This window comes from Helianthus annuus, chromosome 17 (assembly GCF_002127325.2).
Source record: "Helianthus annuus cultivar XRQ/B chromosome 17, HanXRQr2.0-SUNRISE, whole genome shotgun sequence".
NCBI lineage: Eukaryota > Viridiplantae > Streptophyta > Magnoliopsida > Asterales > Asteraceae > Helianthus > Helianthus annuus.
This window is the reverse complement of record NC_035449.2, coordinates 4,522,124-4,585,231: the sequence shown is the minus strand read 5'-3', so window position 1 is coordinate 4,585,231 and position 63,108 is coordinate 4,522,124. Positions and strand designations below refer to the sequence as shown.

At 37.7% G+C, this 63,108-nt stretch overlaps 6 protein-coding genes and 1 non-coding gene across 12 annotated transcripts; 5 read left to right on the top strand and 2 right to left on the bottom strand.

Annotated features, from left to right (window-relative positions):
* The first annotated feature begins 10,027 nt into the window (after nt 1-10,027).
* LOC110920686 (aluminum-activated malate transporter 14) lies at nt 10,028-29,081 on the top strand. Of its 4 annotated transcripts, none has more exons than XM_035986628.1 (8): nt 10,028-10,240; nt 25,263-25,441; nt 25,519-25,581; nt 25,763-25,903; nt 25,986-26,258; nt 26,358-26,479; nt 26,584-26,727; nt 28,163-29,081. In XM_035986628.1, the coding sequence occupies exons 2-8, from the start codon at nt 25,429-25,431 to the stop codon at nt 28,769-28,771; spliced, it is 1,365 nt and encodes a 454-aa protein (XP_035842521.1). In that variant the 5' UTR covers nt 10,028-10,240; nt 25,263-25,428; the 3' UTR covers nt 28,772-29,081. The 4 variants fall into 4 exon arrangements, with proteins under 4 accessions (XP_035842521.1, XP_035842519.1, XP_022020570.1 ...); XM_035986626.1 differs by adding an exon at nt 23,474-23,629 and having other exon boundaries at nt 25,263-25,581; XM_022164878.2 differs by having other exon boundaries at nt 25,263-25,581.
* Nucleotides 29,082-30,165: 1,084 nt separating this feature from the next.
* On the bottom strand, nt 30,166-30,237 carry TRNAC-GCA. Its single transcript has one exon. It is a non-coding gene; the product is annotated as a tRNA-Cys (tRNA).
* Nucleotides 30,238-30,359: 122 nt separating this feature from the next.
* LOC110922494 lies at nt 30,360-31,854 on the top strand. Its single transcript, XM_022166786.2, has 2 exons — nt 30,360-30,565; nt 31,246-31,854. The coding sequence occupies exons 1-2, from the start codon at nt 30,367-30,369 to the stop codon at nt 31,764-31,766; spliced, it is 720 nt and encodes a 239-aa protein (XP_022022478.1). The 5' UTR covers nt 30,360-30,366; the 3' UTR covers nt 31,767-31,854.
* A 1,775-nt stretch (nt 31,855-33,629) lies between these two features.
* LOC110920573 (protein ABCI7, chloroplastic) lies at nt 33,630-38,087 on the top strand. Its single transcript, XM_022164735.2, has 3 exons — nt 33,630-34,608; nt 36,512-36,771; nt 37,585-38,087. The coding sequence occupies exons 1-3, from the start codon at nt 33,712-33,714 to the stop codon at nt 37,907-37,909; spliced, it is 1,482 nt and encodes a 493-aa protein (XP_022020427.1). The 5' UTR covers nt 33,630-33,711; the 3' UTR covers nt 37,910-38,087.
* A 1,812-nt stretch (nt 38,088-39,899) lies between these two features.
* LOC110923612 lies at nt 39,900-41,235 on the top strand. Its single transcript, XM_022167679.2, has 2 exons — nt 39,900-40,565; nt 40,636-41,235. Exons 1-2 carry the CDS (start codon nt 39,900-39,902, stop codon nt 41,233-41,235), a joined length of 1,266 nt encoding a protein of 421 aa, XP_022023371.1.
* A 6,193-nt stretch (nt 41,236-47,428) lies between these two features.
* LOC110923840 (expansin-like B1) lies at nt 47,429-49,134 on the top strand. Of its 2 annotated transcripts, none has more exons than XM_022167898.2 (4): nt 47,429-47,660; nt 47,766-48,054; nt 48,486-48,618; nt 48,716-49,134. In XM_022167898.2, exons 1-4 carry the CDS (start codon nt 47,507-47,509, stop codon nt 48,917-48,919), a joined length of 780 nt encoding a protein of 259 aa, XP_022023590.1. In that variant the 5' UTR covers nt 47,429-47,506; the 3' UTR covers nt 48,920-49,134. The 2 variants fall into 2 exon arrangements, with proteins under 2 accessions (XP_022023590.1, XP_022023589.1); XM_022167897.2 differs by having other exon boundaries at nt 47,763-48,054; nt 48,716-49,100.
* Nucleotides 49,135-51,271: 2,137 nt separating this feature from the next.
* LOC110921022 (SUPPRESSOR OF ABI3-5) lies at nt 51,272-60,873 on the bottom strand. 2 transcript variants are annotated; one of them, XM_022165284.2, is made up of 16 exons: nt 60,585-60,873; nt 59,483-59,556; nt 57,572-57,697; nt 57,363-57,403; nt 56,621-57,248; nt 56,038-56,109; nt 55,856-55,948; nt 55,687-55,766; nt 55,440-55,593; nt 55,153-55,329; nt 55,013-55,081; nt 54,156-54,332; nt 53,511-53,673; nt 52,586-53,422; nt 51,918-52,108; nt 51,364-51,762 (listed from the first exon to the last, which is right to left on the bottom strand). In XM_022165284.2, exons 3-16 carry the CDS (start codon nt 57,617-57,619, stop codon nt 51,583-51,585), a joined length of 2,910 nt encoding a protein of 969 aa, XP_022020976.1. In that variant the 5' UTR covers nt 57,620-57,697; nt 59,483-59,556; nt 60,585-60,873; the 3' UTR covers nt 51,364-51,582. The 2 variants fall into 2 exon arrangements, with proteins under 2 accessions (XP_022020975.1, XP_022020976.1); XM_022165283.2 differs by lacking the exon at nt 59,483-59,556 and having other exon boundaries at nt 51,272-51,762; nt 60,585-60,863.
* Nucleotides 60,874-63,108: the final 2,235 nt, after the last annotated feature.

Here is a 63,108-nt window from a genome sequence, read left to right as displayed (position 1 = left end):
TATTTACCGTGTGAGGGTTTTAGAATTGCTTAAGCTTTGTAAAAGCTTATATTCCGGAACTCTACCCATTTGTGAATGGGGTCAAGTGTACTCCATACCTTTGTCGTATGAGTCCGCGTCAATTCCATTGTTTGCCTTTTTGGGCTCAGGAATTGTGTCAAGTGTTTAACAAAAACTTGTTATCCGGCCGGATGAACATGCAAGTCTTTTTGCCTTTTGCTGGCCTATTACAATATTTGTGTGTGGTTACCACTTTGTATGGGTATCTCGAATGAAGATTTTGCCAATCTGTTTTTGGGATACCGCAAAGTGGAACACGCATTTGTAATAGTAATAACAAACAATAATGTATAAAATTGCTTATTTATTTATTTGCAAATGGCCTGCGGCCCGATAGGTTACATAGAGAAATGTAAGAACATGGCTTACATATAACAGCGTCGAAGCTGTTGTGCATTCCATGTGCGTGCGATAGGTTCGCCTTCTAGTGTTTGCAATCTGTATGCGCCTTTCCCTAAGACCTCTTTGATGAGGTAGGGTCCTTCCCACTTGGGGGCGAGTTTGCCTGGGCGCTCGGCATTAGATGCCTCATTGTCGCGTAGGACGTAGTCTCCTGGGTTGAAAGTACAAACGCGGACGCGCGCGTTGTAGTACTTTTCAAGTTTGGATTTATATTTGGCCTCGTTGATGGCAGCGTTTTCGCGCCTTTCTTCCAAGAGGTCCAAATCGATCCTGCGTTCCATGTTGTTGTCTAGTTTTTCAATAGCCAACATTCTAGGAGATGGGAGACCTACTTCTGCGGGGATCACCACTTCTGAACCGTAGACTAGGCTGAAGGGTGTTTCCCCATTGCTTGTTTTTGGGCTTGTACGGTGAGCCCATAAGATACTTGGGAGTTCATCGACCCAGCCACGCCTGGCCGTTCCCAACCGTGCCTTGATCCCTTCGACTAGGCTTTTATTGATACTCTCGACTTGGCCGTTCCCTTGCGGGTGTGCGACTGATGAGAATATGTGCTCAATATGTAGTTCTTCTAGCCATTTTTGAAATTCGTCGGCAGCGAAGTTGGTGACGTTATCGGTGACAATGCACATTGGTAATCCGAAACGACAGATGATGTGTTCCCAAATGAACTTTCTTGTTATCATAGCAGTGGTTGAGGCGAGCGGTTTTGCTTCTACCCATTTGGTGAAGTAATCAACCGCCACTATGATAAATTTAACCGCACCTGGAGCGTCAGGGAAAGGTCCCACAACGTCAATTGCCCATTTCTGAAAGGGCCATGCGGTTGTGACGGGGACTAAGTTGTTTTTTGGCCGCAAGGTTTTTGGAGCATGACGTTGACAGTCGATGCACTTGCGCAACTCTTTGACGGCGTCCAGGTGCATGCCGGGCCAGTAATACCCGGCATTCATGATTTTGGCCACTACCATGCGTGGTCCAGCGTGTATGCCGCATATGCCCTCGTGTATCTCTCGAATGAGGTATGTGGCATCCTGGGGGTTGACGCATCGTAGTAGTGGCCCGAGGTATGATTTGCGGTATAAGATACCGTCTCACATTTGATAATGGCACGCTTTGTATTGTAGTTTGCGTGCTTCTGATTTGCTTTCGGGAGTCACACCTGATTGTAGATATGCGATAATAGGTGTCATCCATGATGTTGAACCGTATTGAATGACGTTGACTTGGCGCAGGGGTACCGAAGGATTTTGCAGGATTTCGATGCGTATCTCCTTTGCCAGGTGTTGGAAGCTGGTGGATGCAAGTTTCGATAGTGCATCTGCGGACTTGTTTTCGCTTCGATTAATATGGCGAATATTGAACGAAGCGAATTTGGATTTTAGTTGCAGGACTTGCTCGAGGTAGAGGATCATGATATCCCCCTTTGCGGCATAGTCGCCGCGTACTTGGCCTGCAACTAATAAAGAGTCGACGTGGGCTTCCAGATGTTGCACGCCGATTTTGACTGCTAAACGTAGCCCCGCTAACAGAGCCTCATATTCTGCCTCGTTGTTTGTGCTTTTGAATTCGAGGCGGATTGCATATGTAAGTTCCTGGCCGTCAGGGCTGACGAGTCGCAGACCTGCACCCGCCCCTTCGTCGTTGGAGGCACCATCTGTGAAGAGTGCCCATGTCTCTGAGGAGGGTGGCGTTGGTGCAGGAGTTTGTGCTTCTTCGCATTCTTGGATGCGATTCACCGGTACTTCAGCGGCAAAATCAGCTAAGATCTGGCCTTTAATCGCGGGGCGCGGCTTATAATGTATCGTGTGCGCGCCCAGCTCGATTGCCCATTTCGCTAATCTCCCAGAGATGTCGGGTTTGGAGAGGATCGGGCCGATCCTGTAATTGGTTAGCACTGTGATGACGTGGTTTACGAAGTAGCGTCGTAACCGTCTTGAAGCGTGCACTAATGCTAGCACCAATTTCTCCATTATTGAGTATCTCGTCTCTGGGTCGTTGAGCATCTTGCTGATGTAGTAGATGGGTGTTTGAACCCCCTTTCGCTCCACTATTAATACCGCACCCACCGCATTGTCCGCGGCGGATAGGTATAGTATGAGTGGCTCATCCTTGCGTGGTGCGGTTAGAGTTGGGAGTTGTATCAAACACTCCTTCATTTCTCGGAAGGCCTGTTCAGCCTCTGCGGTCCACTGGAATTGTTCTTTCTTTGAACAGCTCCGCAGGGTCTTGATGAACGGATAAGACTTAGCTGCGTGGTTGGCAAAGAATCTGTTGAGTGCCGCTAGCCTGCCGGCTAGCCGTTGCATATCCTTCATCGATGAAGGCGATGGCATGCGCTCGATCGCCTGGACTTTCTCCGGGTTTACCTTGAATCCATCTTTAGTCACGATGAACCCAAGGAATTTGCCTTCTTCCATTCCAAACGAGCATTTCCCTGGATTGAGCTTTATGTTAACGCTTCGCAGAGTTTGGAATGTTCTTTCAATATCTGTGAGCATGGTATCTTCTTCCATGCTCATGACGACCAGGTCGTCCATGTAGATTTCGACACTTTTGCTTATTTGGCCGCGGAAAGTGTCGTTCATCAACTTTTGGTAGGTTGAGCCCGCGTTGCGCAACCCAAACAGCATTTTTGTATAGCAGTAATTTCCGGTGGGAGTCCGGAATGACGTTTTGTCTTCATCCTCGATTGCCATTTGTACTTGAAGGTATCCTTTGTAGCAATCGAGGAAACACTTCCACCTGAATGGTGCGAGATTATCGACCTTTTCGTCGATTTCTGGAAGCGCGTAACAATCCTTGGGGCAGGCTTTGTTAAGGTCTTTGTAATCGACGCACATGCGCCAGCCCCCGGACGGTTTTTCTACCATGACTGGGTTGGACAACCAAGTCTGGTATTTAACTTCCCGCAGGATGCCTGCGGAGAGCAGTTCTTCGATCTGCTCTTGCATCGCCTGATTTTTAGCTGACCCAAGGTGGCGTTGGCCTTGGATCACTGGCTTGTTACCTGGCATGGTATTCAAGTGATGTTGCGCAATATCACGTGGGACCCCGGTCATGTCTGCGGGTGTCCACGCGAAGATGTCCTGGTTACTGAAGAGAAGCTGCTTCAGTTGCGCTTTGGTGGTCGAGGACAAGGCGTGACCCAATGTGACCTTTTGTTCTGGGTATCTCGCGTTGAGAACCCATTTTTCTGGCTGGTCGTTGGGAGTGGGCCTTGCGACCTTGGTCGGACGTACTTCGTCCGACATCATGACGTCCCTGCGGGCATAGATTATCGCGACCCCCAATTCGGTTGGGAAACCAACCGCAGAGTGGGGGACCGACGTAATTATATTGAAATCTCCTTGAGATTCTCTCCCGAGGAGTACGTCATATCTGGATGTGTGAGGTAAAACCATGAAGTTTACCTCTTCTGTCCTTGTGCGGTTTCCGCTGGAAAGACGCACAGGGAAAGTAATCTGGCCTAGGGGAAAGACAGTTTCCCCTGCGAACCCGGTTAACGAGTAATCTACTGCTTGCAACCGATCTTTGTCCTCCTGGTCGAACTGGTTGAAGCATTGTTCGTAGATTATATCAGACGTACTGCCCGGGTCGATGAATAGACGCTCGGTGCAGTACTGTGCCAGTTGGCCTGAAATGACGACGGCGCGCCTATCGCGCGGTCCGCCTCGGACCTTTGGAAAGACGACTTGCTCGTCCTTCCAGTCACATTCCGGCCTTCTTGCCGCTTTTCGCGGCCTGCCCTTGCCTCCGTGGATCATGTGGGTAGAAGCCACGTGCATGGTTCTCTTCCCGGAGGAGGTACCCTCGCCATGAGGGGTAATGCGCTTGGTGGGTTTTTGCCCACCTGGCAAAAGATGTTGCAGTTTCCCCTCCTTTAAGGCGCGCTCAATCTCCAGTCGGAGACTGATGCAGCTGTTGGTGGTATGGCCCGAGTCCTTGTGGTACTCACAGTAGAGTGTGAGGTCCTGATTTTTCTTGAACTTCATTGGTTGGGCCGGTCGCAAGAACTGTGGGTCCGCAAGGAGGACCTCACTTGGCGACATGGTGATCTCGGTCCAGTTGCGGTCCCGAGATTCTTTCTTTGACACCCGACTGTCTCGGGCGGGGTTGTAGTTCTTTGGGTCGAACGTGTTGGTTTGCGGGAAGTATGGTTTGGAAATATCGCGATTTCCAACGTCCCGGTTGCGTTTATTGTTACGCTTGGACCCTTGTTGGGATGTTTCGGCTTGGGGTTTTGCCTTTGTCACATGCGGTTCGAGTGACCGCTGTGTCTGGGCGTATTTCTTGACCGCCGTCATGACATCTTCCCATTTTTTGGGCAAGCCCTCCTTGCCAGAGATGGTCATGATCATCTCTCTGTCATTGACGGCCCGGATGAAGTGGTTTCGTGCCATCTGGTCTGCCACGTCACCTATCTCCAGGCACTCTTTATTATATCGGACGACGAATGCTTCGAGCGATTCGTCGTTCCTTCGCCAGATGTTCATGACGTCACACGAATCTCGTTCGTGGCGTCGCTGCTGGCAAAAATGTGCGAGGAACTTGGTACGCAAGTCCTCGAATGAATCCAGTGATCCCACTGGCAAAGAATCGAACCATGCCCTGGCCAGGCCCGTAAGGGTCTGGGGGAAAAAATTACAACAAGTGGGTTCGTCCCACTGGCCGTTGATGCCCGCGCCCATGAAGACGTTCATGTGGTCGTCCGGGTCGGTCGAACCATTGTATTTCCCAACGTTGAATGGGAACTTTGTCGTGGTGACATGGGCGTTGGCAATCCGCGGGCCGAACTTGGAATTTTCGGCCGCTGCCTTTGACCTGTATGGTTCGTTTGCAGGGCGCTTTGCCGCCCTAAGGTATGTGTTGCGGGGATGACTGGGAGGAACATAGTTGCGTCCTCCTGGTCTGCTACTGGTGTCATGCGAATCACCGCGGTAGCTGTGGTCGTCAGGGTCGGTATGACCGTACCCTTCGGTGTATGGTTGTGGGCCCAATCGGCTCTGAATGTCTGGGCCGCGTCTGGAGGTTGATCGCCTCCTGTCCTCGCCATGGGGGCCAAGGCGGGTATGTACCGGTCCTCTGGTGTGGGACCCGTATGAGGAATCATTCTCGTTGAGGGTGTGGACCGAACAGTAAGACAATCCCCGTTCTTCACGTCGGCTTCTTGAAGCCGGGCGTGAATGTATCCTGCCGTCGTATTGTAAAATACGCTCAACAGGGGTGTGCGGTGCTGGGGGAAGCCCAGCTCGTATATTCGCTTCAGTACAAGCGCGGGTGTATGCTGCAGTCAGCGTGGCTGCCTGCTGCTCGTACCAGGCATGAACGGTCATGCCTGGTGGGATCACAGATGGGAACTTTGATAAGTCATGTCCGAACATAAAGGAGGGGCTCCTTTGTGTGGACGTGCCAATGTGTCCGGGTTGGGAGGTCGAGGCATTGACCCCTACCGGGTTTGGGATTGGAGGATTTTGGTTATCCGCAGTGTTGTTTTGGTGATCAGTCATGATCGTGAGAGAGGAAAAAGGATGGTTTAGAAAATGCTAAGAGTAGCGGTGGGCACCAATGATGAAACAATGGTTAACCGGGCAGGGTTAACACACTGGTCTCGTCAAGAAGGGTTAATCCCTTCCTCTCGAGGATCGCTGGCTGGATCACCGGTGGTTGATCTACTGCACAAGGAAACAAGCCGTGACTCGTAACAAGGAGGATGGGGTGGGGGTGCTCCTTGTTACCACTCTCCGGCGTGAGAATCAGTAGTTTGCTTGGGAAGCAAAGTAAGATAGTAGTAGTAGTGAGAGAGTTGTCAGAAGATACCTCAAACCTGGTTTGGGGTTGGTATTTATAGCCGAGGAGTGAAGGAGGATGATGATGGATGGACTGACGACGTGCTGCACCCTTTCAGGTGTGTCAGGCTCGTCGGTTATGGAGGTTACGCCACGTCAGTCCATTGCTTACGTAGCTCTGACAGGTAACTGCTATTGGTGCCACTTGCACTGTGGTGTCAGTACCACTTGCTTGAGTACATAGGATGCGGTGCAAGCCGCATCGCTACGTGCGGTAACATCTGAAGTTACCGCGTCTCCTACTTGTGATCAAGGAATACGCGAGATGCGGTGCTAGCCGCATCGTCGTCTTGCCTGCATCCCTTGTCGTGACGAAAATGTCCGTACGGTGCGGTGACAGCCGTACCGCTACGTTCATCTTCTTCTATGCCTAAGGTAAGGCTTTCCTGTATTGATAGAAGTGTTCACTGGATGCGGTGCGATGCCGCATCGCTGTGAATACTTCCGTTTTCATACACCAGATGTGATGCTATGTCGCATCACTCTACCGTTCTCATGTTCCATGTAAGTCCTTCTTTGTTACTAGATAGATTGGATTCAACCCTTGTGTCGACGCGTTCCCGCATGGGCACAAGTAGGTTGTTAGTTAGTGGGGGTTTTGATAAGGGTAATGGTCACTCGCGGTCCATGCTGACGCGAGATCTGGGACCATACCCCTTCAACGTTCATAATTAACAACCCGTCGCAACGCGCGGGTTTGCGTCAACTCGTTCAAAACAATTATAAAACAAGTTTGTTCGCAACCCTAATGACTACAACTTTCAATTCAAAACAATTATAAAACAACTTTCTGACATAGTTTGATTAATATAAAGTAAATTTTCCTACCCGTGAAATTCGCGGGTGATAACCTAGTTTCCTTACAAATGCATCAAATGTTAACCTAAAATGCTAAAATTCTACGATTACCGAGCCTAAACATATGGGGATATATTTCATCAACTAATTATATGGTAAGAGAATGAAAATATTTAAGAATTCGTGCTTTGACGTTTCGCAATGGCATTTCCACTTCCTCTTCCTCCGGGATAGTAAAACAAACTTCTGAAGTCACTTTTTTACATGATGCTATCTCTCTTCCCTTGGCATTCCTCTTCAATCTACCAGTTGATTGAACTGAAGAGTTGGATTGAGATTGAATTGGTTCTTTTCTTGCAGTTGATTGAACTGATTGAGATTGTGCTTGAATTGTCCCTTTTCCCGTATCCGCGATACTTGTAATCTGAAATTTAACAAATACGCCGCAACGTGTATGTGTGGTTCAACGTTTTCACCTCTATTTTTCAATGTTTGACAGGTTCGTCGCAACACGCATATCCTAGGTCGAGTCAGTGTTGGTGGTCGATGACGGTTGTGTGACATTAGTACTATTTGACACCGTTTTACGCCCCGTCGCAACGCGGGGTGTGCTTTGAGGGTTTTTCAAACAAAAATGGTTATGCATATGGTTGTCGTAACGTTGGCTTTGGGGGTTTTCCAGAAAATAAATTGATTTTTTTTACTTTTCACCCAAAAGTATTTCATAAATTACTTATAACCCAAAACTATTTGTTTTTTTACTTTTAACCCAAAACTTTCTATCTTTTACAATCTATCCTCATAACTTTTTTTACTTTCAACTTTGGTCCTTTATAGTTTTCATTTTCCGCAAATTTTTCGCTTTATGCTTGGTTCTAAATTTTGTGACTTAACACATCGCAACGTGCGTCTTTGGTTTAACGTTTTTACGTTTCGTTCTAAATTTTGCGAGTTAACATGACGCAACGTGCGTGTGTGGGTGAACGTTTTTACATCGTCTATTTTTTTCCCCGTTTGACAGGTTTAACATAACGTGCAGATCCTAAATCGACTTAGTTATAACTAAAGAATTCTCGCCGCATTGCAGCGGGTTGCAATCCTAGTTTAGGATTAATTTTCAACATGCTTTATCTAAATCATGTTTTTGGGGCCAATTCTTAAATCAAACCACCTATATATCAAAGGGTTTGAGTGGTAAACTTGCGATATGCATAAATTACATAATGAATAAATAATTGGTATATTTCGTCCCTTGATTGTGTTAGGTTGTGTTCATTCTGAAAGAGTTAGTCCATAAATGGGTTGATCCTAGAACTCGCAATCTGAGAGGGAGGTGGCATTGGATGTCAGTAGCGGGTTGTTGAGCAGTGACGGATCTAGAAAAAAAAATTCGTGGGCATTCCATTTTTTTTTTACCATACATTCATACAATTATACTTTTTTTTTGTTTTTCCTTGCCAGGTCGATATCTAATCTTTCTCAACAATAAATAGTTTGGCTTTTAAAATTTAAATTAAATGTGGGCTTTTATTATTTTGGGCTAAATGTGGGCTTTCAGTTAAAATGATTTTTTGAGGTTTTGGGCTTTTAATAAATAATATTTGCTCAGGGTATATGATATATAAAAAGAAGAAATTTTTGTTTTGTACCTCGCCAAAAATGTTGAGAGGTATTTCAAACACCCCCTGCCCCCCACATAGAACCGCCCCTGGTCCAGAGAAAGTGAGTGAGCCGAGAGACATTTGTAGGCCAAGGGGATTTAGTGTTCGAGTGGCAGAGGAATTTTAGGGAGATGGCGGTTGATGTTTTGTACCAACCACAAACAAGAGGGTTCGAGCTGCAAAGTCAATGCAAAAACAATAAAACCAATATAAAATAAACCCACTAACTTTATTATGCTAACAGATCATATCGAAATCTAGGAACAATAGTCTTTAACAAGAAGAAAACTATGGTTGAAAGAATGGTGGAGTTGATAAAAGAACATACCTTTATTTAGATTAAAATAGGTCGAAATATGTCTTTAAATTGGGATAAGTGGTGTAATTTCAAATTTCAATGTGTGTGATGCAATTGTTAAACTCGATTTTTGTTTAGGATTTCCAACTTCCTGATTTCTTTTAAACGGCAAGGAACGATATGCCAATCACCGTGACACCGGGAGCTGTAGCCAAAGTCGACTACTCGACCGCCGCCAACCCCTTGGCTCTCCCAGATGCGCGGAAACCCAACCTCCACCCGCCCGAAGGCACGAAAGTAGAATAATCGGTAAAACCTCGCCTCCCATCAAGACGAACCGGCGCCACCCGTATTCGCCCTTCACGTGGATGCCGCAGAAAATGACGGGGAGAGTGGGAGTTGAACCTGGGTCACAAGGAATACCAAATCTTTCGCCAACCACTCCACCATTACCTCATTGGCATTTCCAGCTCCCTGAGGCCACAGGGTGTGGCTTAATGCCACCCCGCCACCTCAACATTTATGGCGTCCCGAGGCGCCAACCACCATCCCGTCGTTGTTAAGAGGGGGAGGGGGGGGCTATGGGCCTTTCGTCATGGTGCTAACGCCGATTAAAAGGGAAAGAAGGTGGGCCCACTCTTTTCAATCAATCAAATCTCTTCTCTTTATTATTATTATTTTTTTTTTTGTATTTTGTTTAATAGAAGACTTTAAACAATTGTATGCAAGTTAAAGAGAGTGACTTTAAAGCCTCTATATGATGTGGCGTTGAGATAACACTAAGATAGCATGATAAAACTCTTAGGGGCTTTATACCATACCATGTAGCCTGATGAACCCATATTCCCATTTTGGTTATTTTATATAGTTTTATCGTTCAAAAAAAGAAGATATAATTTTTTTTTTTTTTTTTTGTGTGTGTGAGTAGCCACTAAGAGACCACACATTGGGTGTTGGGGTAGCCACTAAGAGACCACACACGTGACTCTAGCAGCCTTATCGCTGAAGACCCGCAAGAACACAGGCCACATCTCATAAAATAAAATAAAATGATCTCTCTCACAACTTCTCACAACTTCCCACCCCTCTGTTTCGTTTTGGGTTCTTCGGTGAAACCCGACTACCCTCAAATCCCATAAGAAACCAACATCGCTTTTTCGGCCACAATGCAGGTATTTTGCTGAATATGAATCTTGTTTAAGTTATGTTTTTTGTTGCATTATTGAATCATATGGTCAAGTTTGAATACTTTGTAGCAATATCCTGCTTCTTAATTGTATCACTATTGTATACTCTAAGTGTGTATTATAGTCATGATATGCATGTGGGAGTTAAATGTATAAATGCGTGGGACGTTGGGGACAAAAGTGAAATTGTACTAATTTTAACGTTATTTCACTCATTAAAATAACGTTAAAATCGGTGGACGGTTAATCATGCATCATGTAGTGGTGTTGATAGCCGAAAGATAAGGGGTAGATGCACTAATTGGCCTTTGTCCGGATTGCTGAGTGTTATGTGGCTTATGTCTAAGGCTTAATACAAAACTACTATCGAGCCGGGTATTATTATAAGTAGTTTCTCTATTTCTACGGGGTAGAGGTAACTCAGACCCTACCTTAGCTTTACTATTGTTCGAATTTACTGATGATGACGACTTCTTATGTGTTTAGACGCCTAGGGGATTGTCGTATTTTGCATTTGTTTCTATATATGTTATTATGTTATGTACTTTGATACCCGAGCACGAACTACATTCTAATGTATCACTAAAATGTCATGGTGGCAACAATGACTTGGCACCATTTGTGAAGGTGATCACTGATTAGAGCACCTTGTCTCCTTGTATGTGCTCCAAAGGCAGATAGGCCATTATGTAAGTTTCGGAGTAGTAAAACTCAGTGCCGTTTCTAAGTATTCATATACTTTGTTCGAGCTCGAAAAAATGTGTCATTTTGTAATACGTTATTATTATTTTTTAAAATCAAATGGGTTTGGGCTCACTAAAGCTAATGGGCTGTACTTCTAAACCATAAAAATGTTTTGTAAATGGGTCTATTTTGGAGTTAGTATGAGTATACTATTTAAAAATAAAATTAACATATATATATATATATGTGTGTGTGTGTGTGATTTAAAAAAAAACACGTGCCTGCCCCTTGAAATCACGGACCCTGTGCGGTGGTCCTCCCCGCAACCCTCATCACTGCGACTGGTAAAAGACTAAGGTAGTGTTCGTTTCATGGATTGTAATGGAATTGGAATGAGAATTCGCGCAGAAATTAAAATTTGATTTGTAATTTAGGGGTGTTTGTTTTGCAAAGTGGAATAAAATTTGGATCGAATTCAAATGTAAATTATCTTCCTTATGTTCAATTTAAATTCATTTTCTTGTTAAAACCAACAAAATAAGGAGTGAAATCAACATTACAATTCCTTTAAAATTTCATTTCGTTTTGTGAAATGAAGAATACCTAAAGATTTCGAATTATTTCTCTGAATCGTATAAGTCACTTTAAGTTTAAAGTATTCTGATGGTATTATCGAAATCTTAATTGGATAATTAAGATGAAATAAAAAATGAATATGTAATTTCTTTTGGCCCCTTTTATTTACACACACCCTATATCTTATTTTCACACTCCTATTGTATACGGGTCGTATAACATTATACGGCATGTATAGAATGTTTTTTAATTGGAAAATGCGCAGGGAATGTTTTTTGATTTAATAGCATACGACCCGTATAAAGTTATACGGCCCGTATACATTTGTATACGATCAGTAAAACGTATACGGCCCAATGGATTTATTTTGTAAGGTTTTACCAAAGCTTTTGGTGTTACCACATGTATACGGGCCGTATAACTGTATACGGTCCGTATATAAGGTTGTTTTTTCCATTATCCATTTTTTTCCAATAAAAACACAATCATTCTAGGGTTTCAAAACTCTTCATCACCTTTAACAATTTCGATAAACATTGATTGGAACACGCCGCTTAAATCGGAGCAGAAGTAGAGTAACGTTACCGACCGGTCCGTTGATGGAAACCTTAGCGATCGCAAAGATCTTCGTGTTGGTTATTTATAGATTCTGCTAGTTATCGGCGAGGATGGGTACAAAAACCACCAAGGGTGATAATGGATTGGTTACAGAAATCACTAGCAGAAGAACCCGACACGTTTTCTATGATGATCCGAAACATTCCGAATAACTAGCAGGAGAACCCGACACAACCTGCTAGTTATTCGGAATGTTTCGGATCATCATAGAAAACGTGTCGGGTTCTTCTGCTAGTGATTTCTGTAACCAATCCATTATCACCCTTGGTGGTTTTTGTACCCATCCTCGCCGATAACTAGCAGAATCTATAAATAACCAACACGAAGATCTTTGCGATCGCTAAGGTTTCCATCAACGGACCGGTCGGTAACGTTACTCTACTTCTGCTCCGATTTAAGCGGCGTGTTCCAATCAATGTTTATCGAAATTGTTAAAGGTGATGAAGAGTTTTGAAACCCTAGAATGATTGTGTTTTTATTGGAAAAAAATGGATAATGGAAAAAACAACCTTATATACTTTGTTATTCAGATCTCTATTCGGTCATCTTTCCAAACTACAACACACGATAACTTTAAACTTTATATTGTGGGATTTGACCAGGAAAGGATTGGAGGTGATTTCTACTTTTAATAAGCTGTCACAGTTGTCAAATACGTTGTGTGCATTCATATTGTTGAGACAACAATAGGTAATGAACGGATTATTGGACTTCTTGTTCCAAATGCAGCTGTAGGATCCGTACTTAAAGGTCTTTCTAAAATATGCAACCGAGACCACCTTGTTAATTTTAACGAAGTAATGAAGATTGAATGTGCAAACTGCAACCGTCTTTGACTTCGAAAACGGTGGCTATGGGAAATCACCATTTCCGCTTACCTTAATCATATCTTCTGATTTGAATTGGAGAACCGTTGTGTATTTGCTTACTGATCTGGACTTGGAGAATCGTTGTGTATCTGAATCAGGTTCTGAAACAAACACCACTAAAGATGAGTTGGTATTGAACCAAGAATATGAAGATCACGGTGCAGACACGTGGGAAGAAAGTTTCGGATCATCTTTAGTAGTGTTTGTTTGAGAACCTGATTCAGATTTAAACAATGCACGCCTCATTTAATCTTTTTTACTCTTTTCTTTGATTTTAACAAATCTTTTCAACAATCAGCAAGCAAATACACAACGGGTCTCCAATTCCAGATCAGTAATGTAAGGAGAAGCATTGAGATAATGGACATCCATCAAGCTCAAAAAGAAAACTTGTGTTCAAGGTTTCTTGTTATGTAAAGTACTTGGTTTCAAGTGCAATCTTGGATTAATCATTGACGTATTCTCTCTTGCTTGTCCCGAATGCATCTACTTCTCAAAGGTATAACACATAGTCAATGTAGTAAAATGTGAGCTTTTACAGCAACCATATCGATATTCATTGTTTCAAAGGGGTATGTTTACTTTAGATTCAGATTCAGGAAGCAGATGTGCTGATAACTTTCACTGTAATAAAACAGAAGCTATCAACGCGGAGATGTATACAGTTAAGGTGTTTTGGTAGGTTGAAAGAGGTGAATGATCTTGAAAGTGTGCAGTGGAGATTGCAGAGCAATACTTACAATTAACCAACATACATTGATCGTGGATTTAACTTGAAACCGGTTTTACCTCATGAAAAGGAAAGAAACAAACCAACAAAATCCGAATACTGAAAAACCAACATTCCTTCAACCATTCTAAACACTAGCTGGAAACAAACCAACAAAATCCGAATACTGAAAAACATCAGCAACCATTTTTCCTTTTCCTTCAATTTCGAGAACATTCTCCCTAACATGATAAAAGCGCTTATTTTGCTAGTGGGTTTTATGAGTCAAAGTTAACTTTCAGATTCAGATTTAGGGAGACATGTCGGGTTCGGTACCCATCCCCGCGTTGATAGCTTCCGTTTTATTACAGTCATACGACACATCAACCGAGACCGCATTGTTAATTTTAATGAAGCAATGAAGATTGAATGTGCAAACCGCAACTGTTTTTTACTATGATGATTCGAAACATTCCAAAATAACTAGCAGAAGAACCCGACACGTCTTCTGCGAGTTATTCGGAATGACAATCAGATGACACATAATAAAAGCGCTTCTTTAGACAATCATATGACACATGATAAAAGCGCTTGTTTAGACAATCATATGACACGTGATAAAAGCGCTTCTTTAGACAATCATATGACACATGATAAAAACGCTTCTTTACCTTTTTCTGTACCCATCCCTGCATTGATAATAGAACACAAAATTAAACAAATAACAAGAAATACAAAAACACTCAACTAGTTATATCGAGATTAACTAAGCGAGAAGATAAATCATCGACCGACTGAAACATACCCTTGTTCTATCGGAAGTTTGAAATTGAATGAATCGATTGAAGCAAAACCTGGCGAGTTGGCGTCTTGACGAGAGGCAATGGAGAAATCGAATGACGATGGCCAATGGGGGGTTTTTATTAGGGTCTTGCACTTCTGAATCAAATGGCAGGTTGAGACTTAAGTATTGATCGACGCTTCACATTTTAGTATTTGAAATTTTGACTCAATTACTCAAATGGACATTTGAGTATTGGATTATGGACTATTGGTATTAGATTTCAATTCTAATTACTTAAATGAGCTCTATTTGGATCTTGGACCAAACATTGTTAATGTTGTTCTCTAGTTATTTCATTAAGAATGATACACACACAGACACAAAAATATATGTATATATATGTAAGATTAAATATATTACGTATTAATATTTAATCTGTAGCCATCTTAATCATTTACATTATAGAGATCAAAATATATAATAACCTATTATTTAATTAGTTGGTAATTGTTGATGGACCATATTACCCTTAGTAACTAATTAGGTTTCCTCCTGGGTGCTTATATAAGGAGAGTTATGTGGAGGTTTAGGGGTTACTCAGTTACACAATTACACCACCCCATTAGCCATAACATCATCACGAAACCTCCTCTCCTAACCGATACCCTTTTCGGTTTCTAAGTCCCCATCATCAGTCAGCACTCAAGGAGGAACCAGATCACCTTGACAAAGATGTCGAACTCCATGTCGTCTTCTCTCACTGGATTCTCCTCTGCACTATCTGCTGTGACAGGTATGATTTATATTGTTTTCCTTCATGCACAAACAGAACTGAACCAACATGTGGTATCAGAGCATATGTTGATTAGTCAGTTCTGTTTTCGTATCCATAATTCTGGGATTGAAACTTGGAAAACGGAATTTTTTTGAAACCTTATGAACATAACAGCCGATTTCGAGTCATGGAGATCGACTCGAGATCTCTGTTCTCGGGAAAAAGATTAATTATTTGTTCACCGAATTAACTGGATTATGTTTTTTAACCGAAATCTATTTAGAAAAACTAATAAAATTCAGGTTTCGGGTTCCAGAATTTATGTTTTATGTTTTAGGGTTCATCATGTTCTTGAGAAAATTCGAAGTATTCTGTTATGTTTTGGAATGATTTAGGATTAATGGGTGTTTTTTCCATGTTTGATCTAATTTTATCTTTTAATTTTTATTCGAAACTGTTATTAGATAAACAGTTATTATTTTCGAAATATGTTGATAAAATTAGATCACTTTAAAACAGGAAATAATATCCCATAATCCCTTAATTTCGAATTTTCGGTTATGATATCACAATTAACAGCTGTGACAGGAAGTTTCGAGATCATCAGGTTGCGACTCGAGACCGTAGTTGCGACTCGCAACCATAACGTCATTACTCGAGACCGTAGTTGCGACTCGCAACCATAACGTCATTACTCGAAACCGTAGTTGCGACTCGCAACCATAACGTCATTACTCGAGACCATAGTTGCGACTCGCAACCATAACGTCATTACTCGAGACCGTGGTTGCGACTCGAGACCATAACGTCATAACTCGAGACCGTGGTTGCGACTCGATCCGCGCTAACGGGTGGTTTGCTATTAAATAAATGGTTTTGTAATTTACTTAGTTAACTAATCAGAATCAGATAATGTTTTACAAAACCAGAATAGCTTAACTTGAATGAGTTTTTTGATATATCATTTCTGGCCAAAGCTGACTTGATACATCTACTTATCATTCAAGTATTACGAAAGCTATGTTAAGTGTGCATCATAAGCATGAATGTTTTAATATCTGGCCAAAGCTGATTTAATTCTTTCATAGATGGCATACTTAACAAGTGCATAACTAAAGTGATTGTTTCAATTTCTGGCCAAAGCTGATTTGTTACAACTACTTTGCACATATGCTTAAATGATTACACTTCTGGCCAAAGCTGTTTTGTTTTTGTTTAAGTAGAAATTTTTAGTTAAGTCTATTATTTTGATGTTAGTAATAGAAAAATATCACAGCTTCATTATGTAAAATGGTCATTATTTTGTCTGCCTTAGTTTAATGTGCCCTTAGATCACATTAGGATTTCTTCCTTAGTATCATAACTTGCTCATTTTATTTCCACTATCAGCACCCAACTGCGGGATTCCACCTTTGACTGGTGATAACTTTGCTGCATGGAAGGATGCTCTCATGCTTACTCTCGGCTTGCTTGATTTTGATTATGCTCTAAGAGAGAAAAAACCAGCGGACCTTACCACTCAAAGTACTGCTGCTGAGCAGTTAACTCATAAAAAGTGGACTAGGTGTAACCACATGTCTCTCATGTTTATGAAGCAGTCCATAAGCAATGCAATCAGGGGAGCTATTCCTGATTCTGAAGATGCTAAAACCTACTTGGAACATGTGGAGGCGCAGTTCAAAGGGACGTCTAAGGCGCACGCTAGTACTCTTATTCTCAAGCTGGTGACAACTAAGTATGATGGGAGGAGCGGCATTCGCGAGCACATCATGATGATGAATGACATGGCCAATAAGCTAAAGGGGCTGGAAATGGAAATCAGTGATGGTTTCCTTGTTCATTTTATCATCACTTCGCTTCCTTCATCCTTTGAAGCATTTAAGATCAACTACAACACTCAGAAGGAAAAATGGACGATGAGTGAGCTGGTCGCCATGTGCGTACAGGAGGAAGAGCGCATGAGGATGGATCGCACTACTGATGTTGCCAACTTCACCACCTCCAACTCTAAGAAAAGGAAGATCAATTATCATAGGAAGGATGCTTCAAAAGTCCAAAGGCCTAATCCCAACTCTAATACAAGTACACCTTCCAGCTCTAAGAACTCCTTAGGCAGTATCCGCTGCAAGTTCTGTAAAAAGACAGGACACATGCAGAAGGAATGCCCTGACTTTAAGGAGTGGCTGGCTAAGAAAGGTAACGATTATTTTATGATACTTGAGTCCTATAATTTAAGTGTTCCTGCTAATTCTTGGTGGTTTGATTCTGGTTCTATGGTTCATGTTACCAATTCTACTCAGGGATTCCTTTCAATCCGGAAGCTGGAAAGAAACCAAAGAACGCTTAAGGTTGGGGATGATCGAGAATTAGAAGTGAAGGCCATTGGAACATTACAATTAGTTATGAAAACTGGTTTATGTATTAAACTTTATGATACCTTATATGTTCCTGAGGTAACTCGGAACCTTGTATCAGGACCAAAGTTAGACATGGACGGTTTTATTGTTTCCCATGGTCATCGCAAACTCTCTATCCATTATGATTCTGTTCTTTATGGTACTGGTGTTCTGGATGGAGGTCTCTATAGATTAGAACTAGATGATGGCTTTTCCAAATCTTTGTTGTCATATAACATTAATGAATCACTCACAAAGATGGAAGAGAAACGAGACTTAGAGACTTCATCCATGTTGTGGCATCAGCGTTTAGGCCACATTTCAAAAGAACGATTAAATCGTCTTGTGAAGGATGAAGTCTTACCTCCTCTCGATTTCTCTGATTTTGGAACATGTGTCAAATGTCTTAAAGGTAAAATGACATTAGCGAATAAGAAAGGTGCCACTAGGAGTTCTAATTTATTAGAACTCATTCACACTGACATTAGTGGCCCCTACCAAATCGCTGGCATAACATGACATACCTCATTTATCACTTTTATTGATGATTATTCTCGTTACATGTACTTGTATCTTATTAAGGAGAAATCTGAATCTCTAACAACTTTTAAAGATTATAAGGCTGAAGTTGAAAAGCAATTAGATCGTCAGATTAAAGTTGTGAGATCAGATAGAGGCGGTGAGTATTATGGAAGACATACTGATGTGGGTCAAGCTCCTGGTCCATTTTATGAGTTTTGTAAGGGCCAGGGGATTGTGAACCAATACACCATGCCTGGTACACCTCAGCAGAACGGTGTCGCTGAAAGAAGAAACCGTACCCTTATGAACATGGTGCGCAGTATGTTAGCCAACACTAACTTACCATTATTCCTCTGGACTGAAGCGTTAAAAGCAGCTGTTCATATACTCAATAGAGTTCCTTCTAAGTCTGTCCCTAAAACTCCTTATGAACTTTGGACAGGAAGGAAACTGAGTCTTAAATATATGAAAGTATGGGGCTGCATTGCTGAAGCAAAACTTTACAATCCTTTCCTAAGGAAACTTGACCCTAAGACAGTTACCTGTTTCTTTATCGGGTACCCTGAGAACTCTAAGGGTTATCGTTTCTATTGTCCTTCCCATGTCACCCGTATTGTTGAAACCAAGCGTGCCGCGTTCCTAGAGGATTTCAAGGTCAGTGGGAGCAGTACCAACCCTTACGAAGAATTGCAAGAAGTACAAGACGCGGGGGGGAGAGACTCGTCGCTTACCATTACTCCGATTACTCCTCTTGTACCCAATGCAATTATTGCACCTGAAGCTACTGCACCAACTCCAAATTCACCTCTACAATCAGAACCCATTATACCTCATGACGAAGGCACATCAAACGCTCAAAACCAAGACAACGCTGAACCCGATAGTCCACTCAGGAGGTCATCTAGGCAAAGAAGGCCTCCTAATTGGGATGATTATGTTACCTACCTGACTGAAATGGATCCCGGAAAGCTCAATGATCCTATCTCTTACAATGAAGCCATTAGCAGTGATCAGTCTTCTGAATGGAATAAAGCAATGATTGATGAGCTTGAATCCATGAAGAAAAATGACGTTTGGGATTTGGTAGAATTACCCAACGGAGTCAAACCCGTAGGATGCAAATGGGTGTTCAAAACAAAACTGGATCCGAATGGTAACGTTGAACGCTACAAAGCAAGATTGGTTGCAAAGGGCTACACTCAGAAAGAGGGAATTGATTATCAAGAGACGTTTTCACCTGTCTCTCGTAAAGATTCATTAAGGATCGTCATGGCCCTAGTAGCTCATTTCGATTTAGAGTTGCATCAGATGGACGTTAAAACCGCTTTCCTTAACGGAGACTTGGACGAAGATGTTTACATGAAGCAACCTGAAGGCTTTGAGCCTGAAGGTCAGGAGCATCTAGTCTGTAAGCTGAAGAAATCCATTTACGGGTTAAAACAAGCATCACGTCAGTGGTACCTCAAGTTTGATGAAGTCATGAAGAGGCAAGGTTTTATGAAGAATCAAGTGGATCAATGCACCTACCTCAAGATGAGTGGGAGTGACTTTACTATACTTGTCCTTTACGTAAATGATATTCTATTGGCAAGTAATAGTTTAGACATGTTGCATGAGTCGAAGCGTTTACTCTCGCATAACTTCGACATGAAGGATCTCGGAGATGCATCTTACGTCATTGGCATCGAAATTCACCGAGATAGAAACAAAGGGATCTTAGGATTGTCCCAAAGGGCCTACATAGATCGTGTCCTTACACGATACAACATGCAACAGTGCAAACCCTCCGTCGCTCCAGTAGTTAAGGGAGATGTTTTCGGTTCGTTTCAGTGTCTGACAACAGAGGTTGAGAAGGAGCAAATGAGCCAGATACCTTACGCGTCAGTAGTTGGGAGCTTGATGTATGCTCAAGTCTGTACTCGTCCAGATATCGCTTATATTGCTGGAATGCTAGGCCGTTATCAGACTAATCCTGGCTTAGATCACTGAAAAGCAGCTAAGAAGGTACTTCGATATCTGCAAGGGACGAAAGACTATAAGCTGACTTATAGAAGAAGTGATCATTTAGAAGTGGTGGGCTATTCTGATTCTGACTTTGCCAAATGCAAAGATGACAAGAAATCCACTTCGGGCTATATCTTTATGTTAGCAGGCGGCCCTATCTCTTGGAAGAGTCATAAACAACAGTTGACCACAACTTCCACAATGATGGCGGAATACATTGCTGTCTATAACGCAACCTGTCATGGAATGTTGATTAGAAACCTGGTCACTGGACTTAAAATCGTTAATTCCATTTCTAGACCATTGAAGCTTTACTGTGATAATTCAGCTGCCGTTAGTTTCTCGAACAGTAACAGTTCGACTGGAGCTGGTTTATATCTCGATACGAAATATCTATTTGTACGTGAACGTGTTGAGGAAAATAATCTTTGTATCGAGTATATTAGTACTAAGGATATGCTTGCGGATCCGATGACTAAAGGTCTCCCTCCTAAGGTTTATGAAGAACATGTTCGGAATATGGGATTATGTAAAGACCTTATTTGAGCATATTGTACTAGCTTATGTTTTATGATTAATGAAATTTCCTCAAGTTTGATTTTGTATGTCTGTTAGAATATGTTCAACCGGTATAATGGCATATAGACAAATAAAAGTTACAAATCAAACAAAGGGCTTACGCGTATTTTGATCATGATGATTAGGTTTTAAATTAAGGCTATAGTATGATTAATGGGGGTCCTGAGTCGCATAATGATTCAACGGCTGTATTTTTCTGCTATAGTACTTGTTTAAGGCTAAAATGAGTGTTAACTCCTGATCAGGCTTATCTAATACTCATAGTAAATGATTACTCGGCTAAGTGGGAGAATGTAAGATTAAATATATTACGTATTAATATTTAATCTGTAGCCATCTTAATCATTTACATTATAGAGATCAAAATATATAATAACCTATTATTTAATTAGTTGGTAATTGTTGATGGACCATATTACCCTTAGTAACTAATTAGGTTTCCTCCTGGGTGCTTATATAAGGAGAGTTATGTGGAGGTTTAGGGGTTACTCAGTTACACAATTACACCACCCCATTAGCCATAACATCATCACGAAACCTCCTCTCCTAACCGATACCCTTTTCGGTTTCTAAGTCCCCATCATCAGTCAGCACCCTAAGGAGGAACCAGATCACCTTGACAAAGATGTCGAACTCCATGTCGTCTTCTCTCACTGGATTCTCCTCTGCACTATCTGCTGTGACAGGTATGATTTATATTGTTTTCCTTCATGCACAAACAGAACTGAACCAACATATATATATATATACTAAAAAATAAATAGAGTCAACCGAGCCGAACCGAACTGAGTGGACCTTTGCTCGTCATCGGTTCGTTTACAAACCGAACCGATCCGAACCGAGCATTTTTTTAGTCGAGCTAAATCAAACGAGCAAATTACGAGCATTTTCTGAACGAGTATCGAACGAGCATCGAGCGTCGAGCAATTTGAAGAGCCCTACTATGAATCATATAAAAAAAACAATTATAAATTTCGATATTTTTGGGGGTCAAAACTCAAAATTGTTTTGGTATGTGCTGTCCACTTTTATATAATTATTATATTACCTGCGGATGTGGTCGATATGGCGAGTTCACAATTGAAAAGGGACAAAACATGTCACGTCGCTTTTGTTATTACTTTTTAATATCTTTTCATATACATCAAATTTTATATTAGATTAGTTTAACAAAGATACAAAAATTTTTTAAAACAAAATTCTAGCCCAAATTGACTTGTTAGTTGTCATCTAATATTATCTATCACTCCTCCAAAAGATTTAAGTATTTGTTTTAAATTTGTTGTTCAATCTAAACCAAAATAAATGGAAAGATAATTTGTTTGTAGTTTCATTTGGTCTAAAAGACTATTGGTTTTCCATAAGATCAAACAATGCTAAAATGTAAGTGATTCTAGTCTAGTTCTAACCAAATTGAACTACAAGTATAGTAGTATTCTTAGAGTTGAACTACTCGTGTTCGGTAAGATTAAACAATACTAAATTATAATCGACTATGGTTGAGTTGTAAACTACTAGTGTCCACAAAGGTGTGAAACAAGTAGGAACTAGGAAGTCGCAAATAAGAATGACACAGCTGTGTTTGGTTTGGTTCATAGTGTTAGTTCATCAAAAACAACCAACAAAAATACTTGTTCTTTTTGTCATTTTTTGAACAATATCATCATTTTATCGTTAGATGTTGAAGGGTATTTTGGTAAAGAGTATTATTTCATTTCTTGATATTTTGAACAACATAGATATTGTATTCTCATGGAATTATATATTATATTATATATTATATATTATATATTATTATTTTGTAACATGATTGTGCATAGTAGATTTGTACTTTATGCTTTAGGTGTGTTTTTAGTTTTCTTTGTTGTATTGTATGTTTTGTTGGTTGTACATTATATATTATATAATTATATATTATATAATACTATAATTTGTAATATTTTGTTGCATTAAAGCTTGTAAATCAAGCTTTGTAGATGTATTATGCATCTTAGGGTTGTACCCAATGTGGGTTTACAACTTTGAGGCATAAGAGAGTACAAAGGATTATTACGTAGGGTATCTCATGATAATGCGTGAGTCTGTAGCAAGCATAAGACCATGTGTAGTGGGAGTGTGGAACTTGAACTTCAAGCCATTCTCTTGGGTATTATCCAACATGTGGCTCCTATTAATAGATGTAATTTGTAACACTTGTATGCATTAAGCTATTGTAAATCATGCTTAATTGTTTTTTATGCTTAATGATATTGTACAATGGTGTACAAACGCTCCACGCTTAAATATTACAATTACCCATTACTCAATACTATAATTTGTAATATTTTTAGGCATAAAGGTGTGGTACTTTATGCTTTGGGAGTTTTAAACAAAATTGATTTTTTTTACTTTTAACCCAAAGCTATTTGATTCTTTACTTTTAACCCAAAACTATTTGATTTTTTACTTTTAACCCCAAAACTTTTTATCTTTACTTTTAACCCAAAACTATTTGATTTTTTTACTTTTAACCCCAAACTTTTCATCTTTTACAATTTAACCTCACAACTTTTTTACTTTCAACTTTGGTCTTCTATACTTTTTATTTTTTTTTTTGCAAAATTGTCGTTTTCTGTTCCGTTATAAATTTTGCGAGTTAACATGGCGCAACGTACGTGTGTGGTCAAACGTTTTTATGTTGTCTATTTTTTTCTGTTTGACAGGTTCATCGTAACGCGCGGGTCCTAGATCGACTTAATTATTCTTTTATATATATTACGTATCGGTTTATTTTCTTCGTATTAACACGCCGCAACTTCAGTATTGGTGGTCATTGGCAGTCGTGTGGCATTGGTGTTTGCCCCCGCCACAACGCAGAGGTGCTTAATCCTAGTTTTCTATAATGGGTAACATGGCACAATGTGATTCAAGGGCTTTATTTATTAGCCATTAGTGCATTAAAGTAATTATCTTACATAAGCATGCCTCTTATGACAAATAATCATTGTGCGCATTGATTATTTTACTTAATATTTATATTTGCAAATCTTAGACCATGTGTAGTGGTAGAAGCTTATAATGCCCCATCATGGGGCATTATACGACACGTGGCGTCCTAGTCAGCAAGGGGGCATTATAGCAAAAGTGGTGTAGTGGGTATAATGCCCCATAATGCCCCTTCCAATTATTAAAAAGGATTAAAAAAAAAAAAAAAAAACTATATTCATAGTCATCCACTAATATTTTTTCCTATTGGTTAGTCAAAGGTCAACCCTCCTCCCTTTGTACACTTTGAGCGTTTTAAAGAAAACGCCGAACGAACATTTTTTCCAAAATTTTGAAAAGTAACGCCCCATGTAATGGTGGGGTAGGCGTTATAGGGCGTTTTTTTTGAATTTTTTTTAAAGAAAACGCCCCACTACACATGGTCTTAGTATATTTAAAGAAAAACTTTTTTTTTTTATCGAGGTTTATTAGTATCTCTTGAAATACTGGTACAATTATTAGTTCAGTGGTTAATTGGTCTGCCATTTTTAGTGGAGACGTAAGTTTGATTCCCGCTTGGGCCATTTTCGATGGACATCTGGGTGAAGGGATGGATCGAGGCTTTAATCCCAAATTTTTAGTGGAGATGTAAGTTCGATTTCCGCTTGGGCCATTTCGATGGACATCTGGATGAAGGGATGGATCGAGGGTTTAATCCCAAATTCGAACATGACGGGGCACGATGGTTTACGGATTCCATCTGTTTCCCGCGCATCAGGGGGCATGTTCTCATGGTGGTCGAAGAGTCGACCTTGGGAATAGCCCTGAGCAGGGTGGATTTACACATAAGATTCCTTTCCGTCCAAAAAGAAAATTAGGCTAACTTATAAATCATCAAGACCACTTAAAGAAATATTTTGTTTGAAAAACTTAGTAATTACAAAATATATATATTTTTAAATATACTATGACTTTAGATATTTTAACTAAAATAATTATTAGTAATAATATGAAATATAATTTAATTAATTTGCATAAAATTATTTAGAAATATTTATGTATTAAACAAATTTTTAGCAAGCCTTTAACCCATCCTTAATTTTACCAGACTTTTTAATTTTAAAATTTTACCCTATTTAAGATGAAAATATAATATAAATCACATTAGTTAAATACTTAAATACATTGCAAATATATATATTTACCACATAGTCATTCATATATGCAATCATTAATACATAAACAAATCACATAAATTTGGTAAAGTTGGCATGTTTCTTGCAAAGGTTTCATCTATTATTACTACTGATCACATTTCTTTAATCAACAATAATTGACCTTCTATAGTTTCACATATCTCCTAGTAGTCACTTTCAATTGACATTGAGATCATGTGAATGCACAAAAATAATATCTGTCTTCCACATAACTCACCTATATATTTAACAAAGCAACATGGTGACATATGCTTCTTATAGTATACATATTCTTTGAATCTTTGTCAACATCATATAGTTTTTGTTGTAGAAATCTTGAGTGTAACCAACTAGATCCATCAATCAATCGATACAACTGCGTGTGCGAATTCCAGACACGATGATGACCGATTTCAACAAGAAAACACAGATTTCTATGGAGAAGATGATGAGATATCCGGGTTACATATGTCGGAAAACATGGAAACTTGGTCGAGATGATCCGAGAAGGTTGATCCATGCATTTAAAGTAGGGTTTTCTTTGACATTAGTGTCTTTGTTATACTTAATGGAGCCTTTGTTTAAAGGGGTCGGACAAAATGCTATTTGGGCTGTTATGACTGTCGTCGTTGTTCTTGAATTCACCGCTGGTAAGTTCTCAACATATTACTGGTTCTCAAATAATTGTCATATATATACATTTATCTGTTTCTTAACATATTATTGGTTCTGAAATGAATATTCATCTGTCTTTGTATATATATTATTGGTTCTGAAATGAATATTCATCTGTCTTTGTATATATATACTTATTATACAATAATTTTGTAGGGGCGACGATATGCAAGGGATTAAATAGAGGATTCGGGACATTATTGGCAGCATGTCTAGCGTTTTTATTCGAGATTATAGCTAGAGAATACGGGAAGATTTTTCGAGCTGTTTTCATTGGAGCGTCGATTTTTATAATTGGTATACATAAAATTAAAAGAATTAATTTGTTTGCAATATGAAAATATAAACATATATCAAAAGTTTTATTTCATTTTTGCAGGGGCATCAACTACATTTTTGAGATTTTTCCCAAAAATAAAAAAGAACTATGATTACGGTGTGTTGATATTCCTCTTGACGTTCAACTTGATCACTGTATCGAGTTATCGTGTCGACGATATCCTGAAACTAGCCAAAGGGCGCATTTACGCTATCGCGATCGGTTCTGGTATTTGCATTCTTATGAGTCTTTTCATCCTCCCGAATTGGTCTGGTGAAGATCTTCATAATTCAACTGTTACCAAAATTGAAGGTCTAGCAAAAGCAATAGAAGGTAAATAAATATATGATAACTTTGATATATTTGCATTCAAGAGGCTAATTATTATTAATTACATATTTATATTTGATTATTTTTTTAATTAAAATGCAGCTTGTGTCGAAAAATACTTAACCGATGAAGAATCAGAAATGGAAATCGATAACACATCCGATGATCCTATTTACAAGAATTATAAAGCTGTCTTAGACTCAAAATCGACCGATGAAACCCTAGTAAGATATTTTTATGGTTTTATTAGAACAATATTTAAAGTTGGTTAGTATTTTATGATTTAACATAAAGTTGTAACATATGTAACGATTTGTCGTATGAGCAGGAGCGTCATGCTAGTTGGGAGCCGAGGCACTCGTGGCATTGTCACAAGTTTCCGTATCAACAATATGTGAAGCTAGGAGGCGTTCTTCGTCATTTTGGATACGGGGTTGTCGCTCTTCATGGATGCCTACAAACCGAAATTCGGGTAAGGTTTTTTTTTTTTTTTTTTTTTTTTTTTTTTTTTTTTTTTTTTTTTACAATATGTGACGGATATTACTATATTTGTGACTATTTATGAGTTGAGATTGCGATATTTTATTTACAACTTGGATGATTAATTGTTCATGAGAGAAGATTCTTTTTGGAATTTATATGAATATACACCCGATTTTAATAGTCAATTCCAGATCATGCCATAACTTATCAGATCTTTAATTTTAAGTTTTCAACATCTATAATATAATATATGTACTTCTTTATATTTTTTAATTAGTTAAATAGTTACATCCAATCTCTCAACTAATATTATTACACTTGTCTCTTTTTATTTTAAATCTTCACTTTGTTTGATATATTTTATAACATAAGGCCACTTAAGATGGTTTTTGAATACAGAAAAACTTGCTTGGTAAGAGGTGAGTCTAGATGTTGGTGGAAAGATTGCTTAAATAGATAGAAATGAGAATTCTTAATTTCTAAAACACTTTTCTCTGACAAAACTTCTAGTTGTTAGAACATGTGTAGTGGTTAGCTCAATAATACCTTCACTATGAGGCGTTTTCTGTCATGTGGCAGTTCAGTCAGCATGAAGGCATTATTGGGCGTTATTGCAAAAATGCTGTAGTGGAAATAATGCACAATTATTTATTTTTTTTAAATTTAAAACTAAAAATACTTCATTAATTTAAAAAAAAATTACACTACTAGATTAAAAAAAATAATAAAAAACGGAAATAAAAAAAATAAAGTTAAAAAAGAGATGAAGATCTAGAGTCCGTATTTTTCCCGAACTTTGGCGATGCATTTGCGCAAGGATCAACGCGTCGCCTTGGAGGTGGTCGATCGGTTTGGACAAAAACTCAATGTCCTTTTTCATTTGCCTCGCCTCTTGCATCTCGTTAAACTTTTTGGTTTCGGCGACACGTTCTTTCATAGTCTCCAAACGTTGGTGGCTGAGATCTCGAATGTCTTGGAGATGACGGTTCATCTCCTCGAAATCTTCCTTTAACTCGAGATCGGAATTTTGTTGTTTACTTAAAAAAAGGCTTTGGGAAAGATGTTGATTGACCAAATATTCTAGAGATGTCTTAGCTTAGTTTGTTGTAAAAGGTAATTTTAATTAAAGCATATAATAGTTAAAAATATTACTTGTTAGGCCAAATAAACCAAACTTCCAAAAAAAAAAAAATCATTGTGAAGATTTTTTGTGCATATATCACAAAGTCTCACTCTAGTGTTTTAATTGCTTTATTAAGATTATATGGAAATTTATAAAATGTGTTTGATTTTATTTTTAGTGTGTTCGTGCTTGAATAAAATTCTTTTAGGTTGATATTTATAAACTTGTCACAAACTTAGTAGAAAAAGTGTTTGTTGTTATGGAGTTTTCTTGATAACATATTTTGCTACAATTTTTTCAGACTCCAAGATCAGTTAGACTATTGTTTAAAGATCCTTGCATTCATCTTGCTTCAGAAGTAACAACAGCTCTAATGGAACTCGCTAATAGCATAAGAAACCGACGACATAGCTCGCCAGAAATCCTCACCGAACGTCTACAACAAGCACTCCAAGACCTCAACACCGCTCTAAAGTCCCAACCACGCCTCTTTCTCGGACCAAATAGCCCAAACAACACATCCAAAATGCTAGCCTATGTTGCCGCAACAGCACGCCAAAAACTAGAACGCCACCCATCGAGCCTGAAACCAGACTCTAACCCTAATACACCGACCTTGTTTGACCGAAAGTCAAAGGGCGGGACTGAGGCTGAGAAGCGGGTTTTGAGGCCCACATTAAGCAAGTTGACAATCACAAGTTTGGAGTTCTCGGAAGCACTTCCATTTGCGGCTTTTGTAGCTTTGTTAGTAGAGTTGGTGGCTAGACTTGATCGTGTGATCGAAGAAGTTGATGAGCTCGGGAGAGTGGCTTGTTTTAAAGAGTTTAAACACTGTGATGAAGTGACTGTGGATGTTGAAAAACGAACGCCAACCGAGATTAATCTTCCTAATCCTGTTGGGGGAGAGTGAAATGGAGCATAAGAAGCCACAAAATCATTTTGTGTTGGTTTAAGTCTTTAAACGTGACAAATATGATAGATATATGTTTGTACTTTTTTTATTGGGAGTTATGGGAATAGAGGACCTGCTGTGGGTGCTAAAGGATGACCACGGACAATGATGTGGCAGGCGACGGATGAAGGTGCCACGGATGTCACATTGGTCTGTGACTGTTTTTCACGAGTTCTTTTGTTTATCCTTGTTTTATTTTTTAATAAAACTCATATTATGTTTAATATTAAGTTTTGTTAAATATCATTACCATGAAATTGATAGTAAATATTATTATACAACAACCAAATGCAATATGGTTTGATAGTGAAAATAACCACTATATAAACATGGTAAAAATAACTTTTAAAACAAAACCCATAGTTGGTTCTTATTGTGTTGGAAGGTAAAGAGTAAATATGTGAAGCAGCATGGTATAGATAGAGGATCCTGTACATTAACCTATAAGTGTGAGAAGCGTGAACATGGTAAAAATAACTTTTAAAACAAAACCCATAGTTGGTTCTTATTGTGTTGGAAGGTAAGTAAATATGTGAAGCATCATGGTATAGATAGAGGATCCTGTACATTAACCCATAAGTGTGAGAAGCGTGAGAAGTGTATTATAACACTATATATAACACTATATAACACCATATAAACATCATATAACAATACGTAACACCATATAACACTATGTAACACTATATGACACTATATAACAAATGTAACACTATAGTTTGTCTGATAGCATGTCTATGATAGATGTATAGTGTTATATATTGTTATATAGTGTCATATAGTGTTACATAGTGTTATATGGTGTCACATAGTGTTATACGGTGTTTATACAGTGTTATATAGTGTTATATATAATGTTATAATACTTCTCACACCTCTAGATTAATGTACAGGATCCGTACCCTCATGGTATATACCTTATATTCAAGTGGTATCAAGATGTGTTCATAGTACCATCGTTCTTCGAGAGGTTTAGGGTTCGAGTCTGATGAAATCATGATCATGGACAATAATGTATATTTAGGAATATGATAAAAGTTTGATAAACTATTCTTCTGAGAGTTGGTAAATATACATTATAAATTACACACGCAGATCTAATCTTTGGAATATATAATTATGCTAACATGGAGCCAAAACAAAAGGATAACAAGCACACAAACTAGAAAAACTTGAAATTTCAAAAACTGTTAATTTATAATCTTAATGAGATCATCATAGATTTATATATATATAAAAAAAAACTTTTAAAAGAAACTATGCTATTAATTTCTCAAAATTGATGATGTTAAAATAATAGATTAAAGCAAGAAATTGTAAAAGGGGCGCAAAGAAAGCAATTAGAAGAAAAAAGGGCCCTACCGGGTTCGAACCGGTGACCTCTTGATCTGCAGTCAAATGCTCTACCACTGAGCTAAGGACCCTTTAATGACAACTTGATAATCAAATATTTAAAAAATAAATAAAATCAGTGTATATAATATGCCCAATGTGTGGTAGTCAATGATAATTGAAAAGGTCCAATTTGTTGAGGATAAGATATAAAGCAGTGGATGAAAGATAGTGATACAAAGGCTCAAGTTTGTGAAATCTTGAAGTGGTTTTTGGGCATGGCTTCTTGCATATCAAATTGTGTTTGCCTCTTTGGTTGGAATATAGGCAAAAACAAAACCTCTGATAAACCTCAAACTAATTACCATAATCTTGATCTCCCCTTTCCTTCTTCTCTACTCAACAAAACTTTCCTCAATGGTACTTTCTCTCTCCCCCTCTCTCTCTCTCTCATCATACTTTTTTTATTTTAGAAGTTATGAACGTCTTCCAAGATACGTTGTGGGGTTGTACTAATACACTCGTATTATATAACCCCACAACGTACCAAGAGGTTAAAAACAATGTTGTAAAAGTAAGTCTCGGAGGCTGAGTACTCACTAAAAAGTACGGTGTTGAGGAGATTTTCTTCAACCCCGCTTAATTACTCAGAATTGAATAAAGGCGGTCAACCTCAATGAAAATCAGATTTAGTTAGTCAACTTGGACGAGTTTGACTTAAAAAAACATAATTTCTATGTCTATAATATTAATGAATGAATTTCATTTTTCAAGAAAAAAAAAATATCAATTTTTGAAATACTTTAGTAATAGAAATGCATCTTTTTTATTTAAATCGATATTCACGTATTTTGTTATAAGTATTAATAAAGTTATGATATATATATGGTTTCCAGAAAATTAATTTGTTTATAACTTAACATATCCAAGTACTCTCCGCACCTAGGCCGACTACTCGCAACTCCCCAATCGACCGACCTGAGAGCGCCTAGCGACTTCTGCAACCATGGTTAAAAGTTGTTTAGAATGATCATATAGTACAAAAAGAACACCATACATAAGTTTGGGAATATGGTTGAGTTTTGCATGATCCTGAACAGGGAAGGAACTAAAATGCTGCTACAAGGCCACCTCAGACGGCTTTAGCGCGACTTCGTTTCATGAGTGTAGCGATTTCAAAGGCCCGTGTGTAATAATCGGCTACACCAACAACTCATTCAAGTTTGGAGCATTCAATCCCGAAGGATATCGCAGCACGGATGATTACTACGACTCATTTGACGCTTTCTTGTTTTATTGGGCCGAGGAAGAGAAAGACGAGCCCATTGTGTTGCCTAAAGTAGGAGGGAGTGGTGCAGCCCTTTTTGATTATGCTCGTGGCGGGCCACAATTTGGGGCTGATGGGCTCCTGATCGGGCCACCACTCGCACCCGTCATGGGTGGGTTTGCAGGGCCCGAGACGAACTCGGGTGTCGGAGTTTTGACTCAAGCAAGGTCAAGATTGGGATTGTCTTATGCTAAAAGGCCAGATGGAAAAGAGTCTTTGTTTGGAGATGAATCCAAAGCTTCTCTTGAAGAAGTGCTAGTTTTTTGTAGTCCTCAAATTGCAAGCTTATACTAAAAGTCTAAAAACTGTGCTTTACCAACTTGTACTTTATTTTTTGTAAATTCATTAGCCCAATATTTTGAAGTGCATAGGAATTCTAGAACATTGTTTTGGTTTCACTAAGGCATATAAACAAACACCTTGAATGCATTCTTAAAATGGACTTTTTTTTTCTTCTTGAACACACTGGAAAAATGTAATCAAGATTGTTGCATTTCGATTGTAAGTTTGATCATATGTTTAACTTAATCTAGACTCTAGAGTAAATTACAAAGTAGTATTTGGGTAAAAGATTATATTACGATTTTTGTCACTCAGTTGTGACATGTTTGATCTTTATATTTTGAACGTCCAACAAAGCCTGATCACCCCCTTACACCCATTGATAAAAGGCCATCTATGCCCGTAATCACATTCATAACCTCGTCATTCAAAACCGAGTCCCAATAGCATATCAAACTGATGCAGGGTATGGAGAAGAGGGAGATTGGGGATTTTAGGGTATTTATATGTTTATAGTTTTTAACTAAAAAAAAGTAGTTATTCACTTACATTTAATGGATATTAAAATGTTATTTGGTAAAGATATCAAACATGTTAAGAGGATACTAAAGTAAACAGTAAAAACTAACCCCTTAATTTTTAAATATGATAAATGGATATTAAAATGTTATTTGGTAAAAATATCAAACGTGTTAGAGGATAGATTGATGTATGTAAAAAGTTACAGCACGACGATCCTGACTTGTGAACTCCAAGAATGGTTTTAGAGTTCAAAAACAAACAAGATAGATTAAATTAAATATACCCCCCAATCTTGACTCTTTAGAGCTATGATATTTATTGATTTATTATCCTTCTTGGTTTGTTTTATAAAGTTTTTCACAAAATTCTATTTAGTTCTCTATTTCTTGATCACAAAAGTAAATATTTTATTAAATATATCAATGTTTAAATCAACTCCTTACAAAAATAGTTTTTTTTTTTTTTCATTTTTACATTGTTTTTTTTTTCCGTTACAAGTTACTTATTCATTTTTTACGATAATATTTATGTTTCGTTTTAACTTTTGTGAGTTAGCACGCTTAAACAAACGTGTGTGGTTTGACGTTTCGTAATGCGCCGCGTCGTAATGTGCAGGTCCTAAGCCGACTTGGCTATTTTTTTCAATGTTATACGTTTCGGTCTCATTTGAACGAGTTAACATGCCACAACACTTATACATAGTTTAACATTTTTACGTTCACTTTTTATTCCGTTTAACTGTGCAGCCGCAAATCACATGTTCTAATATAATCTAGGGGTTGTAAATGAAAACTTTACATAAACACTTTAGTCCTCTCAAACTTGTCACCTGCCATTGGTTTCAGTTTCTTGACTCTTTAGAGCTATGATATTTATTGATTTATTATCCTTCTTGGTTTGTTTTATAAAGTTTTTCACAAAATTCTATTTAGTTCTCTATTTCTTGATCACAAAAGTAAATATTTTATTAAATATATCAATGTTTAAATCAACTCCTTACAAAAATAGTTTTTTTTTTTTTCATTTTTACATTGTTTTTTTTTTCCGTTACAAGTTACTTATTCATTTTTTACGATAATATTTATGTTTCGTTTAATTTTTGTGAGTTAGCACGCTGAAACAAATGTGTGTGGTTTGACGTTTCGTAATGTGCTGCGTCGTAAAGTGCAGGTCTTAAGTCGACTTGGCTATTTTTTTCAATGTTATACGTTTCGGTCTCATCTGTACGAGTTAACATGCCACAACACTTATACATAGTTTAACATTTTTACGTCCACTTTTTATTCGGTTTAACTGTCCAGCCGCAAATCACATGTTCTAATATAATCTAGGGGTTGTAAATGAAAACTTTACAGAAACTTTAGTCCTCTCAAACTGTCACCTGCCAAACCCAACCCCACCCCCCCCCCCCCCCAATCTCAACCGCAGGCCACCAATGGCTGCTGTTTCAGCCTTCACCCCAATCATCCGCACAACTCCATCTCCATCTTTCACAACACCCACATCACCACTCTTCACAAAAACACCAAAACTCAAACCTTTACCATTAACCCACCATTCTTCACCCCCAATCGCCGCACTCTCCGACCCATTCGTCCTCCAAATCGCAGAATCTTTAGAAGACTCCATACCCTCTTCACCAACCCTCGAAAAGCTTCGATCTTTTTCCTCCGAATCCCTTCTTTCCACCCCTTGGCCTTCAAGAAAAGACGAACCTTTTAGGTTCACTGACACCTCATTCATCAAGCAGTCAGAGATCATCCCCGTTTCATCTCCCCCACAACAATCTTTGAACAATTTGACTCTTTTTGACGACACCCACGTGCTGAATTTGACTATAATTGATGGGTATGTAATGGGTTCCTTATCACAATTGTCAGGTTTGCCAGATGGGGTGTTTGTTGGGAGCTTGTGTGACATCAATTCAGATGAAATTACCAAAAGGGTACTTGAGTTTTTGCCTGTTTCTGAACCAGGGGACTTGTTTTGGTCACTTAATGGAGTTGGGTCACCTGATTTGGTTGTGGTTTATGTGCCTGAAGGGTGTAAGATTGAGGGGTGTTTGCATTTGAGGTACTTTTCTAGTGAAGGGGGTGTTAAGGGTTCGAAAAAGTTGCCGGTTTCGAATCCGAGGGTTTTAGTGGTGGTGGAGAAAGGTGGGGAGGTGGGGATAGTTGAGGAGTATATGGGTGGGGATGGGGATGGGGAGTTGAGTTATTGGACAAATGCAGTTATGGAAGTTGTGATTGGGGAAGAAGCTAAAGTTAGTCATTCTTATATTCAGACTCAGTCTTTGAGCTCTGCTCATATCAAGTGGACCTCCATTAGACAGGTAGTTAGTTTAGTTTTGTTATAATGTGTGTGTGTTTCTGGTATTGCAATTATAGGGGTGCAAATGAGCCGAGCCGAGCCGAGCCCGAGCTCGGCCAGGCTCGAGCTCGATTTACTTATGAGAGCTCGGGCTCGAGCTCGGCTCGATTCAAGCTTTGTTTTCAAAGCTCGAGCTCAGCTCGTTTGTATTTTATCAAGCTCGAGCTCGGCTCGGGCTCGGCTCGTTTATTATCTATTAATTAGTATATTAAATAAAAATAATATAAATAATATACTTTTTAGGCTTGCGAGCTCGATAAGTAAAGTTCGGGCTCGTTTACTAAATAAGCTTATTTTTAGGTTCGAGGTCGGCTTGTAAAGAAGTTTAAATAAGCTCGGCTCGACTCGGCTCGTTTACACTAAGGCTCGATAAGGCTCGACGAGCCTAACGAGCTTCACATGTGAGGCTCGAGCTCGGGCTCGATAAACAAACGAGCTTTGTTTTGAGGCTCAAGCTCGGCTCGGGCTCGATAAGGCTTGGCTCGTTTCGAGCTTTTTCTCGAGCCGATCTCGAGGAGATCGCGAGCCGCTTGGCTCGTTTGCACCCCTATCGTTAAGGAAATGAACGTGTTTGTGTTTGTTTGTGTTCGTTTGTTAATCTTAGGCAACGGTCGCAAATGAACGTTCATTAGCACAAATGAACACAAATGGAAACAAACGAACACAAACAAGCGTTCATGAACAAAATATATAATACATTATACACTGATACTTATTAAATATTTAATTTATCGGAATTTTGGAGTATTTTAATAAAATGTAAAAACTAAAAACACTGATGGACTATCGAGCACGTCACTGAACATTCATGAACACGGCCTCTGTTCATGTTCATTCATTTAACAAAACGAACGAAATTTCTTGTTCGCGTTCTCGTTCATTTATTAAACGAACCAACACAAACGAACTTCTTGCCGAACGGCTCACGAACTATTTGTTGAAAGTTTGGTTCGTTTGCAGCCCTACACGAAACTATGGTGATATTACTTATTAGTAGGCGGCTCGACTGTAAAAAAAAGAAGTTGAAGCTTCGGTTCCATATATAAGGGGCCCCTAATTGTTTTTAAGGTTTGACTACGTTCAATTCGCATTTAGAAAAATCTGAAATTGGATCATAGAGCCTGGTTCATTTTTGTCTATATTTTTATCTATATACACACAACTTAAGCTTTCTTTTCATTTAAGCATTGATCGCTAGCTTATTAGTATGCACTAGGGGTGCAAACGAGCCGAGCGGCTCGCGAGCTACTCGAGATCGGCTCGAGAAAAAGCTCGAAACGAGCCGAGCCTTATCGAGCCCGAGCCGAGCTTGAGCCTCAAAAAAAAGCTCGTTTGTTTATCGAGATCCCGAGCTCGAGCCTCACGTGTGAAACTCGTTAGGCTGGTCGAGCCTTAGTGTAAACGAGCCGAGTCGAGCCGAGCTTATTTAAACTTGTTTACAAGCCGACCTCGAACCTAAAAATAAGCTTATTTAGTAAACGAGCCCAAGCCCGAGCTTTACTTATCGAGCTCGCAAGCCTAAAAAGTCTATTATTTATATTATTTTTATTTAATATACTAATTAATAGATAATAAACGACCCGAGCCCGAGCCGAGCTCGAGCTTGATAAAATACAAACGAGCCGAGCTTGAGCTTTGAAAACAAAGCTCGAATCGAGCCGAGCTCGAGCCTGAGCCCTCATAAGTTAATCAAGCTCGAGCTCGGCTCGGCTCGTTTGCACCCCTAGTATGCACTAAAGTGTTGTTAGTGTTAATCGATTAGTGTTAATCGAATGCCAATATCAAATTATCAATTAATGTTGGTGTTTAATACTTGTTGTAGTTGTATGGCCGAACATCAAAATATTTTTGGATTTTTGTTACAGGAAAAGTCGAGTTCTTATGAGCTAGTAGAGGTAAGCACGGGTGGAAAATTAAGCCGACACAATGTTCATGTGCAACAAGTTGGGTCAGACACGATAACAGGATTATCAACATTTCACTTATCGGGAAACGATCAAACACAAGATCTACATAGCAAAATCGTGTTGGATCATCCACGAGGGTTTTCTAGACAACTTCACAAGTGCATTGTGGCTCATTCACTTGGTCAAGCCGTTTTTGATGGCAACATAAAAGTCAACAGGTAATTTTTTAATACATAACTCTATATTAGTTGATTAATTTGAAAAAATAAACATAGTAGTAGTTAGTATCTTTGTGTTCTAACCTATGCAGTTAATGTGGTAAAATATCGGATATCAGTCAAGGACCGATGTTGTAGATATAGGTTACCTCGGTGAGATATCAGTAATTTTAATATCATGCGGAATTTATATATATATAGGGTAAGGTTCATGCGAGAACCACCTTTATTGCGAGAATCGCGAGAACCAATGTGAACACAACCTAAAATAGCTAAAAAAACCTAGAAAAACCTAACCCCCCCCCCCCCAAGCTAAAATGCTAAAAACTAAACCCCCAAAAAACCTAAAAAAATCTAAACTTTTTTTTTTTAATATTTTTTATGTTAAAATCGCTAATTTTAGTAGCCAAAATTTTTTTTTTTTTTTTAATATTTAAAAGAAAAATTTGGCTACTAAAAGTAGCGATTTTTTTATAAAAAATATTAAAAAAAAACTTTTTTTTTGTGTTTTTTAGCTATTTTTAGGCATTTTTGGTTGTGTTCACATTGGTTCTCGCGGTTCTCGCAATAAAGGGTGGTTCCTAACGGATCTTTGTCCTATATATATATATATAGCAGTTTAACACTAACACTTCAGTGATATATCGGTCAAATATTGGTGATATATCGGTCAAAGTCGCCAATAATATCAGTACTGATATTTTGACACTGATATTTTGCATGGGGACCAATAACCGATATATCACCGATATTAGCTGCATAGGTTCAATCTTGTTAGGGATAAAATTTATTTTAATTGTTAAATGTTGGCAGATTTGCGCAACAGACGGATGCAGGGCAACTAACAAGGAGCCTAATTCTTGAACCGCGTGCAACGGTTAATGTGAAGCCGAATTTACAGATAGTTGCAGATGATGTGAAGTGTTCTCATGGAGCTGCAATATGTGATTTGGAAGAGGACCAATTGTTTTATCTTCAAGCAAGAGGTATTGATCTCAAAACGGCCAGAAAAGCGCTGATTGTTTCGTTTGGGGCCGAGGTTATCGAACGGTTTCCGTCCGGTGATCTTAGAAAGAAGGTGGAACTTCATGTAAAGAAGTTGCTTGATCCTGAAGGCCATGTAGAAAATTCAATGTAAGAATGCTGTCAATCCCAATATTCCGTAGGTGTTGATTCTCCGTCAAACGATGTATTGATTGTGCAAGCAGTGGCGGCGAAACTTGAAAATTTTCACCGTTGGGTCGGAAGTAACCGAACCTAAAATTTCTATATAAGTAATATTTTTTTTATAAAACTGTGGGGGTCGAAAACGTATATACCTAAAAAATTCTATATGAAACGTACATACATAACACTACCATATTATACATTTTGATTATTAACGAAACGATTTTTTAAATTAACCTATATGTGCACCTCTATCTTGATGGCTGAATACAAACAACCGATATATTTATGTGTGTGTCAAAAATAACAACCATAATTCAGATGTGCTTAGAATCGTGTAACCTGAACACAACCCACGTAAACCTTGATTGAGTCACACATGTAAATAGGTTGACAGGCCGACATGCTTAATAAAACATGTTAAACATGTTAACCCAATCACGGTATGTTTAATTAAACATCTTAAAAATGTAATTTGTATGGGTGCATGGGTTAAATGGTCCAATCCAAACATAACATGTTTATTAAACGGGTTAGAAATAACAAGTCAAAACTCGGATTATTTTTTTTTTGGACTGCCACTCTTAAATCATATATAAATTTAAAAATAAAAATAAAAATAAAATATAAAAGAATAAAAATAAACAAAAAAAAAACTGACAAAAAGAATCTACGGATCAACAAGTACAATTTTTTTGACTAGTCATAAAATCTGCAGCTAAATTTGTCACATTTTGACAAAGGTTTTCACAAAGTAAAAAAGGTGATTGTGCATGGAATAATCTATATATTCCATTCACTAAAGATTAATGCACTTTTCATCTCTATAGTCATGATCCATTGGCTGCGAAACACAACCCCTTTTAGGAAAGCTACAAGCTTGTTCAAGAAAGTTGATACAATCATTTCAACCTAAAAGGCCAAATCTAGCTTCCTGAGTGGTTGATACTTCAATTTGTAGAGAACCTACCTCCTCAAAGTCTTAACTTTGAATCCAAACTTGAGTTTGTAGTGTTATGCAAATGATTCTGATTGGAGAGTGGATGATTCTCTTAAATCATGAAACTTTAATTATAGAAACCGAAACAACACCACAACAATCGATAAAGACAAGGCGTCACAAGGGTGTCTGGATTGCATAAGTGTAAACATGAACACATGACAAAGAAAAACTCCGAGTTGTGAACAAAGAAGCCAAGCTAAAAATTTTCAACGATACGATATAATAAGGGAAAATTACTAGAATAGACAAGTTGACCTTCAAGTTAACAGAATAGACATGCATATTTCAGACTATCTCCATTGGTGACTTTTGTTTATGTTGGTTGCCACTTGGCAAAATAATATTGATTGTATTAAAATTTAAAAAAAGAAAAAAGAAATTGAAACCCACAACCAGGTTGTTGGAGCAATCTTGGTGATGACCCAAAACCATAGTCAACTTCATCCACTTGTCCAAACTTTATTGATGCACATTTTTTTTTATTAATTACTATTTCCCCATCAATTTAATTACTCAAGTAACTTTTTATAATTAAATTTATAAGAAAAACAAAATACACAATATTTTTTAAAAGAGTTTTCTGAACATCCCGATATAAGTTTTATTAAAAACAGATTTTTTTAAAACACATTTTTAATATAAAATAAATATATATTTAATAAAAGTTGGTTTAGGTTGGGTTGTTAGGGTATACAGTGTGGCATGCAGGGAAGCTCGGCAAACACCGCCGCCGACGTTGTCGGTACGCGGCAAAGGAAAGAAATCGGTGAACGTTTGCCGATTCGAGAAGCATGCGTGTTGCCTTTTTTCACCCCTTTTCCAACGGTAATATTACCGTTAAATGTAAAAAAAAAAATTGTTTTTGAAATATTACCCTATAAATACTAGTCACATATTTTGAAAAAATACACCATACTCTCTCAATCTACTCTACATATTGTTAAAAATTTTGAAAAATATGGAAGGCTCAAAGAAGGGTGAAGGCAAGAAGAAAATGGTAGGGTCCGGTTCAAAGTCGAGGCCTCAAGATAAACGTGGTTCGGGTGGTACTAGTGTCCCGTTTAATCCGCAACTTGGGTTTGCGAATCAAGCCCAACCTCCATTTTATTTTAACCAACCCATGCATCAACCTTTCGGTTATGATACCCAACCCACCCAAAATTGGATGCAATACGGTCCGAGGATGACTCAAGCCGGTTATTATGATTACTCCCAAGAAGCGCAAAATGCTTTTGACCCGTTTACTTTTCAAAACCCAATGTCACAATCACCGAGAGACGAACAAGATGACGCCGATGAGGAGTTCGTGCCGGAAACCCAAGAACAAGAGTTAGATGAGGATGATGATGATGAAGATGTTGCGGATGAACCGGAAAGAAAAGGAAAAGCCAAACGGGAAAGTTGGTCGCCTAGACAAGAAGAGGCGTTGGCAAAGGCTTTTGTTCATTGCACTTTGAATAAAAAGAAAGGCAATCAACAAAAGAATGATGGCTTTTGGAAGAAAGTTCTAAACCACTTTAACGAAACGGTCGGAGGAAGTAATCGAACCCACCACCAAGTTCGCTCAAAATGGATGACGATGCAAACAAAAATTAACACATTCAACGGTTTATATCATCAAGCGGTAATTTTTTTATACGGTTTATTTTTTAACGAAATATTTGGATTTAGTTGATGATAATATATTATTATAGGATCGTTTACGTCCTAGCGGGAGTGACGACGCATATGTAATGAAACAAGCGTTAAAGGATTACAAAAGCAAAGAAAAAATTGAGTTCGCTCATGTTGCGGCTTGGGAGGTTGTTAGAACAAATCAAAAGTGGTCGCCGGTACCTTTGTTGAATGAAGAAAGCTCCGGTTCGGGTCTAAAAAGAAAGTCTTCGGATTCGGGAAATTATACTCGAGGATCACCGAATGTCGAAATATCGAGCGGATTCGATATTCCCGACATAAACGAGGATCCTTCACCACCACCACCAAGACGACAAACGAGAAAGGAGAAAAAGGACAAAGGGCCGTCTTCAAAAAACGAAGATCCAAGAGATATAACACACAAATTCGAAGAGTACAAGGCCATGAAAAAAGAGATAATGGAAATTAAACGTATACGAGAAGAAAAATATTTGACCTTGGCGGATGAGCAACGAGAGGCGTTGCGACAAACAATGTTCGACAAGGACTTGGAGACGTATAATCGGCCTACCGACAATGTTCACCCGGCGATGTTGGAAATCACACTCGCTAGAAAACGTGAGATCGCAAAAAAATATGGATGGCCTTGTGATTTTTAGTTATTTTTTTAAGTTAGATTTTATTAAAAATGTAATGTTTTATTTTTATTTAAGATGTAATGCTTTATTATATATTATAAATTAGCAACAAAAATATGCAAATAAAGTTGTACCTTGTGCTTTGGGAATTTTTCAAAAAAAAAAACTTGATTTTTTACTTTTAACCCAAAGGTTTTTATCTTTTACAATTTTAACCCTACATAATTTGTTTTTTAACTTTAATCCAAAACTTTTCATTATTTGCAATTGAGTAAATTACATTTTTGGCCCCTGTGGTTATATCACTTTTACTATATTAGCCCAAAATAAGAATTTTTAACATATCTTCCCCCATGGTCTCTATAACCAACCATTTTGGCCCCTAAGTCTAACCATTTTGGCCCTCATGGTCTCTATAACTAACCATTTTGCCCCCCATGATCTCTAGACTTAGGGGCCAAAATGGTTAGTTATAGAGACCATGGGGGCAGATATGTTAAAAATACTTATTTTGGGCTAATATAGTAAAAGTGATACAACAACAGGGGCCAAAAACGTAATTTACTCTTTGCAATTTAACTTCACAACTTTTGTCACTTATACTTTCCATCTTTCGCAAATTTTCGTTTTACGTATAGTTTTAAATTTTTCGAGTTAATACGATGCAACGTACGAGTGTGGTTCAACTTTTTAATGTTTTGTTTCAAATTTTGCAAGTTAACACGTCGCAACGTGCATGTGCGGTTCAACGTTTTTACCTCTATTTTTTAGTGTTTGACTGGTTCGTCGCAACCCGCAGATCCTAGGTCGAGTCAATGTTAGTGGTCGATGACGGTTGCGTGGCATTAGTACTATTTGACACCGTTTTACGCCACGCCGCAACGCTGGGTGTGCTTTGGGGGGTTTTCAAAGAAAAATGGTTATGGAGTTGTTGTAACCTTGGCTTTGGATATTTTCCAAAAAAAAATGATTTTTTTTACTTTTCACCCAAAAGTATTTTCATTAATTACTTTTAACCCAAAAGTATTTTTTTTTACTTTTACCTAAAACTTTTTATCTTTTGCAATCTATTATCACAACTCTTTTTACTTTCAACTTTGGTCCTTTATAGTTTTTATTTTTGACATATTTTTCGCTTTATGCTTGGCTCTAAATTTTGTGACTTAACACATCGCAACGTGCGTCTTTGGTTTAACGTTTTTACGTTTCGTTCTAAATTTTGCGAGTTAACACGATGCAATGTGCGTGTGTGGGTGAACGTTTTTACATCGTCTATTTTTTCCCGTTTGACATATTTAACATAACGTGCGGGTCCTAGATCGACTTAGTAATAACTAAAGAATCCCCGCCGTATTGCGGCGGGTCGCAATGCTAGTTTTTAATTAAAATGTAATGCTTTATTTTTATTTTTAAAAAGTTTATGTTTTTTCCATTTTATCTTAAATATAAAAAAACATAAAATAAAAAAAAAGTTTGCCACTCAGCAAGTGTTTAAACCACTGCCAACAATTTTCAGCAAAGTTTAAACACTTTTGCCTGATTGACATGGCGCGCTCTGATTGGTCGGTTTTTTGGTTTGCCACTTCAAAGTGTTTAACCACTCCTTACACCCTTAATGGGATGAAAAGTTGAGTTTTATAGATTGAAGAAAGAGAAACTAGTTTTTTATTAAAGGTTGGGTCGAGTTAGGTTGTGAATGGGGATAGTCTCAGCCCTTCGCAAAATAGATAAAAGCGTGGGCTAAATAGCCGATAGATAGGATTTAGTCTCCTCTTTTTAGCCTACGCTTTTTCATCTTCTAGCTAGTTAGCCTACGTTTTTTTCATCCTCGGGTATTTAGCCTATGCTTTACACATGTCTTTTTTGTTGATTTTTTATGGACCTCATTTTATCTGATTGGCTCTTTTTCTCTTTGTCTATTTTGCCAAGACTTATCATGCAACAAGTCTATTCCGTTAACTTTGAAAATCAACTTCTCTATTCTAGCATTTTTTTTTCATATGACAAATACGTAGTCATACAAAAAGAAATCCAATAATTCTAGAATTAGGAAACTATTTTTAATATAAGAAAACTAATAAAATTAAACAAGGGTAAGGATCATGAGAAATCTCTCATTTGTGAGAAAACTAAAAAATTTCATATCAGACATGCACAATATAAATTGCATATAGACAGTAGTATATGATATGTAGTATGATATAAGTATAGGGTTTTTTAATTTCTCATGAAAAGCTAGTATTTTCATATGATCATGTCCATAAAAAAAAAAGAAACCTAAACTAAAATCCTATTATTTAGCCTTCTTTTTCCAAGGGGTAATTTTAAGCCATGTTTGCTTGATCAATACTTATACCAAATTCAAAATGGAAGCTCTATCAATGTGTTTTTAGCTTGTTCCCTAAGTATCATGTGTTTTAGATATTCATAACTTAATATCATAATTTATCACTAGAGCCAAATTTAATTTCTTGACTCTTGAAATATTCATAACTTAATATATACAATTCCGAATTGAATGATTCTTGATTCACACGAAACCTTGCATTGCAACATCTTCTATATCATTATTGTTATTGACCACTTTATATCTTATGATCTTTAACCATATATATTTTAGGCTGCATAAGATTCACATGCAAATATAATTTTAGGAGTCTTTGGTCGCTAATTAAATAAAGATACCTCATTAGTCTTATCCTTTTTGCTTTCAAGAAAACAAAATCAAACAAGGCAAGCTGCTGCTGGCTGCAAATATTAAAGATAAGATATTAAAATTCATTTTTCATGGCCCATGAATAACAACTTGGGGGAAAATTACTTAATATCCTTAATCCTTCAAAGTTTGAAGATTATTGTAAACATTTAGATTTTGTTTACACATAATTTTGACATTAAACAAACACAGACATGGTAGGCCCAACAGGTAATGATGGTTTCCAAGATACACTTAATCATGTTGTTAAGTAGACTTTAATTGTCCTCATCACCCTATCTAAATTATTCTATTTTATTAACTAATTCCTAGGGCTGCAAATGAACTAAACGTTCGGCGAACAGTTCGTGAACCGTTCGGCGGAAAGTTTGTTTGTGTTCGTTCGTTTATTAAACAAACGAACACGAACAAGAAATTTCGTTCGTTTAATTAAATGAACAAACATGAACAGAGGTCGTGTTCGTTCGTTTATGTTCTTGAACGTTCGGTAATGTGTTCGTTTGTGTTCGATAGTTCATTAGTGTTTTTAATTTTTGTATTTATATAAATACTTCAAAATTGCGACAAATTAAATATCTAATATAAGTGTCAGTGTATTATATATTATGTTTATGAACGATTGTTTGTGTTCGGCTATTTCTATTTGTGTTCATGAACATTATTTTGTGCTCATTTGTGTTCGTCAATGTTTGTTTTTGTCCGTTGTCTAAAAAATAACAAACGAACACGAACAAGTTCATTCCTTAACAAACGAACACGAACTTAAAATCTCGTTCGATAAGTGTTCGCGAACACATATATTTCTTCACAAACGAACACGAACAAGATCTTGTTCGTGTTCGTTTGGTTCGTTTGCAGCCCTACTAATTCCACTCTACAAAAGGAATTTTTCAACAAAAACCAGTTGCAAGACTTTGAATAAATCGAAACGTAAAACATAATCGAAGAACTAAATTCTCACATGAACAGTTGGTCTTGTTTTTCAAATCAAGAAAACGTATTCGATGGTTAGATTATTTTTCTTGCAGTTGAAAATTAAGCTGTGGTTACTTTGAATAAAAAGATATATAATCATCTTGAGCTATATGGGGCCTGTAGTGATTATTAGTACAAGTGGCTGAGTGGGAACATGACCATGGTGATATATTCTTGTATTGAATGTATCAAAGTTTAGTGCTAAACCACCTAACTAGCATCACTGTTTATCTTTTTACTTCTATTCCAAGCAACCTTTTTTTGTTTTCAAATTTACTATTTTGTGGCTTCAAATCCATTACCAACTCTCTTTCTTTGTCTACACACAGAAAAACATCCTTGTTCTAACTAGTCAAAGTCAAAATCGTGTGACGGTTTAAAGATTATGAGTTCTTGATAGTTGATGTGAAAAACATGAATGCTACATATGCCTAACATTAAAATCAAGTTTTATATGCACACCATAGATTTATGGCTTGGAATAGCCATGGATATCTTTTTGAATCGTGTACGTGTCACTTTGAGATTGAATTAAATGTGTCAATTTAAGCGCACACGCCGTAGGTTTTACACTTTGGCGGTGCGCCTTCCTATGTGCCAGAAATCAGAATAATAACCTTGAAATAAGTTTCTACTCATTGGCGGAGCTACATTATAGGTGTCGATGTCAGCCGGCACCAATATATTTTGCGTTTTACGACCCAATCTATTTTTACGATCGACCCCATTTTGGTTTAATGAAAAAGAAATTTAACCCCTTTGCCCATAAGTTTTTTGAAAAAATTATGTGTAATATTTACTAAATGAAAATATTATATAAATGTTTTACCAAATTAAAAAATTACAGTTTATTATATAGAGGTCGGGTAACGTACAAAATTCCTTAACGTACATTGTGTACGCGATTTAGTTAGGGGTGTTCATCGAATCGAATATCGAATTTTCGAATTATTCGAATCGAATTGTTCGAATAATTTTTATTTTTCCTTGAATTCGTATTCGATTCGAATTCGATTAAAACCTATCGAATTCGTATTCCAATAAAAAACCCAATTCGTATTCGATTAAAATTTTGAATTCGAATCGAATTCGAATAAATTCGATTTAATTCAGATTCTTTAAAACATGTAAGGACTATAAAAATGAAACAGAAATTTTAAAGCACCCATAAAACACGATATCACATTAAAAAGTTTCAAATAAAGTACCACAAGTCTAAAATTCAAAACGAGAAGCCGGGAATAATCGCTACACATTATAAGTTAATATTTTTATGTTTAGAAATCTATTGATAGATTTGTTAATTAGGTTTTACTTATGGGTCATGTAATGGGTAATTTTAATACTTGGAAAAAAATTAGAAAAGAAATTATAGTGTAGCTTAATAAAAGTTATATATTTATAATATAAAAAAATAATAAATAAAAATGTATAATTTTTATTCGAATTTCAAATCGAATCGAATTTGAAATTATAAATTCGTATTCGATTCGTATTCGATTTACTTGACTCGAATTGAATCGAATTCGAATTCTTATAATCGAAACGAATTCTTGATAATCGAATCGAATTTAAATGAATTTCGAATTTTTCGAATTCGAAACAAATCCTGAACACCCCTAGATTTAGTATCAACATGCGAAATTGGGTTTATAACGTGCGACTTTCATTTCTATATATACATGCGACTTTCATTCTATACATATATGTATATGTACATGCGAAATTGACTTTTATACATATATGAACATGCGATTTTAATTATATAAACATGCGACTTCTCAAATACATATTCATGCGATTTCACATTTTCCGTAATATAACGTGCGATTTTGCCTCGCGTACACAATGTACGTTAAGACATATTGTACGATGTACTTTTTCTTATTATGTAAGCCCAATTCTTATATTGAAAAAGAGGCTTTTTTTAAAGTTGTGATTGAGTATGTTGTGGATCGTTCACAAAATATGAAAACTCATAGTGAACAACTATAAGATGTATTTTTTGTATATTTCAAATAACTTCGTATTTTATTATGTGTTTTTTTCAATGACAATGTACTTTTATTACATGACTCGACACAACCTGAAAACTTTGACATCGGATTGTTATAAATCCGAGCACCGAAAAAATCTAGCACCATATATAAGAAGAAAAAAAAAACAAGAGTGCATTATATTCCCCAATACTGAATAATGTAGTCATGTAAATGACAAACATATAATTGAAAACAACACCACTCTATATGACTGAAAATGAAAATACATTGAGGTCCCTTCATATCATCTTCTTTGTCATCAGTTGGACCTCATTTAAAAAGTAAAATAGTAGAATATTCAAGAAAAGTCTTCAAAGGGTTGCCAATTTGCCATGTAGCTTCCCTATGTAAGCAGGTTGATGAGGAACAAACAAATATAATCAAATTAATTTCTTCATTCAACACAAAATGTCAAAACAATAGAAAATTCTACCAACTACACATTCTTTTTGTTCACTATAAATACTTATAACCTTATGTTAATATGGCATCCATACAATAACATTATAACAAACTTCAATCAATATTATTTCTCTCTTGCAATCATCTTCCATTTAATCAAATGGCATTTTCGCTACATGTTATGTTCATAGTTTCTACATTAATCTTTTCTATGCTAATGCTAATTCAAGTACAAGGTGACACTACGTCTAGCGGCGCTTTCATCCATTCGCGTGCAGGATACTACCCGAATTCTGAGGAAAAAGGATCAGAAAGTGAGAACAAATACATATATACGCATGCATACGTATATTATATATTGTTATAATAATTTCTACTAATTATATAAATTTTCATGATTTTTTTTTATCATGTAGCAGCTGGGAGATGCGGATATGGTTCATTTGGAGCAATGATTAACTATGGGGATGTAGCAGCGGCATCTGATCTTTATCGCGATGGTGTAGGGTGCGGTGCATGCTATCAAGTTAAGTGCACAAATGTTAAAGATTGCTCAGATGAAGGAGTGACAGTTGTTATAACTGACCAAGGATCCAGTGATCGCACCGATTTTATTATGAGCCAGAAAGCCTTCCGAAAAATGGCTCAGAATTCATATGCAGCATCTACTCTACTATCACAAGGAATTGTGGATATTGAATATAGGAGGTAAGACTCATTTAAAAAATGTGTGTTTGTGTGTATATATATATATATATATATATATGTACATGGTAATTGAGAAGCGTGAGAACTATTCTGGACTACTCATTTTCTCTAAGCAAAAAATAAATTATTTAATCTTTGTTAACGGCATCTCTCCGGTTTTTTTAGTTGTACATACGTGTACATTGTCAATTTTTAATTGTATATATGTGTACATTGTCAAACAAATATACGATACTTATTTTTCAATTTTAAACACATGTGTACATATGTGTATAACTCAAAAAAAAAGCTTAGAAAAAATGAGTGGTCCAAAATAATTATCACAGTTCTCAATTACCCAAGTGATTCTCACACGATCCTGATATATATTTATTAAAATATATTAAAAAAGTTTAGAAATTAATAATTAATTTCCACCATCCTTTCCACAGGGTTTCATGCAGCTACCCAAAGAGTAACATCACAATAAAGATTGATGAGAGCAGTGATTATCCATATTATCTAGCTTTTGTCATATGGTATCAACAAGGCCAAAAAGATATCACTGCAGTGCAACTATGTGAGGTAAGTTTATTATGCGTGTGCGAACATATATCGGTCAAGATGATGCCTTGTTCTTATTGTAGTTTAATGTTGTATGCTATTTATTTATTATATGCAGACCAATAATTTCAATTGCAAGTTACTAGACAGAAGCTACGGATCGGTATTTACAACAACATCACCGCCTAGTGGACCGTTGTCTCTAAGAATGTTATTTAGCAGCGAAAATGGAGATGAAAAATGGGTTGTTCCGGTTAACGCAATACCTGAAAACTGGAAGAAGGGGGCTGTGTATGACACAGGGGTGCAAGTAGAAGAATAACCGGTTAACCGCGCATTTATTGGGAATTTTTTCTTCATTAAAAGACATGAATAAAAGAAGACAAGCATGGTCTCTAACTATTATTATATATTGGTTATTTTAATTATAGCATATTTTTATGTAAGTTGTATTAAAATTCGTTATTGTTTCCTTTGTATTATTTAAAGAAGTTGCATTTATTTATAAACATTTGTTTGGTTGAAATAAAAAAGAAACTTTTGAAAGGAAATGATTGCTGGAAATAAGTGGAGAATTAGATAACGGTTTTTAACGGATAGAGAATATCATTTGTGGTTGTGTTTCAAGCATAAAGCAATGATATGATGTCATCCTGATGCATTATCAAAATGCGCTTTCCTTGAGCTATGGAGTGGGTTATCTTGGCATTATTAATTTTGTTTTTCTTTTTACTAATTCTTGATGCATTTTGGGTGATAAGTGCATGCCTTCCAATTGTTAGGGTCTTTATTGTACATGTCTTGAAACTTAGTCCAAGGTTTATCCTTGGACAATTTGTCCAAGTTTTTGTCTTGAAACTTAGTCCAAGGTTTATCCTTGGACAATTTTGTCCAAGTTTATGTCTAGACTTTTGTCAGGGGTTTGTGTTTAAGCAAAAGTCAGGGTTTTAGTGTAGATTGTTTTGTCCGGGCTTCTAGCATGTCATGGAAGTCCGTGGTTTGTCTTGTATGGGCTTTGGGCCCTTGTCTCCGGACAATGTGTTGTCCGGAGTTTGTCTTGTATATATACCTTTATGTGGAATAGACAAGACGGCGATAGTGTGTGAAATTTTGTGCACCTTTCTAACCCTAATTATTGTGTGTGTGTTTTGTCTGGCGGCTACTGTGTGTGACGTCATTCATCTTCCTCATCAAGAATACTCTGTGTATTCTTGATTTCTCTCACAAATCTTTGCATTCTAGTGTTTCATCTAAAGTGGTTGATCATCAGGTGGATTCCGCACACCTGTTGGTTGCATTAGCTGAGTGAGATCTTGGATTAGGAGGCCTTACAAGTGGTATCAGAGCATGACTACTTCTGTTCAACCGCTAACTATTAGAAGTAGTTATGTTACATGATAAAATTAACCGCTAATTACTATATAGCCTGGTAACGGTAGACTACAAGCCCTTTGACGGGCCTTAATGTTATTAGAAGTAGTTATGTTACATGATAAAATTAACTAAGTTGCCGCTTTGGTCCATGTGGTTGTTGTTTATTCAATTAACCAAATAATAAACTGATCAAAACAACAAAGCTAACCAAACCATAGGAACCAAAATAGCAGTTTACTCAATTAACTAAATGAACTCAACTTAGGTGTTGTTTGTTTTTTAAGAGGTAAAATGCCTGCAGTCTGCGGACCACATCTGCAGACATCTATAGAAGAAGAGGTGGACCAAACATCTGCAAGAAGAAGGCTATTTGTTTTTTAACGTATGTAGACTTTAAAAATAAACTGGTGGTGGTGTACGGACGGTGGTTGTGGACGATGATGGTGGTGGACGGTTGTGGGTATTGATGGACGATGGTGGTGGTGGTGATGGACGATGGTGGTGGTGGTGATGGACGGTGGTGGGTGGTGGGTGGTGGTGGTAGTGGATAGTGGTGTTTAACCCTTGCAGACCTTAGAAGATCTTAGAAGTGGTTGGGCCAAGTCTGCACCAAGAAGAGCTCACGCAGACTTTTTTTAATGAAATGTCTTCGGAAAAACAAACAGTTTGTGCTTGGCAATGTCTGTGTGTGGTCTGCGCGGCGCAGGCGGAAGAGCCTGCTTAGAGCTTTTCAGAACAAACAAACAATACCTTACACAAACTCAAGCTCACTTAAAAGATAACATGTAATGTTTTAAAAATTGGTTCAAACCAGTGGGTATTACTGGTTGAATCGGCTACAGGAGATATCACCGGTACAATAGAGCCCGGTCTACTTACGGTACCGGTTAAGTTTTCAAACCACCGGAAAATCCATCACCGGTGCATACCTATGAACCGGTTTATACCCATTTTGAGTTTTGAACTCGAAATTTTAAGTTTTAAATTCCCATTGTACTAAAACTTCTTATTATACAAAACAAAAATAGTTATGTTCTTGTTAACGAGAATAACAACAATAATGAATAGTCTTTTAAGCGATCGTAAACTTGATATATTCAACATTCCAATAGACTTTCTTGGGAAATTGTTTTTGATTTTGGAAATATATAGTTTAAGATTATTTTTTGAGTTAAAATGTAATTTCATGAAATCACAATTTAACCAGTTTAACCACTCAATACAACCAATTTTTTCTAAGCACAATCTGGTACGGTAGATACGCCGGTTTTTAAAACCTTGATAAGAGGTAATATCATCATCATATAAATGAAGTTTGTTTATGCTTGTCAACTTGATACAGAGAATCAGATGAGGGCTACATTCAGCTCCTCCAAAGAAGCAAAGGCTGAGTTGGTATACACGTTTGTTGTGATTATAAAATGAATTCATCTTGTAAATCATTTTGGAAAAAAAAAAAAAAACACACTTGGTCCAAACATTCACAAATTTAACCACCACCTAAATCCACAAACCAAAAGACCAGCACTCATCAGCTATGTAACATAACAAACGTAACCATTTACCAAATCTAAACCAACCTACAATTATTATTATTATTATCATTATCATTCATGACATTTCTCTGAATCTAGCAAGAGCTTTCTTCTGAATCAACGTTCGGTAGCTATCTCCCGCTTGCACCTCAAGGCTCGGGTCCAACTTCTTCGGTTGACTCCCGAGTCCGGCTCTCTTTTCCGTCGCCTGCGCTTGCACCGGCTCCACCATCCCACTCCCATCCTTTCCCAACCCCTGTTCATTAAACCACAACAACAAAACAAAACGAAACCCCCGTCCTATGTCAGATTCAACTGTTAACATTTGATTTACGTATATTCTGCCACCTGCTCCACCTTTTTCAAGATTCAACTAACTTAACAAAAAAAAATAAAGTATAAAAAAATTACCAAGCCTTCTTGCCAACCCATGTTGCGAAGCATTCTGTTACCGACATTAGTCTCGTCGATAGCCTTCTCAGATGTAATTACGTCGTAGCTCTGAACACTGCTGATACCGTCTACACCACCACCACGTCCTCCAACGCCAGGTGGAAACGGCATCGAATCCATGCCACCCCTTTTCGAAGCCGGATCTCGATCTTACCAGTTCGAACATTTAAAAAAAAACAAACGATTTCCGCACAAAGTCAATACATGCATGATAATAATAATGAAATTGTGAACGGTCAACGGCCCATGAAGACTCTTGGTTGTTTTACTTTTACATCTCCGTTTTTTCGATTTTAGAGTAAAATGTCATTTCCGTCCCTGAGGTTTGGCCAATTTTGTGACTTTCGTCCAAAGGTTTGTTTTTCCGCAACCGGATCCAAAAGGTTTAAATACTTGCCCATCTTTATCCGACTCGTTAACTCCATCTATTTTTTAGACATTTTCTATTAAAATAAAAACACTATAAGAAATAACGAGTTGAATGAAAATGGCAAGATTTCAAACCTTTTGGATTCGGATGCGGAAAAACAAACCTTTGAACGAAAGTCGCAAAACTGGTCAAATCTCAGGGGCGAAAATGGCATTTTACTTTTTATAGAAAGGGAAAACAGATGAGAGGTGCTTACTTGGATCTGCTCCGAGATCAGACAAATCATCCCCGAAAGACGAACCGTACAAACTCCTTCTTTCAGCAGCTCGATCCCGATAAGTAGTATGAGCTTGTTCTTTGACTGCTGACTGTACCGGCAACTCGGAAAATCGTCTTTTACCACTCACTGTAGGTGCTGGTGATGCGTAAGAACCTAAAGCAGATGCATCTGTCCTAAACGGGACTGCAGAATTTTGCGCTTCTGTTGCCGTTGATGATGATGATGTCACATATGTGGACCCCCTTATTACACCTCTTAACGTCCCTCCAGATATGCTACCTGCGGGTTTGGGGATCTCCTGGGCATCTAAGCTAGCAGATGTGTTGACGGAGACCGGTGGGGGTGAGTTGTCAATTACAATTTTGCCCTTTGTTGATGAAGATTTTTCTTCGATTACGCCAGATGGCGGATTGCCGTCAAGAGCTACCCGTGGTGCTTGACTTTCGTGACTCCTTTGCTTCCACATGGACAATACGTTACTCATTTTTTTCTTGTTTGCTAAAATGCTGCTTTTTGAAGCGAGTCGTATTTCTTTCATTTTTTCTTTCTCTTTCTTCTCTGCAGCTATGGCGGCAGCAGCAGCGGCCTGGACGGCATCTGGTAATGAAGTGGCCTTATCGTTTGATGTTATTGTGGCAGCTGGTGCGGATATAACTACTTTTCTGGTATTAGAACCGTTAGATGACTTGGCAGGTTCGGTTTCTTTGCTTTCTTTTCCAGATGCTTTATCGTTTTGATCATTACAAGGGACGTATTGTTGAGTTTGGTGATCGTAAGAATACCAAATTCCATTATTGCCATCATAGTACAGACCTATATAACAAAATACAAATGTTAACAATGTGTCAATATTGTAATAATAAAAAGCAATAATAGTAAACATTAAAAAGGAGTTACAGACCAGTATTTCCATCGTAATAGAACCCGGAAGCCGCATCATAGTAATAGCCAGACGCTTCATCCCAAACGAACCCAGATTGCGGGGCTGAAGCGTCCTTTGGATCTCCGTTAGATTGTTTGTCATCTGGATTATACTCTTTTGGGGCCCATCCAGCAGCATCATACTACATGAAAAAAACATGAACATTACCAAAAGATGTATAAAAAATAGAGTAAAATGTCATTTCTTCCTTGAGGTTTGGCTCTTTTTGCGACTTCCGTCGAAAGGTTTGTTTTTTCGCATCAGGATCCAAAAGATTTGAAGTCTTGCAATTTTCATCCGGCTCGTTAACTCCATCCATTTTTTAACGTTAAGTCAGGGGTATTTTCGTCTAAAAAGACGGAAATGCCCCCGTTTAACGGAGCGCTTTTATAATGGAACGTTTAATCTAATAATATGTTTGTAGTTTCTTAACTTATGCTTCTATTACAACAGTAAGCCAGGTGGAGTTAACAAGTCGGAAGAAAATGGCAAGATTTCAAAACTTTTGGATCCATATGCCGAAAAACAAACCCTTTGGACGGTAGTCGCAAAACTGGCAAAACCTCAGGGATGAAAATGGCATTTTACTCTAAAATATATTAGTCTTATACTTTAGAATAATACCTGTTGAGAAAATGCTGCAGCCTCTATTGCTGCAGCAGCAAGGCTGCTAGAATGAGAAGACGATGCACCAGATGCCGGCCCAAGGATGCTTTTCGCATACGCTACTCGCAAAACTTGGCCATTTTTTTCAAGTGTAGTCCCATTTGTTGCCTCGAGAGCTTTCGTGGCATCATCAACCTAAAAGAGATGTTCTTATGAATAATTTTCTTAAACAGGGGGGTAGGGGTGTTTACTGTTTAGCTATCGGTAGGGCTGCAAACGAACTGAACTTTCAGCTAAGAGTTCATGAAACGTTCGGCGGGAAGTTTGTTTGTGTCCGTTCGTTTAATAAACGAACGAACATGAACAGAGACCGCGTTCGTTCATTTATGTTCGTGAACGTTCGGTAACTTGTTCAGTTGTTCGTTTGTGTTCGGTACCTAAAATTAGGTTATGTTCGTTTGTTTTTTGAGACACTATTATATGTTTATCAAGATTATGTTAAGTACTCAAGTATATTTGTATAATTAGGTTAGTATATTTTGAGTGGATCTACATAATGTCTTTGATGAAAGATGCTGATTTTATTCAAAATTTAATATATGTTCGTTTCATGAACGCTTGTTTGTGTTTGTGTGTATTCATTTATGTTCATGGACGTTTGTTTGTGTTCGTTTCTGTTTATGAACACTTGTTTGTTTGTGTTCGTTTGTTTACATTTGTGTTCATGAGCGTCCGTTTGTGTTCGAAACCTAAAATTAACAACCGAACACGAGCACGTCCATTTTTCCTTGATGAATGAACACGAACAAAAAATCTCGTTCGGTAAGTGTTCGTTCGGTTCATTTGCAGCCCTAGCTATCGGTATATAAACTTACAGAATGAAAATGTATGAAGGCGAATCCCCTTGAAACATGAGTAAACTTGTCTCGAACAAGTCGAAGATCCTGTAAACGGATTATTAGCAAAGAACAGAACTTATTATAAATTAAACTATTATAGAAACAACCATTTGTACCTTAATTGGAGCATGTTTAGAAAACTCATAGCGAATCATTTCCTCGTCAGCATTTTCATCTAATCCTCGTACTACCAAAACATGAGTGGGGCCTGTCTCTCCTTTCTTACCAAATGAAGCATGATTTGATGATGCCATGTCAGCAAGAGGAGCATCGTCTGTCCTAGGTTCGTTACACTAATTCAGAACAGCCGAAAAAAGATTGAATTAGTATTTAGTACTAACCATCTCAAATTAATAATGAAGCATACTTTAAGGTATAACCGTATACAAGAGTAAATGATCACCTGAAAACATGATGTCCTCCTCGCAAAGTTAACGCAGCCACATATTGTGCACATCCAATCCGAAAGAAGCATTGTGCTTCGGTGGTTCATATGACCCGCCCTCGATGACCCGTCTGACCCAAAGAAAGGTCCACCGGCTCCTCCAGCTGGCTTACTGTTGTAATAGAAGCATAAGTTAAGAAACTACAAACATATTATTAGATTAAACGTTCCATTATGAAAACTCAAATATCGAATAAGAGAATACCTATACTCAAAGAATAGCTTCCTACCATCAACAAGAAGACCCTCATCTCCAACTTTATCCATCATCGAACGTGCAGACCCCTGATTTGCAGCAATACATACATAAATTTTGTACACAATGCTTGCGTTAGAATATACAAAAGAAAAAGAGAAGGAAACGTAAGCAATACCGTGGTCGGGAAATCTATAAATGCGAATCCACGGGAAACACCGGAATTTCGCTCCTTGATAACACGGACATGACGAAGTGGTCCCCATTCAGCCTATAGTTAAAATAATGATATAAGAAACTAAATAATATTAAAAAATTATAATATTTTGTAAAGAGATTAACGGGATAAGTTATAAGTACAAGAATTTGATGCAGATCTTCTTCGGTGGTATTTTGGGACAAACCCTTCACAACAACAGTAGCAGATGGAGTCTACAAAAACATAATCAACAGTCATCAAACTAAAACCTAACATTTATACAGAATTAAATTTAGGAATAAAAGGCAATTTTCGTCCCTAAGGTTTGGCCAGTTTTGTGACTTTAGTTCAAAGGTTTATTTTTCCGCATCTGGATCCAAAAGATGTGAAATCTGGCCATTTTCAACCAGCTCGTTAACTCCATCCATATTTCTCCGTTAAGTCAGATGTATTTTCGTCTTTTTTGTTAACTTAAAGGGCAATTCAGTTGTTTTCATTTTATGTACAAGCATTTAGCATAATGTACAAGTATTCAAAAAACCCTTACTAAATGAAAAAGATGAAAATACCCGACTTAACGGGGGAAAATGGATGGAGTTAACGAGCCGGATGAAAATGACGAGATTTCAAACCTTTTGGATCCATATGTGGAAAAACAAACATTTGGAGAAAGTCAGAAAAGTTGCCAAACCTCAGGGACGAAGATAGCATTTTACTCTATTAAATTTAAAATTTAACACGCACCGCTGAATAATATTCATGATGATGTTTTTTGTCACGGTCTCTTCTTCTATCTGACCTGTCATACCAATCATCATCGTAACTGTCTTCTCTATAACTTCTCCCACGACTACGACTTCTTGGAGTTCTAGATCTAGATCTAGACCTAGACCTAGACCTAGACCTAACCCGGTCATCATGTCCATGTGACCGAGACCGGGACCGCTCATGCCTCTTGTATGGACTCAGGTCCCGTTTTCTATCCCGTGAGTCACGTCTTCGCCAACCGCCATCTCGCCTACTACCACCTCTGTCGTAATCAGAATCATAACTGTGCCTTCCGTGATCATAATCTCTCTCACGACTTTCTTCCCTGCTTTGTGAAACACGTGGACGATAGTCATAGTCATCGAATGCATAATCATCACGATCCCTACCACCGTATCTCGGAGGCCTCGCGTATCCACCATCATCATAGTAATCGCCCTCACGAAAAGCATACTCGTCCTCGTACATTCGCCGTCTTGTTTGAGGCCAACCTCCAGCAGCTTGCGGTGGCAATACATCCCGGTGGAAGGCGTTTCTTGAATAGATATCATCTCTTGGTAAACGTTCGTCTAAATACCTCCTATCATCGTATAGATCACCCGGCCTGCAAATTGAATAAAGCCCAGATGCAAAAAACGAGAAGAAAACAGAGATATAACAAATCATGAAGAATTTAAAATACACGTGTTAGAAATAAAGTGAAACAAGTGTAACTCACCGAAAATTTGGATCATGGACTGCAGGATAACGATCGAGGGCCTGTGGATTCAAGAAATGAAGGTGTGTCAGCAAGTTTATAAGGATGGAAGTAGAAGGCAAATCGATTCCATATCCTCACTGTCCCATGGCTTTATCTCATAGTCACAAAAAGCCCTAATATCTTTGTATTCGTATATGATCCCATATTAAAAAAGAAACCACAATTACGCTGTTATTTTCCCATCCATGCGGAGGACCATAGCGACCCGGATCCATTTTGGATTGACCTGTCAATGTTTAGGTGTTTACCCCTGCAAAGCTCTTGCTGATCGCTTACTGTATAAACTTTTTTTCCTGTAATGGACGCACAAACAGATAGTCATGCTACAGTAAACTGAGAAACAACAGTCAAGATTTGGCCTCCCATTTTACTCGATTCGTCATAGATCTAACATTCTAACTTCTTCGCAGAATTCCAGAAATAACCATCTTTAATTTCTTATGCTACTAAAATTTAGGTTCGTGATAAAGAAACCAGTAAAAAATTCATGACAAACTTAATTGCAATTTAAAAAGAATATATACACCTATGAGTCTATGACCTATACAGCAAGATTTTACAAACATAACTTTCAACTATGCATAGCCTTCTGTACAAGGATCCTAACAGCACGAAACTATAACAAGTGTCCTGAATTCATTTACAGTATTCACAAATAACGGCCCACATTCAAAATCGGTCACCAAAAGCTACTCATAATACATATATGACCTCCATAAATCTGAATAACTGGGTACCTTTAATTTTACTGGTAGTCTAGAAACATCTTGAATGTGTAATAGCAAAGTGAAAGCAAAACAAGTTTGCAGTTAGTGATCAGTAGATTCCCAAAACATGAAATTTTACTTAAATATTAATACCTAAACAAGAGCAGTAACCGACAATTCACAAACCCACAGATCAAACTAGTCTAATGTATTTTAGGATAAAAAACCTACAACAATAAAGCAAAAATAGCTCAAATGATAAGAATTTTAGTTCAATATTTTATACAGCTCAGTCTAGTCTAATCCGACCTGGCTGAATAAATACCAAAAAGAAAAAGAGTACACGACACACTTCTCAAAAACCACTCACCAAAACTAAGTAACAAATCTCAATGATCCATATATTCACATGGTTTAAAAAGGCTTTCCGAGGCCCGCCTCGAGGCTTACGCCTCGGCTGAGGCTATGAAAAACCGCCTTAAAGGCTTAGCCTCATAGGGGTCAACTGAAACCTAGGCCTCAGTCATCCGAGGCTTTCCGAGGCTATCCGAGGCGCTGAGGCGGTGAGGCGAGGCGATGAGGCTTAAGCCTCACCAGACCTTGTGAAAATGAAAAATTTTAGGTTTTTTGGACTTTATTTTAGACCCGTTTGGTGTTTATTAGGCTTAATTGGTGGGCCAACTCAATAGCTCACTTAAAAACATCTATCAGGTTAAAAAAACCTAATCTAAAAGAAGATATCGGTTGGGCACAGATAGGATGAACAAGTTGGTGTACGTTATGTACAATAGGAGATTGAAGCAAAAGTTTATAAAGAAGACGAATCTAAAAGATGATGAAATCCCGATAGTTGCCGATGATGTTTTGTCGGATGATGAGTGGATAGCCAACCCGAGTGGGGATGAAGATGGCATTGGTGGAGTTGGCGGGTCAAAATGTCAAATGAGGAAAAAGGTGAGAGTTCATCATCTAGGAGGAAAAGGAAAAGAGTTATTAATTTGGTTGATGACAATCTAAATACGCCAGATGAAAACTTTGATGATGATGTGGAGGAAAACGAGTTCTATGATATTTAGATGTCATAACATTACTAATTTAAGTTGTTCTATGTTTGTTTTATGTTAAACCTTGTTTGTTTTCCTATTTTCTATTTATGATGTTTGTTTTATGGTAATTTGTGATATTATGAGATATAGATACATTTTTTAAATTTTTTTAATAATGTTTTGAGGCTTACGCCTCGACCTGCCTCGAGGCTTACGCCTCGTGAGGCTAAGGGAAAACGCCTCGATACCCGTTTCCGCCTTTTTTAACCTTGTATATTCACCAACTTCGAGTTTCATCAGACCCTCCTTTATGGTCCCAGCCCACCTTAACACACATGCTATGTTGTCAAAGGTGCACCATATGCCTTCAGGCTCTCAGGCGCAGGTTTAGAGCATTTTCTGGCAGAATTCCAACAAAAAATGGTGAAAAACAACTCATAAATAAAGCTAGAATCAACCTAAATAAGCATAAAATCAACCTAAAACAGCCTAAACAAGCCTAAGGGGCTGTTTGGCAACTTCTGAATGGTGAAGTGCTGAACCAGTAAGAGGTCTGAACCATCAAGTGCTGAACCAGTAAGAGGTTTGAACCATTAAGAGCCAGTATAATGCTTAAACGTTTAGAGGCAAACGTCTGACCCATTCAGATTAGAGGTCTTAACCATTCAGACTCTGTATAATGCTTAACCATTCAGAGGCAAATGGCTGAACCATTCAGACATCTGCTTGCGAAACAAACAATCTGAACCATTAAGTGTTGAACCAGTAAGAGGTCCGAACCAGTAAGAGGTCCGAACCATTAAGAGGCTCATTAAGAGGTAAACAAACAGCCCCTAAAACATGTCTAAAACCCCTAATAATGGTATTTTTGTACTATATGCCTAGCTTAAAAAATCTCTCGCTTTTTAAGCGCCTGGCGCCTAGACTATACGCCTTGAGTGCGTTTATGCGCCTTGACAGCATAGCACACATCGAACTACCTAGTTTGTTAAATGCAAGTCGTATGAATCACAGATACGTGTGTGCAATCAACCAGCTGGACTGCTGGAGACATACTATAACCAAAGCACAACCACCATAAAATGATTAACACCGATATAGAGTCTGAAAACTAATCATGACTTTCTTAACCGAAAGCTCAATATGAGCAACAATTACCACACAACACAAATTCACAATAATCCCTAACATTTCACAATGTAATTTGATCAACTCAACAAGCACATATTAATAACTCAGTCACAGCCTAAACAGAATCAAAAGCACTAATGAGTAGCTATCGACAAGAGCAGTCTAGTACTCCTTGCATACACCTGGCAAAATCCTGTTCAACTAGAAAACAACACCCAAATATATCAATTGCAAACATTCGTAAACCCTAGATACTCAATTCGTCAATTAAAATCAACAAAAACAGATAAACTCACAAGTAATAGGTGGAAATCGCTTAATCAGATCGTCCGATTTAGGTGAATATCTTCGATTTGACAACACAACGTCAGGTGAATTGTTTCGTGTAGCAGATAGAGGATACGACGACTGTGTAGAATCGAACAAAATCACGTAAATCAGAGATTAACGAGCGGAATTGGAGATGAAATTGATGATATTTGTAACGATTTGATAACCTAACGAGGCGGTTACGAAGAGATCTGTGGTGGTTAGATGGAGGATGAATGTTTGTTTGTTCATACGAACATGTAATTTTTCAGATAAGACCCCCCGTAGGGGGCGTTTTTTATAAAAAAAATTCAAAAAAAACGCCTAATCACGCCCAAAGCCCATTACGGGGCGGCGTTTTGTGGCGTGTTCCGAGCAGAAAATGGTTTTGGCGTTTTTGTAATCACGCCATTGCATGCATTCTCATTTCCATTTTGGCCAATAAGAATATTCCACCTAATTTTTAGTTTAGTTTACTTTTATTTTTTTATATAATTGGGTAATCATTAATGGGGCATTATTGGGCATTATCCCACTACGCCTATTTGTGAAAAACGCCCGTAATGCCCATTTGCTGACTGGGATGACACGTGTCGCACAATGCCCATGGGTGGGGGCATTATTCATGTGCACCACTACACATGGTCTAATAGGGCAAATGGCAAATAGGTTACCTTTTTCTCTTTAGGTTTTCTAGATTATGTATTGGATAATTACATTTACGACCCTTGTATTTTCTTACTTTGGAAAAATGATCGGTTTGTTGTAGCGAAATTTACATGAATCCCGACTTTGATCTATTGTCGGCAATAATCTCAACTTAAGGATAATTCCAACTTTTAACCCATTTTTTTCTGCTAAGTTTTTTCTGACTGAGGTCTAACCCAGTTAGTTTTCTATGATATGGATGATAATGTGGTTCATGTCAGACTCCCTCTCTAAATCGAAACCCTAATCAAAACCTACCACCGCCACTATAAGCTTTAGAAGAAGAGGAGAGGGAGTGGTGGTAGTGGGGGTTGTGGGTGGTTTTGTACCGAGGGCGTTGTGGGTTTTCTTGAAGGCGGTTTTCTTGATTATGGTTTTTAGAAGAGGAGTGGTAATGAGGATTGTGGGTGGTTATGTGATGGGGACATTGTGTTGGGTTTCTTGAGTGTGGATGTTGTGGTGGTGGTGTAGTGATTTTGTGACAAGATGGTGGAGGTGGGTGGTGAAGGGGGTGAAAGTGGGTGGCATGGTGGAGTTGGGTGGATACTGGTGGTGGTTATAATTGTGGTGGGGGTTGTAGCAAGAAGAAAAATAAGAGAGATTAGAGAATGAGAATGGGTTCGATTTAATAAATTTAATCTTCTGTTTTTTCAAATGACAATTTACTCTATAAAAGTTCTTAATGTTTGTCCACGTCATAAAAAATAACTGGTTTAGACCTTAACTAGAAGAAAAATCAGTGAAAGAAAATATGTTGAAAATTGGGACTGCCCTCGTACATTTATTGAATTGAGATTATATTGACCAATAATTTAGAATTAGAATTAAGATTATTAAACTCCAATTTCCCTTACGGTTTTAATTCTTTATTAAAAAAAAAATGAAATGTCTCTTGTAAAAATTGAAAACAACGCTGAAAAGGAAAAAAAAAAAAGAAAAACACACGCAAACTACTATGAAACCTATTCACGACAATAACCTTGAAAACATATTGTGATTAATGATGATAATATACTATGGAAATTTAAAAATGACTCTAAAAGGGTTTATATATGTTATTCGGTGTATATTTTATGAAATATCTTATGCAAGTAACAATTTTACAAGTTTATATGTTTGCGAGATTACAAATTTAGGAGATTAGATGTGTTGCAAGCTTTGCAAGCATACAAGTTAAAAGTATACAAAGTTACATGTCTATAGGCTACAAGTTTACAAAAATTGTTATATTTGTATATGTACTTTGTTACCAAAGGTTCCCCATTCTCATAAGAACCACTCACCTAGGAGTGTAAACAGCTAAACAAGTCAAACCAAATACAGGCTCTGCTTATTTGTTATTTGTTAATTACGTAATCTAAATTTATATACATCTTTAATTATAATCTTATTAAAATAATAGTTATTGTAATCATAATTTTAATAATAACGATTATGTAAATATATTACATTTAACTTGTGTACATAACATGTTCGATTAGGCTCGCTAGCCTAGTCGAGCTCGATAAGTGAAGTGTTGGCTCAAGCTCAATCTCATTTAAGGGAGCTCCAATCGAGGCTCCAGCTTGGTATTGAGCTTAGTCTACTTCGTGCTTTTACCAAGTCGATCTCAAGTAACCCAATAGCGACTCTGCTTGTTTACACCCCTACACATGGTTATCATTGTGATACAAATGACATGGATTCTATACAGTAGCGGAACTAGAACATTAACTCAAGGGTATCCAAAAAAATCACCGTGCAATCGTACAATATTAAAAAAACGACAATAAATAAATAAAGTAAAACAAATACCTAATAAAT

Bases quoted from the DNA above. Each gene is read 5' to 3' on its own strand.
- LOC110920686 (XM_022164878.2), top strand. From the start codon at position 25,332: ATGATGACCGATTTCAACAAGAAAACACAGATTTCTATGGAGAAGATG. The intron at 25,582-25,762 runs GTAAGTTCTCAA...ATAATTTTGTAG, and splicing joins TGTTCTTGAATTCACCGCTG to GGGCGACGATATGCAAGGGA. The intron at 26,480-26,583 runs GTAAGATATTTT...TCGTATGAGCAG, and splicing joins AATCGACCGATGAAACCCTA to GAGCGTCATGCTAGTTGGGA.
- LOC110922494 (XM_022166786.2), top strand. From the start codon at position 30,367: ATGAAAGATAGTGATACAAAGGCTCAAGTTTGTGAAATCTTGAAGTGG. The intron at 30,566-31,245 runs GTACTTTCTCTC...GATCCTGAACAG, and splicing joins CAACAAAACTTTCCTCAATG to GGAAGGAACTAAAATGCTGC.
- LOC110920573 (XM_022164735.2), top strand. From the start codon at position 33,712: ATGGCTGCTGTTTCAGCCTTCACCCCAATCATCCGCACAACTCCATCT. The intron at 34,609-36,511 runs GTAGTTAGTTTA...TTTTTGTTACAG, and splicing joins AGTGGACCTCCATTAGACAG to GAAAAGTCGAGTTCTTATGA. The intron at 36,772-37,584 runs GTAATTTTTTAA...AAATGTTGGCAG, and splicing joins GGCAACATAAAAGTCAACAG to ATTTGCGCAACAGACGGATG.
- LOC110923612 (XM_022167679.2), top strand. From the start codon at position 39,900: ATGGAAGGCTCAAAGAAGGGTGAAGGCAAGAAGAAAATGGTAGGGTCC. The intron at 40,566-40,635 runs GTAATTTTTTTA...ATATTATTATAG, and splicing joins ACGGTTTATATCATCAAGCG to GATCGTTTACGTCCTAGCGG.
- LOC110923840 (XM_022167897.2), top strand. From the start codon at position 47,507: ATGGCATTTTCGCTACATGTTATGTTCATAGTTTCTACATTAATCTTT. The intron at 47,661-47,762 runs GTGAGAACAAAT...TTTATCATGTAG, and splicing joins TGAGGAAAAAGGATCAGAAA to CAGCTGGGAGATGCGGATAT. The intron at 48,619-48,715 runs GTAAGTTTATTA...TATTATATGCAG, and splicing joins CTGCAGTGCAACTATGTGAG to ACCAATAATTTCAATTGCAA.
- LOC110921022 (XM_022165284.2), bottom strand. From the start codon at position 57,619: ATGGATCCGGGTCGCTATGGTCCTCCGCATGGATGGGAAAATAACAGC. The intron at 55,594-55,686 runs GTATTCTCTTAT...CTATTACAACAG, and splicing joins AAGCTATTCTTTGAGTATAG to TAAGCCAGCTGGAGGAGCCG. The intron at 54,333-55,012 runs GTAAGTTTATAT...CATCTCTTTTAG, and splicing joins CCTTCATACATTTTCATTCT to GTTGATGATGCCACGAAAGC.